This window comes from Xiphophorus couchianus, chromosome 1 (assembly GCF_001444195.1).
Source record: "Xiphophorus couchianus chromosome 1, X_couchianus-1.0, whole genome shotgun sequence".
NCBI lineage: Eukaryota > Metazoa > Chordata > Actinopteri > Cyprinodontiformes > Poeciliidae > Xiphophorus > Xiphophorus couchianus.
In genome coordinates this window covers 7,289,912-7,362,000 of record NC_040228.1, presented here as the reverse complement: position 1 = coordinate 7,362,000, position 72,089 = coordinate 7,289,912, and the positions used below count along the sequence as shown (strand labels likewise).

Here is a 72,089-nt window from a genome sequence, read left to right as displayed (position 1 = left end):
CTCTGGCTCGGACCTCTCTGCCTTCAGCTACATGGGAGAGTTACGATGCAGCGGTGTTGTGATTTGTTGCAAGTCATAACATTCAAGGTTTTTGAATTTGTCCCCTTTGTGGGCACTGGCTCCCTCGTTTAAAGAGGAAACGGTTTGAGTGCTTCATAGCTGCTGCTAAGTGGTGGGAACATAAAACAGGCATTCTTCAGTGATGGTGGATTTTTGTGTTTTTGGTTATCTTGTTTCTCACACGACATTAAAATCCTCCATCAAATTATGTTCTTCATCTTGCATGAAGCCCAAAGGAAAATCTGATGAGCGCAGTTAGATTTTAAAGAGAAAATTCACTTGCAGCTGTAAAACATTATGGGCTCAGTATACCCCCATTGCTGCGTGGCCAATAGACTTTGAGCCAAACTTTTAAGTCTGGTCTAGTCTTGGAATATTTTCTTCACACCAAGCTTTAGATTCAACAAATACTTGCAAAACAAATGAACCCCCCCCCCCCCTCCCCCAACCTCCCCAAAAAAACAAACAATTGAAATGAATTATGAACAATACATAAACGGTGCGCGGCCACTGCAGAATGTAAACTCTTGTTTACATTCGTACGTTTGATTGTACTTCTGTTTCTTCATCCTGTTCTTCTTGTTCTTCTTCTTCTGCATTCATTTGCTGAGGTTGCTGAGGTGTCAGGCTGTCATGTTAGATATTATCGATTGTGTGAATATATTGTTGAACATATGTAGGTGAGTAGCTGCACAGTAGGAGTATGACAAATGTAAAAAAAAAAATCCTACATTTAAACAACAATAATAATAAAAATACTTTAGTTAATAATAATTATAATAATAATAAGCTTGATAAATAAAATAATCTCAATACGAAATGGCCAAGAGTGACAGCATACAAAAAGATGTAAAAACAGCATTTCATAACAACTGAAGTTAATATAGTTACTTGATTGAGCTATAAAATGGCACTATGTGCCTGGAAAATACATAATACTGCCCCTTTAAGAATCATTCAACTTCTAATCTTTTCACTCCAATATAAATTACACCCTAGAAAATCAAAGTTTATAAGTTTGTAATGTTCATGACAATGATTTCCAGTTGTCAGAATGTCTCACCACATGTTTTATTTCTTGGCTTTATCCTTCATGTAAAAAGTGCTGCTGCGCCTCTTTAGGCTAAAAGCAGGAGCGTTGCTCACTCATTGAAGCGTCAACACACCGATATCCCCGTCGACTCGACATATGCGTTCCCTGTTAGATTCGGGGCTCCCCAGCACCAGAGAGAGACGTCCTGAAGGGCCCCCTTTGCATACCCACATTTTATCACTTGATCTGGGAGCAATTTTGATACAAATGCAATAAATACAAATGTACTTTACTTAATGTTTGGAGCGACCTCACATCACAAGTTGGACAAAGAAACCAGTTAAACAAACAGATATCCACTTTCCAAACAGTGACTCAGTAAGACGCTGGGCTCCGGAGAAGACTGTGGGAAAAAGAAACGTAACGAAGCAGCCTCTCTCTCTCTCTCTGTCTGTCTCTGGACGAGGCCGTGGCTGATTTCCATGTTGACTTGATAAGGTGGAGCAATATAATAAACACAATATTACTTTCTGTATTAGTTTTTGCACAAAAAAAGTAATACAATAAAATAAATGGCACGCGCTACATTTACAAACAGTATCTGGAGTCTTCATTTAAATGTTGCAATCGGAGAGATATGACGTGAACATAGGCTGCAGAAAAAGCCTGGAATGTTGCGGATGAGACGCTGCTTCAGTGTTTTAAAGAGCATCACAGAATGAACCAGGCGCAGGTCATGTTGATACCCACAAAGACCCCATGCAGTAATTTAGAAAGTAAAATTGCGATTGTGCTGTACATGTCTGCCAGTGATACTGAATGACTTTTAAAATTCACTTTCATCCCTGCTACCCTGTAAAACGCCGGTCGCACAAACACAACAACTCCCAGCTGATTTATTTTTTCGGCACCATTCAGAGTGAGGAAGTCTCTCCATAATAGGTAAAGTGCCAAGCGAACGCCGATGAATGAAACGCCACGATGTAATCTCGCCGCTTTACAATTGGCGGCGGTTAGGAGCAGATCGAGAGGCGGATGGGTGTCTGAGTGTTTATGAAATGTGGACGCAGAGGAGCAGAGAAGTGTGGCCTCACCTCACCCAGCGGTGAATCCAAGAGGATTCAAGAGATCGATTTGGTTTTTATTTTTTCCCCCACAGATGGTCTGTTTTATACTTTACTGTTGTGACAAAGTGATACTTTTAAGATTATGTAAATGTTCCCTTTTTGCTTGAGTCAATCTCATGAGAGAGACCTGTGAAATACTTAGAGCTTCACTTGAGAACATTAGTGCACAAAACAGCATCACAAAGACCAAGGAACACAGCAGTCAGGGCATGAGGAAGGCCTGTAAGCAGAGCATCGTCTGAAAATAATATTTCATGCGTTAAGCGTGACACTGGCATAGCTAGTTTGCCACAAACCATGGGAAGCACACTAGAAACATGCCGCAGGACACATCGTCTCCATGGTGAAGCATGGTGGTGACAGCATCATGCCGGAAGGATGCTCTTCTACAGCAAAGACAGGGAAGCTGATCAGAGCTGCAGGACTGTGGCACTCAAGGAATGGAGTTGCAAACCCTGGCTTTAGATTAAAGCCTATTTTATGTGTTTGATAAATACTTCATAAATGTTCTATTCAGTCTGAGTTTGACTTACTTTGCAAAGAATAATGCATAAACCCCCCCAATAAAACACACTGAAGTTAGTGGTTTTGACGTGGCGCGATGCGAGAAAAGGGTCATGAGCACACTGGACTGTTTTTATTAGCACGTTGTCTGGTCTTGCACTGTAACATTAGGTGCTAACAAGAAGAGAACATACCGGTTTCTGACAAAAAAATAATTTAAAAAAATGCTCGTCAGAGCCAGCATGGTCAAAGACATACAGAAAACTGCAATAATAAAAACTGGGGATGTTTTTAAATGAATGCAGTTGAGCAGCTGGATGGTTTTCCTCCTCCTTTGACTTCCAGTCTATAACAACCATCCTGGTAGAGGCCAAACCCAGCTATTAGCACACTTTATTCCAAAGCAGCTGATTCTGCCAAACTCTTAAGACGGTTTGTGGTAAAGTTCAAACTTTTGCAGCCACAGCCTATGTTAAATGGCAATTCAAATGTGATTTCTGGACTTATTAAACTTTCTTTTTGCGGTGAAATATGGAAGTGTCCAGACTAGAGTGACGGATGGAAGGAGTCCAGACATACCCTCGCTGGGCTACCCGGGTACTAGAGGGGGACATTTGAGATATGCACTGTGACTCCAAAACAAAAAAAAAGTGAAGGAGGCGTTTCTTTGCACAGAGACAATTAGTTGGTAGCAAAAGAACATTTAAAGCAGGAGTTTAATGTAATCAACAAATGACTGCTTACATGTTAGCAATCAGTCTTCTTGCTCATGCTCCCTGCTGCCAGTCCATTTCTTCACTCTGTCATAAAACTGACTTTACCCACGGGCAGGATGTGAATTTTTGAGCCTCACATGTAACACATTCATGTCTGGGGTGTCTCAGCTGTCAGTGCAAACAAGACGTGGAGCTTCTGGAAGCCGGGCTGCTCTATGAGTGGGCCCAAACATCTACAGTCTCTGTCTTTAAATTGCTATGTGGAATGTTAACTCGGCCAGACAAGAGCTGAGTCAGCAGACAACGGGGATTTATTTGTAGATGCGGTACTGTGATCTAGTCCAGTGTGAGCTGCTCCTGGTAGCCTTTCCAGCCTCCAGTAGGGATCTTGTGTGTTTTTCCTGATAGAGAGGTGTTAGAATGCACAGCATATTGGAGTTTGTTGCATATTTGGTGCTGCAGCTGCATAGCAACCAGAGTGCCCTGGTTAACTCCTGTCCACTTCAGGAAGCAATGGGGGATATTAGCATCAGAACTGGACCACAGAGCCATAGAAGAATGTGGTCTTGTGTGATGGTTCTTGTTTTCTTTTGCATCACTCGACTATAACTGGGTCCATGTCCAACATTCCTCCATCTTGTTGGGTGTGGTCAGACTGCAAAGAAAGCCCATATCTATCCATTTTGAAAGTTTCAAGTACACAATTAAAAATTTTAATGAGCTCAACAAGCTTTATATTTTACTATTGTTAAGTAAAAAAACAACAAAAAAAAAAACAATTAGTTTAAAATCTGCAATTATTTGACTTGTTTACATAATTTTTATTTCAACTGAGTTCTTAAAGGGGCAGGAGTGTGTAAAACCTTTTAGCGTTACATCATGTTATAATGCTATAATTCACTCATCAAAAACATACCTGGAGAGTTGCCTTCATTTTTTCATGGATGTCTGAGAAATTCTTCACTCTCCCATGACAACCATTAAACTGTGCAAAGTGCTTGTTGGAACCAAGCGCCACCTAGAGGATGAAGCTCCTTCTCTGAGCTGCAGCTTACAAAGCTGTCAAGCTTCTGTCTCACAAAGTACCCCTGCCCCACTCAGCTCCTTCAGACTAGTCAGCAACAATTAGCAGACACCTGGTGGAACTTAGCATTACTAAGGTGTTAATAGAGGTGATGACTCTCTGAAGGCGCCGTTTCAGAAAGAGTAGGAGGCCCAATTTCAAGGCATCAACTTACAAAGTCAAATTTCTTTTAAATCATGTTTCATAAATGCAATATTTTTCATAACAACTGAAGGCAAAATAGTTGCTTTATAGTGCTATAAAATGTCACTATGTGCCTGGAAAATACATAATACTCACCCTTTGTCTGCTGTAATGAACATATTTATTTAATTTAAATGAAATAAATCCTCTGGTTGCTGAGGAGAATTAAGAAGAGTCTTAACTTGATCTGATGAGCAATCAGACAGCAGACAAAATAAGCACAACTGATCATTTTCAAGGGGGAGGAATATGGTCCAGCCTACGATCAAAAACACTACCGACCTAAGGACCAGGTTTAGCAGAGGGTTGGAGTTGTTATTAATCGGAAATACAACATTTCACTTGGAAAGATTTCTTCAGGCTGGAAATGATGTTTTGGAACGACCCGGCCAGAGACCCAACTTCAATCTGATAGAAAGTCTGTGGAAGAGCTTAAAGATTAGGGTGATGATACCAAGGCATTCCATCCTACGAGACTGGGAGCTCATCACAACGGATAACTTGTCAAAATACCAGTGGAAGCATAAACAATATGTCACATCGTTAAGAAAACCGACAAATTCATACTGTCATATTCATACGCTACTGTGTAAAAGTGAATGTTTGCATATGCAGAGGAAGCATAAAATATGTAAAATCATGGTGTTTTTGACACCAGATTACAAGTAGAAGCATTTAAACATGCTGCACCGAAAATGGTGTGTGTGTTAGCGTGTGGGCGTGCGTGCGTGTGTGTGGTGTGTGTGTGTGTGTGTCTGTGTGTCTCAATTTGATTCTTGATTTGGCTCCAGGGACATGTTGAGTTGATTTACGGTTCTTTCACTTTTTTTTTTTAGGGAAAATCAAAGACAGGCTTGTGTTTTGCTGCCTTTTTTCCCTCCATCATCCATCTATTCTGAATTTAACCGCTCCCCGCCTCCAGAACCCAATCTGTCAGCCAGTATGTATGAGTGTGGGAGACTTCAAACTGAGCCTCGGGTGGCAGAGCCGGACTTGGGTCACTTGAAGTGGGCGTAGGTTTGAAAACTTTGCAAGTGGCTTCCCTAAAATGGCTTTCCAGCTTTGGGGCGAGGGAGCAACAAAGAGCTATTATGCCAGACAGGACGTGTTGATTGTCTGCCTGCTTAGTGCCGAGCATGCTGGCAATGTAAATGATGGGGTTGGGATTTTTTTCTAAGCGTGGAAACTACAAATGTGTAATTACGGAGGAGATAAAACACAAAGGAAAGCATTTGGCAGTGAGGATTCCTTAGCAGGATTATTTTCCATTGTGTGTCTGTTTGCGTTTGTTGGACTGCTAATTGTCCTCATACTGTTTGCTGCTCTGTGAATCTTCCCTGCTATGTGTCCAGCGCAATAACAAGCAATAAGCTGTTTACAAGAATATCACTGCTGCCCTCAAACCTCAACCATGTTATGATTTATGGAAAGCTGTGGTCTCACCAGAGATTTGGGCAATTACCAAAGTCTAGTTCCACGCTGATTTATGCCTCGGTGAGGGACTCTAGAGCCTTTTAAGTTGTGTAAACTGGAACGCAGCTTCTACAGCATTAGTGATATTTGGCCAGTTTGCATACAGAGATGGTTAAAACTATGCAGGCAGAATTTATTTTCCCCTTGCGATCCTTTTTTTCTTTATTCTCTTGCCTTAAGAAATAGCATAGCAGGGTTTCTCATTTGTTAGAACCTTGTTTCATCTCATCCTGGACTTTCACAGGACATCAGTACTCTTTTTGTGGCTTCAGATATTTATGGTAAAAGTTGGATGGAAATTCCCAAGTAAACGCAGGAGCCTGAAGAAGTGCATTTATTATATCATTATTTTTTTAATCAGTTGTAAGAAATCTTTGTTGCGGTGGAAGCTGAAGCCAACACGGGGTGAAAAGTGAAAATGTTAACACAAAGTCCTCCTGTAATGTGATATGAAACGCAGAGCTTTCTAAAGCCTAGCAGCTATGAAGAAAGCAAATGGAACACAAAAACTTTTTTTTCAGAGGGCCTTTCAAATTTATTCAAACCAATAAAATTTTTCTCAAGTACCACACAATTGTAAACAAACCAACTTCTTGAGGGTTTGGTGCGCACTAGAATGCAGACAGCAAATTTAGATTTGCAGTCTCTATTTGCTATTCTGTATTTGCATGTGCAAGTTTATTTTGTATGTCTCTGCCTGCAATACATACACTATATTGCCAAAAGTATTTGCCCACCTACCTTGACTCACATAAGAGCTTAAGTGACGTCTCATTTCTAATCCATAGGATTCAGAATGACGTTGTTCCTCCCTTTGCAGCTAGAACAGCTTCAACTCTTCTGTGAAGACTGTCCACAAGGTTTAGGAGTGTTTACGGAGATTTTTTACCATTCTTCCAGAAGCGTATTTGTTGAGGTCACATACTGATGTTGGACGTGAAGGCCTGGCTCTCAGTCTCCACTCTAATTCATCCCAAAGGTGTTTGCTAGGGTTGAGGTCAGGACTCTGTCCACACCAGACTCTGCCATCCATGTCTTCATGGACCTTGCTTTGTGCATTTGACCACAGCCATGGTGGAAGAGGAAAGGACCAGCTCCAAACTGTTCCCACAAAGTTTTGTCCAAAATGTTGCTGAAACATTCAGAGTTATTTTCACTAGAACTAAGGGGCCAAGCCCAAACTTTACATTTGGCACAATGCAGACGGACAAGAACAGTTCTCCTGGCAACCGCCAAACCCAGACTCGTCCATCAGATTGCCAGATGGAGAAGCGTGATTCGTCACTCCAGAGAAGGCGCCTCCACTGCTCTAGAGTCCAGTGGCGGCATGCTTTATACCACTGCATCCAACGCTTTCCATTGCACTTGGTGATGTATGGTTTGGATGCAGCAGCTCTACCATGGAAACCCATTCCATGAAGCTTTCTGTTCACTGTTCTTCAGCTAATCTGAGCTGTTCTTCAGATGTTCTTCAGATCAGAACAGAACTTCATGACCTCTTCGCACTATGCACCTCAGCATCCACTGATCGGTAAGTGGATGTGAGTTAGTGAGTCCGAGTGGGTTAATGTGACTCTAGGGTCAAGGGCTCTGAGTGGTCAGTATGAATAGAAAAGCGCTTAATAAATTCTATCTATTTACCAAACCTCTGAGTCCTTCACAAGGCATCTGCATTTATACTGAGATTAAATCACGGACTGACAGAGTGTTTACTTAAGAGTGAATATCTGAATTAATTTTTTGGATTGTTTTTTTGCACTGGGGTTTATTCTGGGACAACAGCGCATAGTAGCTGATTACAAAAACATTGCAGACGTTTGAGATTTTGTAAAAGAGAACTGAAGAGTACATGTCCCCTTCAAAATTTGCTTAGGGGAGAGTCTTTTTGAGGGTTGTAATGTAATAAAATGTGATAAAAAAAAGTTCAAAAGGTTAAAAACACTTTAGCGAGACACTATAACAGAGCATACAGAAGGGATATTTTTCAGTTTTGGGCAGGGAAGGGCTGATCATACCTTACTTCAGATTGAGATCTGAGCCAATCAAGCAGCCACCATGAAAATCAGGGTAAGCTGCCTGAAGGCGCGCTATCACTAATGGCTACCAGATGCTGACTTTTGGAACTCCTCACCATCAGAATTTATTCTACGTTAAATATACCACCATTAGTCCTAGAAATCTAAAACCATTGGTGTTTCACATTAAAAAAAAAAAGGAATCCCAATTTATCTCAGTTGCCGGTTGCTCGTGGCGGCATTTTCCTGCAAATTATTTGTCACAGTCCAGAGAGAAAACTCAAAGCAGGATCAGCAAATCGCCGTGATTACTCAAAACACAGTCCTGGGAAAAGACGTCATCTTTTTCTCTTGAATGCTTGGCTCACAATAAATGCACACTAAAGGTTTAACTTTGGTGCGTTGCTGTGTGGGCTGAAATGCCGCAGGTGGATATCATCAGTAGATAAAACCAGAACTTTCTGCTTGGTTGCATGTGATAAGAGGAAATGATGAGTCCTAGAAACTCTCAGTAGAAGGGAAACAGAAAAAGCTTTGGAGATGAGGTGGATTGGCGATTAGCCACAATGGGGAGACTGCTGGTTTAAGTCTTGGGTAAAGTGTTACTGTGTGTGTGTGCGTGCGTGCGTGTGTGTGTGTGGGATTTGTAACGTTAACATTTAACGGCTGTTTCTTTAAGGAGATATGGAGCTGAAACAGCATTCAGCTGCATGCTAATCCCTGCTGTGCGATGGTGGTAGCCTGCCTCTCGCCCGATGACCTCCTGACCCTGCAAGGACAAGTGGCTAAGAACTGTTACCTTATCGCTATTTAACTTGGTTTCAATTTACGTCAGTCTATTTCAACTGTGCAAATTCACAAAAAAATACTTCAAGACACTTTATGAGACCAGCAGATCCAACTTGTAGACATTCAGACAGATTCAGCATCAATCATATACAGACAAAGAAGACACCCAGCTTTTTTAAGGCTTCAATTTAATGCAATCCGGAGTAAGTGGCTGAATAGGCTGTTTGTTTCTCAGAGGTTCTGGTCCAAAAACAACAACCTCTGTTTTGTGTGACTTTTAAAAAAAGAAAATTAAAAGTAATCCTGGTGTTTAGTCTTCAAGACATTCCTGTGGTCCACTGAACTAATTCATCAGGATGTTTGAAGAGTCTGAAGGAATCCCATTTATCCCTCTCCTTTTCACTTATTTCCATTTAATTATCGTCCTAATTCTTCTTTACGATACATTTTCATTTATTTTATCCGTCTCGTCTTTGCTCACATTTCATGACCCTCATTTTACTCATCCCTCTTCCTAACCTCAGTAGTGTTGTGTGACTCTACACAGCAGTGAACCTTTAAATTCAGATAATGCATGATCAGAGAGGCGCCTTCTATTAAAGCAGCACTTTGTAACTTTAAAAAATAATATGTATTTTTTTTACATATGTGTTAAAACTGTCAGTATGTTGTGACAATATGGCATGAGACGGATAATCTGTAAGAAAAAGAAAATCAAGCTCCTCTGCTTCCTCCCTGCTGTCATCTGAACAAATACACAGGTCTGTCAGAAACAACCAATGAGAGCCAGGAGGTGGGTCTTAGCGCTGTCAATCACCCTGCTGCTCATAACCTCCCCCTTTCGCTCTGCTACGTTCACCACAACGAGGCCAGCCGTAAATGCTTGGCCTAGTTTGCATAGCCAACAATGACGGTAGATAAACCTGGAATGGTAAGTTGTTTCTCCTCCATTAGCCTAAGAAGTGTGTACACAGGGTTGATTGACAGCACTACGACCCTCGTCCTGGCTCTGGTCTGAAGCGGCGCATTTTTTCAGCCGGTAATAGTAGGTCAGGGAGGACGTGGAGGAGATCAGTCTGTTCACAGATTATCTGTTGATTATTGATTATCTGTTATGACATAGGGACAGTTTTAACAAATATGTAAAAAAAACAACATATTTTTATAAAAGGCAGCGCATCTTTAAATATGGTTTTTCCCAAAATTTGAACAACCCCTGGTTTTGAAGGGTTATAGAAAGAGTCCATTTTCAGGAACAGAGCAAGATATACTTGAAGGTTCTACTCTTTATGTTTTTCCAGAGGTTCTAAGTTTGTTTGTTTGTTGTTTTTTTTTTTACCTACTTAAACGCAACGAGTGTCTCCCCTCCCCTCCAAAACGAAACAAAAATCTGAAAATCAGTTCGAAGCTTTCAGGGGCTTGAGAAGACAAGACAAGATTTGATATTTGATGAGAGTCGAGATATGGGTGAAATTAAATCCTTGTCAGGTGTTTGTTTTTAAGTTGATTTACAACCTCTTAGTGAGGAATGTTGGTTCATAATGTTTTCATAACACCCCAAGTGAATGTTAACCATGTTGACTTCTATCTTTAAACCTTATCTAATCATCAAGTGTGAATTGAGAATAGAGGATGAAATACACAGTACTGTGAAACGTTTTAAACCACCCCTACTTCCTTAAGTGACACAGGGAGTTTTTCATGGACACTATCCCAGTTGCTCAACCCACAAATGCACTTTCCTTACACATGTGACACCATTTGAAGGGGAATAATAGGCCTTTCAAAGTATTACAGTACATGGGTTTTATTGCTAAGATGCATTATTGCAGCTGACACAGGCACGTTTCTTTTCTTTTTGAGCAAAGTTGATTATTTTATCACATCTTAAACTGGATGTTGAAACACTAAACCCTTCCCTGCTTGGACAATGAGGTTTTGAAGTGAACGGGATTTGCTACCATGAGGTAATGTGTGTATGCGCCGCATGCAGCGGGAGCAGCCAGTGGGAAATGAGCTGAATCTGTCACATCTCCTGATTCCAAAGTGGCGGCACTCCTCTTTCGGGACTGATTTCGGTTTTAGCTCAAAAATACACAGGAGATCTGCATTACACAGAAAAACGTGCTGTAAACAATATTTGCAAAATTAAAGTTGCTCTTTTACTGGTAGGACAAGGACTAGCTAGGCAGTAACAAATAGTGACACTTGTGTAAAATGATCAGTCAAAATTAAAATCCAGTCTGTCAAAACACGAAGCCAACAAACAAGTAAGTTTATTCCCCCAGCTAATAGAGAATTACCATGTGCTCTGGTACTATTCAGACTCACAACATACACACATGGTTGCTGTAGCGTGGCCCTTCTGGGTATGATGGCTGCTAATCAGGCTAAAGTCCAAATATGGCGGCTTTGGCTGTTGTCAAGGTTACCAGGTCGTGTTGGTAGTTGTCTCTGTCGGCGGCCGACATGCCGTCTCACTCTGGTGGGAAAGGCACAACACTGTGTATTCAGCTGATCCAAACAGGCAAAACATACAGCTAAAACAAAAAAAAATCCAATTTTCTCTCCTGCTGCTCCACCTCGTGATCGTGCACCTTGCTCGGCCTACGCAGGCGCTGAGACAGACTTGTCGTGGTATTTGGTGCTGTTTGTTGAAAGAACTCCACAAGCAAGAACAGGCTCCAAGCGAAGACGCCTTGAGAGACAAGGCATTGAAACGATCTGTCATTCCGCAAACAGCTGTCAAAAGCATCGCTCCGCTGAGTCACCCTAACCACTGTCGCCTGCTCCGGCAGATCCCCCCCATCCAGGGGCCCACCGACTCCAGCAGGAGAGGCAAGACGATGCAGGAACGCACCTGACTGCACACGTGCGGGAGTGCACAGGAACGCCGTGCACTCTCGCACACCTCGATCCGTTGACGTGACAGCTGCTGGCGGCCCGTCTAAACACAGTCATGCAACACTCAGCTCCACTCACCAAGTGAAAGTGAGCCTATGTGTGTTTATAGTCATTTGCCATCTGGAGAGCCATTTCAGGTGTGTTGATGTTGGCAAAAGGTTAAGACTGGAAGTTTCACACAACAGTTGCCCTTCATCGATGGGGTTCGGTGTGAGAACAAGGAAGTGAGACAGCAGCACTGCTTTTATTGGAGTCTCTCATCTGCCCACACACAGACATGCCGTGTCATGTAAGATCATCCTGTTTGCTGTTCTCCATGATCAGGTTTGCAGATTTGCCTGTCATTCTTCTGGCACTCCTACATATAGTTGTGACAGCTTGTGAGGATACTCGCTCGGCTACTTTAGAGAGCTGCATTGCGAGGTTGTCACAAAAACGGTGTATGTAGTAAAGCTGGAAAAATGTGGCAAGTGTGTAATTTTAACCACAGGAACTTCACTCTGCCAATTTTCGAGCAAGGCGACCGGAAAGATGTTCATTCCTACTAAACTACACGCCCTGCTGTTTCGTTGTTGCATAATAAATGTAAAGATGCGGCGTCCGTTTGTTGATGCCCAAACTTTTGATCAGAAACAAAAGACAAATTGAAAAACCCTGGCATAAGAAAAGCTTATGACTATATGGATAACAACTTGAAAGGACAATAGTCATTATCATTAAAATAAGTAATTATTTAAGAGAATATTAAGGGAATATTCTCTTAAAGTTGAGAATATCAATGATAAATTAATTAAGACTTTATTTTGAAAATAGGTAAGTCTTACCATGTTGATCTTCTTACCTTACAGGGTCGGACAACTGTGCAGTTGCTCTCAGGTAAAAACCAACACTTTTTTGGATTCGCTGCATTAAAAATATAAGACCAACCGTGAGAGCTTCTTTCATTTTTGGGATTTTTAAAATAGCTGAAATGTTTTCCCTGTGATAAACTCCGTCCTCCCCTGCATGGAGGATATCGGTGCACAAGTTTCCGAGGAGGCGTACTGCCATTTCCTTTCCAGCTTTTAAGCGGAGCTGGATTGTGTTTTTTCTCTTTTCCCAAAAGGTTTTCCAGTCTGGCAGCAGAGTTCTGCTTTTTTATACCTCACAGTAGAGCCTCTGCGCTGGTTGTAGATGGGGATTTTATTCTAGACGTCATTATAATGCAAAAATATGTCTAGTAGTATCATGTTTCCAGACTGAAATTTATTTGAGATCTTGCAGTTTCTCGACGCTGCTTTGCTGTTGTGACATGTTTTGTCAGTTCTGTGTGAAAAAAAACCAAAAAACGACACTCCTTCTCTTGGACTGACTTTTGACTTGGAATTTTTTATTTGATCATATTCTATTAATCTCTTACTTTCCAAAATAAATAAGGTTATTTTCTTTTCTCATGTAATTAAATTCACTACCAGAAACACATTGCTAAGTCTGCTACTCTGTATTGAACCTTCAGGTCAGAAAACATCTTCTTCTATAAAATATACTGTATATTTATTTCTTCTTTTGAACAACTTAAACTTCAAATTTTGCAGGGATGGATTTCTAACATTTCGTACTCCTTTAATTTGCTGCTAGCAGCGAACTATAATGACAACTGAACTAAAGTCCACCATCTTGCCTTTGACTTTTAACAGTTGCTTTTCACTTTCTCACAGCTGGAGACTAATTATCATTAAATCCTGCATTACTAAGACCATAAGAGGAAATATGCTAATATAAATTAACCAGCTGAAAGAAAAGGTTTATAAAGAAAAAAAAAAAACATAAAGTCCTAAAAAATTCATTTTTTTAGGACTTTAATGTCATTAATGTCCTAATTAATGTCTGTCACACATAATTGCAGCTGTTGTGTTCATAATGCGGCTCATTTAAACCTTAAATATGAAAAACCAAAGGCAGTAGATCAAGAAGGAAGTCATTGGGTCTTGTTTTTGGGCCAACCTTGTCTTTTAGTGATGCCGACCTGATGTTTGAAGTTTGGCTTTATCAGACCAAAACACATTATGCCACATGGTTTATTGGCCGTTTTGACCAGGTCAGCTGGTTTGATTTGCAATAAAAGACGCTCCTAGTCTGGGTACATAAAAAAATCCATCCAAGATAATCTTCACATGTAAAACATAACTGGTGTCTGACAGGATTTCATGCAGCTCCCTGAACAATTTCGGTGGTGTCTTTTAATGATCTTTTTGGAAAAATGCAGTATTAGTATCGGCGCTGCTGTCCGATGATTTCTCCAGTTATCAGTTCCCATGTTGAATATGCAGTCCTATTACACACAAGGGGAAAAATAAGCCAGTTTTAATTTTTTTTTAACATTTTCCCACTTACCAAGAATTGAAAGGTCTGAAATTTACTTTGTACATCTCAACTTTTTTCTCTCTCTCTCTCTGTTTCCTTATGATATTCTTCTGTTTTCTGCTGTATAATATTCTGTTGTATGATTGCTTTAATGTTTCCTGAACAGGTTGTCGTTGAAAGTGAGAGTTTGTTCACAATAAACTTACTTGTTTAAAAAAATAAACAATTAAAACTCGGATAGCCACAATCTAAAAAAAAAAAAAAAATCCCACTGTATGGACCTTAAATATTTAATTTTATTTCATGAAATGAGTATTTGATCACCCACCTACCAGCAGGTCCTCTGCCTGTCACAGACACACACTCGGTCAGACTGTAACCTCGACACCAAAGAGCCGCCTAAAGACACCAGAGACAAAGTTGACTTGCACAAAGCTGATGTGGGCTGAAGGACAAACAGCTTGGTGATAATTATTAGAAACTCTTTTTTTTTCTAATACTTGGTGAAATTATAATTACATAAAAGAAACTCAAGATAACAGTGAATTTCCCCAAGACTGTGGCTCCATCCAAAATCTCATCTCATGGAGAATCAGTGATCATAAGAGAGTTGAAGGATTCGCCCAGAGCTGTATGGGAGAACCTGGCCAATGACCTGACGAATGCTGGGACTACAGGCTCAAAGATTACCATAGTAACGACCATACGCTGTCATGAACTGAAATCCTCAGCACACGCAGTGAGTGAGCCTTCCTATACGGACAATAAAGACGAGGCACTGGAGACGGTCATTTGGTCATGTTTATGATGTCTGGCTGACACCTTTCTACACTTTATTCTAGCTCTAGCTAAAGGAAGAAAAAGTGGGCGAATAAAAGGAAATAAAAATCCTTCTAGGATGGCTCGTCATCAGTGTGCAGAAACAGGTAGGGGAGGGGTAGACCTGCACTATTCTGTTCTGGCCACTAGAAAAAGCACATACGTTTTCTAGTATGTATTTAAAAGGACGTTAAAACCAAAAAACTGCATGACAACAATTTGAGTTTTTTTTTTTGGAAATTAGTAGCTTGGTGATGCTCCCAGACAGCATTAATTAAATTCTTCTCTAAAGAAAAATAAACCATTTTCTGAAAATATGGTAACCTTAATCGAAATAATATTTTCTTTCTAGTTTAAATATTAGTTCATTTGTTTTGTGGGACAGTGTAGGCTGGAATGCTTGACTGGACATGGTAGATTTCTTGCTACTTCCCTGAAATAAACTGCAAATTAAAGACCCATTACTGAACGTCGGAGGTGTTTGTAAGCCGCTTTTGTATTTTGAGCAAATCAATTACCAGATTATTATGTATGTGATAAAACAATACATTATTCAATGGCACTATTTTGTGTACTATGTGGAAGAATACCAAATGTGGTATCAGCGCATTGATCTCACTATGTTCTTGGGAAAAATGTCTAATAAACTATGTGACGGAGGAGCCGTCACGAGCTGGGCGTTAGAGTCCGTGTTAGCATGCCTGCATAACTGCGTACACACGCCGACAAACACATACATCATCACTAATTTACTTTTGTTGCAGGTTGGACTGGGGCGGCTCATCGTGGGTGCACACGCGGTGTTCCTGCTCCGGTTAAACATTTACTGTAACCTTTTTTTTTAGCACTGGACGTTTTCCTGGTTTTTGTTTTCAAGTAGTGTGTTTCCGGATTGTGACGTGCCGGGAGGGAGTCACATGAGGAGGTGACGTCAGCAGAGCGCATTGGGTGTTGTATATTAAATTGAATATTGTATTTTGTTTACAAGTTTATTTATTTATTTATTTTTTATTATTATTTTGTATACTGTATAAACTTTAGGCTGATTTGAAGTTTGATTCAAATCAGAATCAAACTTCTGATTTGAGTTAGAGATGATTAGTATTTTGCTAGTTTGGATTGTCTGTGGGCGGAGCCTGTGGCTTTAAAAGCAGGGCTCTGCTCCACAGGAGGCAGTCGGTGGTTAGACTGAGGAGAAGTCACGCTGGAGGTGATGAACTATTGCAAGCAAAGGTACTAATGATTTTTGATTTCTAGCCTGCTCTGGATGTCCTTTGTGTGTGATCTGCACCTGCCACCTTTGTGAGAACCGAATAAATCTTCTAAAATGATCTCCAACTTGGAACAGTCATTCTTTTTTGACTAAACCATAATAGAACCTCGTCACACATGGTGTCAGGAGTGGGATTATGGCAAGCCGGAGAAGAGGATCTCGTTTGGTGAAGCAAAGATCTGGTCTTCGATCACAATCAAAGATGGAAGAACAGGTGACTGACACAGCATGGGAAAGCATGCCGACGACGGATGGATCAGATGAGGAAGGTGAACCGAAGCCTGGCCCCAGTGGATCAAGTGCATCTGGCAGTGAGTTTCTCACTTTGATGAAGGACTTTATGACAGGTCAGCAAAAGCGAGAGAAAGGGATGCTGAAGGAACTGCGATCTCTTAGGCTGTCCCTGCAGCAACCACAGCAAGTACCACGTTCTCACCTTCAGTTAGGAGTTGGTGCGGAGCAAAGTGACGATGATGACGATGGTGATCAAAGCCATCAACCTCAGTCAGTAAGTTATACCACTGATCCAAAAATTCCCCCATATCAATTAGGAGAAGACCTTGAAAACTATTTGCTGCGGTTTGAGCGCATTGCCAAGACATGGAGGTGGCCAGAGTGTGAATGGGCGTGCCGTCTCATTCCACTCCTTTCTGGGAAAGCGCTGGAGGCCTACGCTGCCATGGATGAGGACTGTGCTCACTGCTACACGGACTTGAAAACTGCTTTGTTAACAAAGTTTGACATCTCACCTGAGACATACAGACAGAAATTCAGAGCAACAAGTATACCTGTTGGTGAAACTCCTACTGAAACCTACCACCGCCTTAGAGGTCTCTACCGACGATGGATCCGTCCGGACCAGCATTCCAAGGAGGACATCGGGAGCTCATCATCCGGGAACAACTGCTGAGCATTCTGCCCTCTGATGTAAGGACCTGGGTGAAGGAACATGAACCTGAGGATGGTCTGACGGCTGCAAAGTTGGCTCTACAGTACATGAACGCACGGCGAGGAGGAGCAGTATGGTTCTCCAACCCTGGACCGCGACCTGTTCAACCAGCTGGACATCAACGGTATCCCAGAGACCCAAGACAGGAGGTTAAAGGTATCACCAGTTCTCTGAATCCACCATCTAATGAAGACTCGTCCTGCTCAGAAATCAGATCGGGCGCTCCTCCAGCCACTACCAGTCGTCTCCACTCCTTTTCGTAAGGTTGCAATGGACATTGTTGGACCCCTAGTGAAGAGTGGGCGTGGTCATCAGTACATCCTGGTAGTATGTGACTATGCCACCAGATTTCCAGAGGCTTTTCCACTGCATACCATTACTGCTCCTGCAATAGTACGAGTTCTGGTCCAGCTGTTTTCAAGAGTTGGAATCCCAGATCAGATTTTGACAGACCAGGGAACTAATTTCACCTCTAACCTCCTAAAACTTTTTCACAAACAGCTTGGGATCTCAGCCATCAGGACGACGCCTTACCATCCGCAAACTGATGGACTGGTCGAAAGGTTCAACCAGACACTGAAGAGGATGCTGCAGAAGTTTGTGGATGACACTGGCAGAGATTGGGACCGCTGGTTACCATTCCTTCTCTTCGCCTATCGTGAGGTGCCGCAAGCATCAACTGGATTCTCCCCCTTTGAACTCCTGTACGGGTGGGATGTTCAGGGACCATTAGAGCTGCTGAGAAAAAGCTGGGATGCATCAGAGACCTCATCCAATGCCAACGGTGTGGTCCAGTATGTGCTGCAGATGAGAGGTCGGCTTGCTGAGTACCAGGAAGAAGCTGAAAAGAACCTGCTGCAGGCTCAGCAGAAGCAAAAGAGGTGGTATGACCAGCAGGCCCGGCAAAGGGTTTTAAGTCCTGGACAGAAGGTGTTGCTTCTTCTGCCTTCATCCACCAGCAAGCTTTTGGCAAAGTGGCAAGGGCCCTATACCATCAGCCGACAGCTAGGACCCACCACCTATGAAGTCTATCATCCTGACAAAAAGAAAGCTAAACAGGCTTATCATGTGAATTTGCTGAAGGAGTGGAAAGAACTATCATGTCCAGCTCCAGAAACATCATGCCTGTTGAGGCCTGTGGAAGAGGTTCCTGGTGTTGAAGTGATGGCTGAACAGTCAATCCCCAATCTCAGCCATTTGGCCTCACACCAAGCCTCACAACTTCAGCAGATCTTCCAGAAATTGTCTCCTCTCTTTTCTCCTAATCCAGGCCGGACCTCCTTGATTGAGCATGCAATTCGACTGAAAGAGAAGCAGCCAATTCGTCAACGCCCATATAGAGTTCCACAGCAGTTGGTGGGACGGCTGCGAGAAGAAGTCGAGACCATGCTAGCGTCAGGAATTGTTGAACCTTCAAACTCTGAATGGTGCAGTCCAGTGGTCATTGTGTGTAAGAAAGATGGCTCACTGCGGATTTGCATTGATTTCAGAAAGCTTAATGCAGTTTCAGAGTTTGATGCCTACCCCATGCCCAGGGTGGATGAGCTGCTGGAAAGGATTGGAAAAGCCAAGTTCATTACCACTCTGGACCTGTGTAAAGGGTACTGGCAGGTTCCATTGGAGCCTTCAAGTAGACAGTACACAGCATTTCGAACCCCTTCTGGTCTTTTCCAATTTACTGTAATGCCATTTGGCCTGCATGGTGCTCCAGCCACCTTCCAGCGGCTAATGGACAAAGTCTTGCGAGGAAGTGAAGACTACAGCGCTGCTTATCTTGATGATGTAATCATTTATAGCAATAGCTGGGAGGAGCATGTCTCACATCTAGCAAATGTGTTGGAAAAGATTGGAGGTGCAGGACTGACACTTAACATTTCAAAGTGTGTTTGGGCACAACAGGAGACCAGATACCTGGGTTACCAGCTGGGGAGAGGAGAGGTGCGACCACAGATGGACAAAGTTGAAGCGATCCAAAAGTGCCCTCGTCCTCGAACCAAGAAGGAAGTGCGGTCGTTCCTGGGACTAGCTGGTTGGTATCGAAGGTTTGTGCCTCATTTTGCCACACTTGCTTCTCCACTCACAAGTTTGACAGCTAAAGACCAAAAGAATCCTGTGGTGTGGACTAAGGAGTGTGAAGCTTCTTTTAACACTTTGAAAGATCATCTATGTTCATCTCCTGTCCTCCGAAGTCCTGATTTCAGTAAGAAATTTCTGGTTCAAGTGGATGCATCCACAGTTGGCTTAGGAGCTGTCCTGGCTCAAGGAGATCCTGGGGAGGAGCAACCCATACTCTACCTGAGCCGTAAGCTGTTACCTCGTGAGGTGAGGTATTCTGTAGTAGAAAAAGAAGGCCTGGCCATTAAATGGGCTCTGGAAAGTCTCAAATATTATTTGATGGGCAGAGACTTTGATTTGGAGACAGACCATCGTGCCCTGACCTGGATCAACACCATGAAGGACAGTAACCATCGTCTGACTAGGTGGTATTTGTCCTTGCAACCGTACAAATTTACCATCTGTCATAGGAGTGGCAGACTTAATAAAGTGGCAGACTTTCTTTCTAGGTTGCCAAATTTTGCCAACCTTGGAGAGGAGAGGGGTGGTGTGACGGAGGAGCCGTCACGAGCTGGGCGTTAGAGTCCGTGTTAGCATGCCCGCATAACTGCGTACACACGCCGACAAACACATACATCATCACTAATTTACTTTTGTTGCAGGTTGGACTGGGGCGGCTCATCGTGGGTGCACACGCGGTGTTCCTGCTCCGGTTAAACATTTACTGTAACCTTTTTTTTTAGCACTGGACGTTTTCCTGGTTTTTGTTTTCAAGTAGTGTGTTTCCGGATTGTGACGTGCCGGGAGGGAGTCACATGAGGAGGTGACGTCAGCAGAGCGCATTGGGTGTTGTATATTAAATTGAATATTGTATTTTGTTTACAAGTTTATTTATTTATTTATTTTTTATTATTATTTTGTATACTGTATAAACTTTAGGCTGATTTGAAGTTTGATTCAAATCAGAATCAAACTTCTGATTTGAGTTAGAGATGATTAGTATTTTGCTAGTTTGGATTGTCTGTGGGCGGAGCCTGTGGCTTTAAAAGCAGGGCTCTGCTCCACAGGAGGCAGTCGGTGGTTAGACTGAGGAGAAGTCACGCTGGAGGTGATGAACTATTGCAAGCAAAGGTACTAATGATTTTTGATTTCTAGCCTGCTCTGGATGTCCTTTGTGTGTGATCTGCACCTGCCACCTTTGTGAGAACCGAATAAATCTTCTAAAATGATCTCCAACTTGGAACAGTCATTCTTTTTTGACTAAACCATAATAGAACCTCGTCACAAACTAAGTCACGCTCCGCTGAGGTTCTGTTGAGTTTATATAGTTAAGTTATGAGAAGAAACATAACACAGATATTTTTAGTAAGGCATCATAAACAATGCTGGTATGAATAAATGAGACAGAAAATGTCTCCTTTGATTTAATATCTTTCTTTTTTTTAAATTTGGAACCTCAAGCCTCCCAAATTAAAATAAATACACATCCAGTCCTGCGCTGTCCTTGACCGGGTATCAGGAAACGCACACAGCTGTCCCAACACTTTCACCGGCGTTGCAATCCCTCAGACCGAGACATGCCGGACATACCTACCTCTGCAGAATAAAACCCACAGAGGGGAGGCGGGATGAAACCGCAAGGACAGGTGCTGCTGCCGCCGCCATGACATCACCGCCGCTCAGAGAGCCTCTCGCATTTCCACTACCGTGAAGTGATGACGAGTGAGACTCAGTGATAATGGAGATTCAATAATAGCATCTGTGAAGAACAACGCTTTAGCAAACCTGTGCTTGACAGACTAGAGCTAAACTATTGAAAGATTGAAGCTTCTCAAACATTCTTCATGGGAAAGAAAGTGAGGTCAACGGAAAGCTGCTTTCCGTTCCAATTTGGATTCCCTGTATCGTCTTGCAGGCTTCACAGGCCCTCTTTCGCACTCGCTCACGAAGAGCTCACTCTCAGCTTGCACGAGCAGATGTAAATTATAGTTTAATTTGTCATAATCGCCAGAGAGTTGGCAGCTCTCTGTTTGCTTTCGGATCAAGTTGTGCAATTTGCTCGTGTGCGATCAACAGCGGAGCATGAAAGCTGCGCACTGTGTTGCCACTCACCTGTTACTAATTGCCACTGGCAGCGAGGAGAGGAGCGGAAACTGAAAATGTTTATCTTGCTGTTTAAACTTACCTACCGCAGCTCTAACATCTGAGGCACCTTTTTTGGGGGGGGAATGGGACAAGTTCACCCTCAGTCCGGCTGAGACAAGTCATTTTAGGTTTTGACAGATCCAGCTGGGGAGTGAAAGGGCTCACAGAATGTCCGCTGTATTTGGACTCTGCTGCGCTGACATTGGAAGTTTATTTATTGTCCGCTGCCAGCAGGGCAGGACCGGGCAGACCGGTGGATCTGAATACGGGTTTTGTACCGGGGGCTGGAGGGGTGAAAAACAAAGAACTCAGTGTATCAGCAAGTTAAAGCTTCCACTTAAGCTAAAAAAAAAAAGTGACACGTTTTCGTTTTCCTTTCAGAACGATTGGAGGAAAATGGTTCTAGAACAGGGGAGTTTGGAGAACAGGAGGAGGCAACGTAACATCTGGCATGTTGGCAGCTAACCTGTGGGCTAAAACTAAGAGCTGATGCTTCACCCCAACAGTTGCTCTGGAGACCTAAAGAGATTCTGGATTTTTTGTTAAGGGAGGCTCCAACATCTTAGAAATGTTCATTTGTTTTCCCCAGAGGCTGAAGCTAACAGGTAGCCTGAGATGAGTTGAGACCGAAACAGATTTCCAAGGCGCTGAAACAGCGTCATTCTCAAATACGTTATGCAAACAATATCCATTAATCGTCGTTGCACTGTGGAATTATTACCATAGAAGCTGGTAATTGTTTTACTCAGGAAGTGGAGTTTGGAGGCAGTGCACTGCCAGTGATGTTCCTGGGTGAAACATGTAATGCAAGCACGTAAGGTCGGATTCTTACCTCCCAGAATGCACTGCTGTCTGTTCGACTAGAAGGCCAGTGCAACATAAATTTCGTCAGCCCATCTTTTAAAGAGCATGCTAACTGTGCAGTGACGCTCCTATTCAGAGGGCCAAACACACAGCAGACCAAAAAAAAAGACCAATTAGACGATGAGCGGGATATGAACCAGGATTCTCAGGTCTGCTGTTTTCTACATTTGAATAATTTATACTTTGGGGACCACAGTCATATTCTGGTGAGAAAGGCATTAACCCTTTCTCACCAGAGAAAGGGTTAATGCCTTCTTTTCTTCTTCTCCTCATCTGAGTAGAGAGGGTATAAAACCGACACATTGTCGATCCTTATGACTCTGTGGTGAAAACTGCACCTATTTGACTATGAAAACTGTTATCTCTCTATTTGTCCAAGTCCAAGCGACTTGCATTCATGGAGGTGGAGAGGTATATAAAGGACTAATAAGATTTTCTTTAAGAATCTCGATTTGATATAAAATTAAAATAATGTAAAAGCTAAAATATTCTAGCACATTAAGTGAACACTATGTAGTTTTAATATTTTTTTACTTTTGTAGGTGGTAACTCTTAAATGTAAACACTTTATTTCTCAATGTTTGGTATGTGTTTCAGGCAGGACTATGAATGGAGGCGCGCCTCCTCCTTCCTCCATTTACAGGGCAATAAACTATCTGTCTGTTACCTCACTATGAATGTTTCATGATGATTTGAAAGTTTATATAAAAAAAAGACCGTTTCATAAATTACTTTGAAAATCGAGTGAGAGTACTTTCAAATGCTGGTGGATGATGTTTATAGACGCATATAACCACAATTTCCTTCAGTATTGTTATTTGTATATCAGGTAAAATCATTTTGTCTAATCTGTTTAATCTAATTCTCCTGTTCTATCCTTATATTAAATGTCAAACTCATGGACAAACATTTGTGAAGTTCACACATTGAAAAACGTATCTTCACATAATTTGTTATTTTTTTATATTTTTAACTAAATATGAGGACATGAAGAATGTCTTCAGATGTTCTCAGACTTTCACGTGGACGTCTCTGTCTTTTTAGCCCCACTCTCCGCCCTATCTGATGTCAGCGAGGGGCTCAGTGGGGTCATGTGGAACTGAGTCAACAGGTGGCTTTCAATGGAGGCTCTCAGGCGCCCGGGGGGCCCCTTTTCAGAGACTGAAGGATGTCTCTCCCCTCCCCGGTTTTCCGACACCCCACAGCCCCCCAGGAACTCCCGATCTAAGAAGTACCCACCGAGCTTCCTCAAACCTCCACCGTGGCCTTTGGGTTTGAAGTCACTCGATATGAAGGAAGGAAAGAAAGAAGAAAGGAGGAAGGAACCGGGCGCCTTAAGGAGCAGGTCATTCTACTTCAGTGAGCAAATGGGAGCATCTGCCACTCCGGTTTTGACCCGATAAAAAACAGAAACAAAAGTAAGCAAGAAAAAAAAACACTAGAGGCATCATCTCAGACTATGTTTCAGCTCAAGGCGTCGGAATGCTGAGATACTGTTGTGATAAGGAGTTGAATGAGAGGCACCTTGTAACGGTTCTGCCTTTCCCCCCCTGCAGGCTACACTGAGATTTTCCAAGGACAGTCAGATCTAGTGAGAGGGAGAGGAGAGGTTGGAGGGGCAGGAAGGAAGAGGAGGATGAGGAGATTTCACAAAATGTGTTTTTTTTTTTGTCAGGGTCATGACTTTGCTTGATGATTAGGTCGGCTTCTGGATCAAGGAGATGTTACTGTGATAAAGGAAGTTCTTAATTTATGGTGCAAGCAATCATACGATAAAGCATGAGTTATGAGTTTAGTCTGATTAAAACCAAGAGAGGCCCTTACTCGGCCAGAAAAAGTTATAATTTCTCCCGGACAAAACATCTGAACACAATATAAAGACTATTTAGCTTCTGCTGAATGTTTCAGCTAGACATTTTCAGTTCTGTAGTTGAGTAACAACAGGCTTTTGTGAAGGGATGACAGTTGAGTGAACGGAGGATCCAAACGCTGGCTCAGGTCCAGAGGCGGAAAGGCTTTGGCAGAGAGAAATAAAAAGTCAGTGTGAACTAAACCCAAAGATAGCGCGATCAAACAAAGGCGCGTAAACACACTGCGACCCCGTATCGCACCGAGAGCCAGAGGGCTAATAGAATACTCTGAGGGGTAAATTATGCGCGCAAGACAAGTGCGACCTCTCACAAATAAGGACCAGATGTGAGGGAGGCTGAAGACAAGACAAACTGAGACAATCAGGCAGCAAGCTGAGTAAAGAAACAAGAGAGCCAGATGATCCAAGTGAAATGCTGAAGACTATCAAACCATAAATAAAATATGAATGCAAAAAAAGATGTAGCAGATAGACTGAGAAATCCAAAACTATCGCTGTGACTCTTGAAAGAGTAACTTTAGACTTGTGAGAGAGCAGATTTTTTGTTGGTGTGGCTGGTCAACATACTTTTTATACTCACCCAGGAAGGTTTTGAATAACAGGTAAAAGCTTTGACTGAACAATATTGCGTTTCAACCAGAAGGTCTAGAGTTACTGGTGGTTGTAAGTATTGTATTTTATTATTAAAATGAATAAGTTCCTGCCTGTATCCTTTGGTCGTGTTTAGTGTTGAAGTGTCTAACACAAACTGCAGTCAGAAGATCTTCAGCCATGTTTGCACCTTGTTCATAACATCGTGATTGATCGTTTTGAAAATATATTTTAATAGATTACAGAATACTACAGCATCTCTTACAATGTCTATGAATAAAAATAATACAATCTACAGATTTCATACAACTTTGATTATAGCATTTCCATGGAACGTTGGGTCACGCCAGCCCTTATGTCACTGCTCTGGCTTCCTGTTTGTACAATGAACTGACAGAAAAGAGAATTGTGAAAAATTGTTGATATTACATAAGGCAACACATTTTCTTGGGGCTAAATACATTTCTGAGTTGTTGGTATGAACCCAGTCGCTCCAGAAAAAATAAAAAAATAAAATAAAATCAAAACAGTTTGTTAAAACACCTTTAAAAGTGAACTTTTTTTTTTTTTTTAATAAATGGCAGTATATTCACATAAACTAGAATTACACGGGTTATTAGAAATCTCAACATCAGAGCCATTTTTATGGGCATTTCAACTTTTGTTTCGTTCTGTTTTGGCCCTGTTTCCACTGAACTTGTTTGACTTCAAAGTTAATGACTTGGTGGAAAGAGTGAACTAAAATTATTACCGTTTTGGCAAAATAATTGGCTTAGCACGTCTTATAGAAATTCTTTTAAAATGTTGAATTTGATAATACAGTTCACCTACTGGCACAGAGTTGGTATTACAGTATTGATGTTTAAATTCCACAGCATGCACACTCCATAGGATGTCAAGAAATTGAAAGTAACTGAGCATAATACCCAAAAGTGTTTGAGCAGTTCAGTCAAACACTATTACTACAGGGGTTTTTTTTGGCACAGCTGGTTTTCTACACTTATTAAGTTATTTACATTTCCCTTTTGCTCAACAAAGTCTTTTTTTCTTGCTCTTCGTTCAAAAATACCGGGTTTGGTCTCTCTCCTACCTGAGCTGATTAACAAACTCCTTATCCAGGATCTCAGTCTAGGTGAACAGCCACGTCTTGGCAGATATGCATTTGTGTCATCGACTTTTCATTTTAAGATAAAGGACCGAGCAGTGTGGCATCCGATATTTAAATCTTAGGATATTGTTTTATAACTGTAATGAAGTTTCTACCAAATGAATGACATAATCCAGGCGCTCGCTCACTCACGTCGGTGCCAGTTTCTCCCCAAGCAAATGATTCTTATCCACCCTACTCTCTAGGAAATGGAAAACAGGACACATCAGGCCTGACAGCAATCCTTGATCGCGCTCCGGTTCGCTTTGATTTAAAGGCTGCTTGTCAAGGTGCCAACTACACAGCAATTGACTAAAAGCTATGTTGCTCTGCAAGCTTTGACACTTTTCCAACTGAACTATAACTTTATGTTTCAGCCATCATGAATAAAAACATTATCCTCCATCAGTGTGTGCTTTAGTTTAAAGTTTGTGAAGCGAGAGGTCGCTTCTGAATGGTGAGACTGTTTTAGCTGAGTGTTTTCATAAGCTCTATCCAAGGTCAGTATACTGTGGCCTTCAAAACTTTAATTTTATCTGTTGCTTTTTTAAACAGCATCCTATAGGACCACCTACTTTATAGAAATCTAACCCTGGCGTGCCCTTATCGAGAGCTGGCCATCTACCAAAAGCAATAACCAGCAGACTACCAAGTACGTTTCGGCGTAAACAGCGTTAAATGTGTTCCGCATTAGCATCGCTGACAAAAGATATACAAATCTGAGAAAAATAACAAAACAGGAGATTAGAGTTCCCGTCAGCTGTCTCTGGTTGTTGCCCCTCCAGCATTGGCCTCTTTAGCTGCGTGAAATACAAATGACCACGGCGAAGCCTGCCGCACACGCATGGTTTACATTACGAGTCGACACGTCGCTCCGCACATGCCCTGCAGCTTCCCGTCCCGGCTTCTCACCTCAGTGCACACACACAGCAGGAGTACGTTATTGCCGACATTTGTTCATTGCCAAAAAAAAAATATATATATATATATATATATATATATACACAGCCAACAGATGTCCGAGTTGTTTGTGGATTTGTAAAGCTTCAGGCTTACAAAGAAGCTATGGGCGCCGTGGTCGCAGGCCGTTGAGAACGAGGTGAAAACTCAAACTGATCGGTATCTGGATGGTAAACTGTGAGCAGCCCACGCTGAACACAAAACACACACGGATTCTTAGTCATTTGCAATTCATCTGGGCAAACAGCCTGATGTACTTTGACCCCGCTTCTTAATTCCAGCCTCACCGGCCAGCTTATCAGGTAGCAGTAAATCTCAGATGGAGTCGCTTTCTCATGCCATACTGACTGGTGTCCCACGACAAGGTTCAGGTGCTGCTTGTTGTTGTGGGGGTGGAGATGAGGACTGTGGGGGTATTTCTTTCCGGGAGATGCAGGAACCAGGGTATCTGTCTAATCGGACTCACAGATGAGCCCGTGTTGCGGTCTCACATGTTCTGGCCTGGGTCCACTCTTGGTGCTCTTTCTAAGTGTGTGTTTGTGGGAACAAAGGCCCTGCTGTTTGCCTGTCCACCAGTGCCGCTGTGGTTGCTTTACACCTGTGCTTGGCAACTCTCCCAGCACCCCCATCCCTACAACACACACACACATTGCCCCACTCTAACTCCCCCCTCCCCTTCCACTCCCTCCACCACAAAACCCGGTCCACTCTAGTTCTCAGTTTACATCCTGCATTAGCTTTTAGTTCTGCACTACAAAGAACAATACATATTCAACAGCCGTATCAGGTCGGATAATGCACATGCGAACCCCCTCGGGCAAATCTTATCACTTATATCAATATGGAAATTAGATAACGACACGTTTTATTCTCTCTTCCGCCTGACATTGTTTTTTATTTTTTTTATATATATATATATTTTTTTGCAAAGTCTTGCACCGCTTTTCTTTAATGGAGCCTTGAGCTCACAAATTAGGGCACGGCTAACTCCTTTTTAAATAACATTTCTACTGTTTTTGCACATGTTGTTTTTCTGAACTGATTTGCTGTATTATAAGTTGTCTGCCTTTTTCAATGTTCAATAGAATGCACATTATGTATAGTTTTGAGTCTCTTGGACTGTGAGTTTGATATGCGTATCTCTAAAACCAGTCATTTCTGTTACAGTCTTGTGCAGTACTTCACTAACACTGCTAAACTTATTTTTCATATATTGTTTTTAACACTTTAACTTTTTTGTGTGTGAACCAATATATTTGTTACTGGCCTTACACCTGAATCCCCCCCTTTGAGGGACAATAAAGGCTGTTTCTACTCTGTTCTACTTCTATTCCATAGTTGTGGAAGTGGAAACCGCTTACGGAAACTTTCAGAAAGTAGATTCTAAAAAAATGTGCCACGTGTTTGTGTTCACCTCCTTTTACTGCTACGCTAAATACAACCATCAGGGGACACAGCAAACACATGGAGGAAGGTGTTTTGTTCTGATGAGTAACTTTTTTTGGGCCACATCTAAAACCCTACCTGTGGGAGGAAACAAACGACGCACATTACACTGTAAACACCATCCACTTGGTGAAACATGGTGCCAACGTCACGTTACGCCGGTGTTTTTTTCAGCACACGAGAAGGAAGACGGTCAAAGAATCACCTTAGTAGTACTAACATGCTAATTTGCGACTCAGAGATACACTATTGTAATTTTTAGTACAGATTCAGCTAAAGAAAGAGGATCAGACTGTGTTTGTGGCAGGCTGCTGGTAGAGAAGTGCCTAATGAGCCAGGATCTTTGCAAAGCTGTCTGTTATGTGAAGACACAACATTGAGATTAGGAGACTTTCCCCCCTGAATGATTCTTGTGGATAATTAAGGTAGCAAAAAAAATTAATAAACAAATAAAAATAATGGTTTATAAATTAGTGCAAAAGCTGCCAACGTCCCAAAATAACTTTTGACACGTCCTAAAAAGTATGCCTGGCAGCTTGAAAGCAAATGGCAAAGAAATAGAGAGAGAATTAAGACTTTTGCACAGTACCACAGCTCTGGGTCTGCTTTGGTGGAATTCCCCCTTTGTGAAACTGGAGCCCCAAAAGGCATCGGGGGAGCATGAGGGTTAGGCTAGATGAAGGGGGCGTCTGAGACCAGCAGAAGCCCACTTCTCTTTTCTGGCGGAGTCAGCATCACAGGTGTTGGTGAGCAACAATGCATGTGTGTGTTTGAGAGCAAGCGAGCCGTGTCCAATCAATGACACCCCGCATTGTGATCATCTATTGTGGGGGGCGAGACTGGTGCTCAAAGGTAAACACAACCAGGAATAAATTGTTGGTAACCACGGAAGAAGCGTTGGTCGGAGATGAGGAGGAAAGGAGTTGGAGGCGACATGTGAAACATAGCATCTCCTTATCCTTACTAGGGGGCTTTGCTCAATATTTTTGTTTCCACAGTAACTGTGTGCAAAAAAACAAAAGTGAGGTAGAGACATTTTGGCAGCAATGCCTCCCTGTGACTGTTGCTAGGTAAAAGACTTTTATCTGCTTGTCCATGTTCACACTGGACTCCTCCATTTTCACTCCCACATAGCCTCCAGAGACGGAAAGAAAAATGTAGATTAAATCTTTTTTTTGGTTCATAACTTCACCACAGTTAATCAACAGGCCTTGCAGGGTGCTGCATTTTTGGGATATTTCCCATGAATTATGACCAGGCTATCAGTCCGCCAGCTGTACCGTGGAATTTTAGTATTCAGAGATGCTATTATTCTTATATGAATACATCTCTCTCCAGTTGTCACAATGATTTTACTTCTGTATGTGTGGATGCTCAGAACAAAGGGACATCGTGTAAAGCAGCCCCACTGCCCCTTTCCCTCCTCAGACCAATTCAGTGTGGCGAAATGGTCTAAATCAACAACCCCATGCAAACGCATCTGGTACCACACAGGCTTCCTGACAGGTGGGCAGCTCTCTAACCAGTCCACTTGTGCCTCCAAGTGCCCTCATTTGTCCCCTGTAGAACAACGAAGGTGCTGCAAATGAGGAAGCTGTTTGAATAGGAAGTTGTAGAAAGCGGTGAGGATGGGAGGTAGAGTAGACATTGTTGCGCTCTCTTCACCAGTCCAGAAGTTTTGGTGTCTTGTCAGTGTAACATGACAACGACTCGTTACTGTCCTGTCACTCAAGACAGTAACGTGTTCTGAATGACATCACCAGCTGCTGGCAAGTATTGATAATCAACCTCATTTGCTTTTTCCACTCCTGTTATAGTCACGAAGTTGAGCAGAGACGTATGGGCATTTTTTGTTTCTGTTGTTAAAGTTGTTCTGTTTGTCTGTTGGTTGGTTCAATCGTATTTTTATTGTCTAAAACGTAAGAGTGTTTTCTTTTTTTCAGTTTGAAAGGCAGTACCTTTTAAATCAGTTGTACTTTGGTGCTTTTGTGGACAAAACATATAAACCGTTTAAGAGTCCAGATGTAGAACGGAGATGGGCATGAGTTTCTTCATACAAGCTCTTTTAACAAGTTTCAGAAGATGCTTTAAACCCAGAAAATGGACAAGTTGTGCCTTAGTAATGTTGGTAAATTTAAAGAAATATAGAATTGATAGTTGATTTTGATCACATATCCTGGATACAAGAGATGAGGTGGGTGGGTGGAATGGATGGATGGATGGATGGTTAGAAAATTTAATTTGGAGAGCCCAATTAACGTGACAGTCAAGTTTTTGGACTGTGGGAGGAAGCTGGAGTCCTCTCAGAGAACCAATGAACGCACAGGGAGAACTTTCAAGCTTCTTGCAAAAAGACTAAGTACAATTCAGTTCTGCTAATTCATAATTTAGAAAACAAACAGATCCAACGTTTGCACATAAACACTTGGTCAGTTTAATCCAATCGTATAGACAGATTCCAAGTCACGCAGAGACATTCAAATTCAGTTCCAGTTAAAGTCATGGTGGCTATCATGGTATACTTTGGCACAATGTCAATGTTTGTCTAAATTAAGCTGCAACAAATCGCTGGTTTCTGGGAAATGAAGTACTTATTTAAACAAAGCTGTCCTTCAACAGGTCTAGTACCACACCACCCCCCTTCTGCCCTCCCCACATTCCACCAGTTTCGTCACCTTCTCTGTCATCATATGGTCCTGTACCCGTCCCCAGCCCCTCTACAAGCCTCTAAAACCTCCTAACATCAGTTTCCATAGCAACCAGAGATTGTTGTGGGGAAATGTAAATGAGGTCAGGAAAATATCCTGGATGAAATGAAATTGTTCCTTCTGGCCTTAATCATCCATGAGGATGATTGTAACCACAGTAGAGGCCCAGTTTAAATAGTTCTGGTGACAGACACAAAAGCTGAAATTGAGAAAATATAATATCAAAAATGACACTGGAAAACCTCACAAAATGCAAGCATTTTTACAACAAAATCTCAGCCAGTTCCATTCCGCTCCAGCTCAAAGTTAATTGATGCTTTGTGTTTCCCTTCCTGTAAAGGCATCTTCATGAGCTGATAGACATTGGCAAATGAAATGTTTCTATAAAAGTGGAGGAGAAGAGGCTTTGTTTCTCTTAAAGATGTAAAGGAGACCATATTCCTACATCAAGGGTATTTTACATCCAATTTCCACTGGAATTGTTATCCTAAGATAATTGGACCACTGATTGAATATTGGCAAGGTGTGTAACCTAGATGGTTGTATTTAAATTTAAATTCACATTTAAATGTGAGTCATTTCTGAAGCGATGTAACTGGTAAGAGAACTGGCTTGTACAGTGGACAGAAGAGTCGGCCCACTTTTGACCACATGTACATCCTTCTGATCTTCTTCGGTTTGGTGATCTGCATCAAGTAGGTAAGGAGTTGTGTCGTTACCTTCTGCTGTAGACGTGTTTTCTTTCTTGGGCTGCTGATTTTTTAATTACTGTAATTTATTTTTTTCCATTTGTGGCCTAACTAGTAGCACAGGAACATTGAAAGGGAGAGTGAGAAACATCTGCTTGTACTACTACTATTTTAATAGTGTTATCTAGTAAAATAGCCTAGATAACAGGCACACTAACTGTGGAGTACGTCTGCAACCAGACTCGAAGGTAAACTTTCTTAAAAGCTAAAAATGTCTTTGAACTGATCCTCTAAAGTTTGTGAGTGGCAAACGTTTAGGGAAATTCTCTGAGATAGAGCAGCTCATTGTCCAACTGGTTCACTGAGATCTGCAGGCTTACTGAAGGATTTAGAATATCTAGACATCCAACGTAAAATGTCTCATGTCTGTTTACAATAACGCACCTTGACTTAAAACGATAAGCCTCGTGAGCTTGAATCTATCTCGGCTTGTTCCAGCATGTTTCCAAAATTTTAGGAATAAAAATCTAAGGCGCGATTTGAATCCAGCCTCTTTCACTCTGATATTCTAAAGTTGAATCAGCCACTCGGGTCTAATTTAATTTAGGTTTAAATCCAGCTGTTTTCTAACAGGTTTGTTGGCGAGTGTTATTGAGCATTATGAACATTATCCTGTCCTCAGTGCACCCCTCCTGCTGCACCTTCCACATTCAGCTCCACCAGACTAGCGACAGAAACAATTAGCAAACATCTGGTGGAACCGCGCATCTGCTGAGCTTCTCGTGCAAACCACGACGCTCTTAAAAACAGTTGTAAACAACTTCATTGGAAAAGCATTGTAGTGATTGTGTGCTGAAAGGGAAGTGTCAAAAAGGGCAGAAAATACCTAATACACCCCTTTAAAACCAGTCACACAATCATGGAGAGGAAACAACAAACGCGGAAGAAAGTGTGCTGATCAATTGAGAGCATAGATTGACTTTTTGGGTTGTATACAATACACCATGAGTAAACAGAAACTTAAACTGGATATCAGGCTCAACACATGGTGATGCACACTTGACATCTGGTCAGAGTTGATGGGAAGATAATGGATGGAGCAAAATACAAGAGAATCCTGGAAGAAGACCTGAGTTGAGACTTGGGGCAGAGGCTCCTCCCAGCAGGTCCAGGACCCTAAATATCTTAAACATAACATCCAGAGCCGATCACATCCAACCTGACTGAGCTTTAACAATTTTGCAAAAAAAAAAAAAATTCACAAAACATTTGCGAAGTTTTCAAATGTGCAAATTTAGTTGATATTGCACTGCAGTAAAACGTGGTTCGAACATATAACATAACATATGTTGACACCTATCAACTCAGAGGTTTTGAATACATATTCACGCCACACTATTCAGATTTCCACACGTTGTGCTCGTGTATCACATAGTTCCTAGAACTGATTGAAGCCGTGGCATGTGAAAGTGTTCGAGGGCTGATCGTAGTTTTGCAAGACGCCGTGTGCCTCTTCGCTTACCGTCGGTTCACTGCGCATCTTTGCTTCTTCTGTCAACATGTGCAGGTGAGAAATAATGTGAAATGTTCCACAGTCCTTCAAAAGTTTCTCAGGCGACGCGTTCCGCCTTCCAACCACCAGATTCAAAAAAAAAAAATACTCCTCATCGCCACCACCACACCTTTAACACACCCGCTCACACCGGCGCGCACGTACGTACACACCACAACTGAAAGTTGCACGTGCGCGCGCGCGCTCACACAGCTACATTCCAGCGGGCGGAGTCGGCGACGCGCGCAGAGGCCGTTTGTGAATGAGCCGCAGAGCGCAGCGGCAGCCCTCAGAGCAAGCTGAGTCCCAGCCAAGCGACGGGAGCAGAGCAGAGAGGGGAAAGAAAAGTTGTTTTTTTCCAAATGGATTTCCTCGGTAGAGTCAGACATTTGCTGCTCTCATATGTACTCATGAACGGGATATTGGTTACCTTCCAGGCTAAAGAAGGTAAGAGTCCGCTTAAAAAACAGCTACGCTTTCAAAAATAACAGCTTTGTGGCGCTGAGGGGAAAACACGCGTGCCATGCGGGGAGTCTCCTTGCAAGAACTTTAAAAAGAGCAGGAAACATTTTTCCTTTACTTTTGCAACTGCTTGAAAGTTGCAGAAACTCTGATTTGAACTTCGAAAAAAACAACAACAACAAAAAACAACCTCATAAGTGTTGCTTGGTTCAACTTGTAGCTTATCAATCTGCAACCTATTATTCCTAAGTGAATTGCGACTCTGCTTGTGCGCTCCTATAACTTTATAACAGCAGCAGGTGGGGAGTTTCCACTGCGGAGTTAGCTAAGCTTGATGTTTTCTTGATCTTGCCTAATTCACCCAAAGGCATCCCTTTTGAATGTATCGGATGTTGCTTTATCTGTCATCTTCCCGCACCTTTTTGTAATGGGGGTCAAAGTTAGTCAACAACACAGAACACAGATTTCAAGCAGGCTCAAGCAAAAAAAAAAAAAATACTGTTCTAAGTTTTGCAAGTGTTTTTGCTTTTGATAATTGATCTTGAAGTTGTGTCTCCACAGAGGTGCTTTTGGATATGAAGGCAGCCGGAGGAGAGCTGGGCTGGCTGACTTGGTCCCCAAACCAGGGAGACAGGTCTGGGGTGAGTATGGTGCTCTTTGCTTCTCCTCCAGCTCCCACGTTTCCAGTTATAGGAATTTGCCCGAGGACAGATCCGCGTGGAGAAAACTTGCAGGAAGGGACTCACTCAGCTGTACGGAGAACATTTTACGTAATTCTCTTAAAATTGCTCCCTGTATATGTACATATGTGTGTGCGTGTACACATGTGGGTTTCCTATAAAATCGGCCAGTTTAAGCCTTCTTGAGCTGGGATCGACGAGGCAGTCAAGGTACCCTATCAGGAGCTGCCTCCAGAGCAAGTCTGGGCTGCTCCAAATCACATATAGGCGGATAGAATAGCTGCTCCCTCTGAACTGGGAATACTTGTGGCTTCTTGTGGTTTCGAGGCTCCAGCTCCAGAATTGTATGTTAGAGAGCAATTAAGTTTTAAAGTTTGCAGCATGTGGTACCTCTTTGCCGAGAGGAGGGGCCTCAGACGGAGCGAGTCAAGCCAGGGCTACCTTTTTCCTTACAGCAGGGGAAAATGTCTACATTTAGGGATGAATCTCTAATGCTGCGGTTGTCTCTTTTACCATGAGCGGAGCAGAGACATGTGTTGCCTTCTTCCATCATGTGGTTGCGGAGTAATTGACCTGTCAGCCACATGCAGATTCACTGTAACTAGCCTCATTTCATGTGCTGATGACTCAAGAGCATGTGCAGGCACGCCGTTCAGTGGTTCACTCGACTTTCTCAGAGATGTGCAGCAGCTCGAATGGTCCCTCTGACACATTAGTTTCACTTTTTTTCCCCTCACTAATACGTTTCAGATGTTTGCTGGATTATTTCGAGTTAGCCTTACGGGCCGGTTGTAATAAAAGGGCGGGGGGGAAATGTTCCACCAGGTTGTTAGCAGAGGTGTACATTCTGCTGTTGTTCATCAAGTTTATATGCAGACCCACACACTTCGCCAGCAAAGCACATTCCTTTAATTAATGGCACAGTGGCTGCATGCAGAGAGCCAACCGCAGCTTCTGCCTCCGTGGGGGCCGTTTGTTTCTCATGAGCCAAGGTTAGAAGTTGCTGTCACTTCTTCTCAAGCATATTTGTGGCAACATCCAGTTTTCATGCAGCAATGCTGCCTGGGAAGGCTGCCAGCAAGTGTGAGAGAGACTGAATGGGAAATAATTTTGTCTCTACGCAATGTCAGAAATGCATTGTCAACCAAAGTCCTTTGTGTTCGCGATGGTTTTAGGCTTTGGAGATTTAGAGAATGGATGTCCATGTCTAAAAAGAAGTGCTGTATTGATGTAAAGGTCTGTATTTACCCTCGTGAAGAGCCAGGGAGTTCTCTCCACACACTCTGTTTTTGTTTCCTGCTTCAGATTACAGTGGCCGAACCCTCATGGTTAAATGGTCGCTCCTTTATTTAGCTATCCCCTTAGTTTTGGTTCAGCCCCACATGGTTAGAAGCAATCCAGCCTTACTACCTCTAACCTCCTTCGGTTTTCGTGGTTCTGTTTCAGTGGGAGGTCACCCAGAAAACACTGAATGGCTCTCAGTTTTATACCTACTCCATATGCAACGTCGACGAGCGCGAGCAGGACAACTGGCTGCGCACCACCTTCATCCAGAGGCGTCCCTCCGTCTCTCAGGTCTTTGTGGAGCTTCAGTTCATTGTGCGCGACTGCAACTCATTTGACGGAGCCTCGTTGACTTGCAAGGAGACCTTCAACCTCTATTCGAGTGATGCGGATGCAGACGTGGGCACGACCTTCCGTAAAAGCCAGTTCAAGAAGGTTGCCACCGTCGCTCCAGATGAGATAACAAAGAAAAATGATATGCGCATCAACACGGAAACGAAAGTTGTGCAAAGCTTGTCCCAGAAGGGTTTCTACTTGGCCTTCCAAGACATCGGAGCCTGCATCGCTCTCCTCTCTGTCAGGGTGTACTACAAGGCTTGCCCAGCCACAACAAAGAGCCTCGCTTCGTTCCCCGAGACGGTAGCTGGAGGTCTCAACCAGCAGCTCAAGAAGGTCACTGGGAAGTGCGTGGACAATGCTTACAGCGAGGATTTACCTCGCATCTACTGCACTGCGGACGGAGAGTGGGTGGTTCCAGTCGGACAGTGCCAGTGTGATGCTGGATTCGAAGAGGTTGAAGACACCTGTCAAGGTAAGAGAATGGCCTTGAAGCGTCTTATGTGGAAGCGTTTTAAATCACCTCCGGTTTTGTTACCTTTTGTTCCCTTAGACACAGACAACTGATGATCTTTTGGTTCAATAGTTCTAAAGACTTTTTAAAAGTATTTAGAAGTTTTCCTTAGGGCTTTCTTGTTTTTTTTTTTTTTTTGCTATCTCTGGTCCAGACCTGTCCAAACATCCTTGTGCAGCCGACAGTGGAGGATAAAAGAAGTGCCATGTCTGAAAAATATTTCTACTACAATCTGAAAGTGTCTTAAAAACAGACAGAAACCAGTTAAGACCTAAAATATACCTCATGCTTTAGTTTTCTGTTAGTAGCTTTTTGAGAAAAAGGATTCTTGACACTAAACCAACATCTGTAACACTGTACTATCTTTGATAATTCTTGTCAAATTGAACTGAACAAAAAAAAAAAAACAGAAACAAACTGTGTATTCAGGATAAACTTTTATAGACATAGAAAATATAACTTTTCCTTCCACATATACATAGTGAATGTGTGGTTAAAAAGTTTATAAAGGTGCATACATGGTGGTGGGGTTGATCAGAAAGGTTAACAAAGCCTGACTTTCAGTTCTTTAAATTTGTTCCAGCCAAATTTGGATGGAACAACTAAAAATGTCCAATGTCCATGTACTTCTCTGGGTTCAATAAAGACAACGAGTCGCCAGCCTAAAATTAAGACAAGTCCACGGACATCTGGTATTTAGAAGGTTTGTAGTAAAGTTGCTTATTTAAATACCTGATTTCTCTGCTAAACCATCTGCTTTTTTTAAGCTTAGGAGCTTCTTATGGTGAAACAATTCATACATCACAGCCAAGTTGCAAAAGACGTTTCTTTAGAAACTGTCTGGCTTTGGACTTGAAATGACTTAAGAAAAAAAATCCAAGTACAAAGTACAACTCTGAAATACTTAAGAAAAGCTTCAGCAGCTATTCATCAAGATCATCAGAAAAGATTACAAGACAGCATGGCTCCTTTGTAGGAGATATTTCACTAGAGGAAGAATGAGTCAGAACTTTGATCTGTACTGTACGCAATCTTGTCCTGGCAAATTTGATGCGCTTCCATTTTACTGCGTTTTTTTTTTTTTTTAAAGCTCAATCTATCTTTGGTTTAATTACCTGGGGTTATAAAACATACCTGTATGACAAATATTTATCACGGGCGCTATTATCATATCTCAGTGGAATTCTGCCCTCGGCTAACACCAGGTCCCCCCGCAGTGGGAAGAATGCCAAGCCCTTCTTCAACATGTCCTGGCGTAATCCCTGACCCAAAACTGATACGAGTAGGAAATGTGCATTTACCTTTCGGCTTTGGCTCCAATTAGCTGTTCTCTTTTAACAGTTTGCAGAAGCAAATTGTAAATGTTGGCCTTTGGTGTTACAACGGACGCTGGACAGCATGCTGGAAAATGAAGCCTGGACCTAAATTTTGGCCAATTGCTGAGCCGTGCGCTTCGACCGCAGCCTGTTGGCGTCAGATCGTTCCTCCTCGTGCCCAGTCATTGAGGCGGCCTCCATTTTTAACGGCTCCATCTGCTCACCAGCCGAGCTTCAACCCACCTCCGCCCCGTCTCTACCCCTTGTGCTTCCGGCTCCCTTAAGCTTCCTTCCTCCCATTCGAGTGTCAAAAACCTTAATTCATTCTTGTCAAATAAAAACTTCTAATTGCAGCGTTTTGGCTGTGTGTGTCTCTCCAGGTTGAAATGACATAAAGTTGGAGGGGACAGGAAAAGGAAATTACTGTTAATTATTGTTGCGATAACATTATTAGAAAACATTTTTGTTCTGTCTTATTGTTTTGACTGACAGTTAAGGCAATAAATGTTCTTATTTCTGACAGATTTGGATGTAAACTAATTTCCATTCAACCAAGAAGTTTGTTTTGTGTGGAAAATGAGAGAGGCACAATGTAAAGAAAACAATTTTTTTTCGTAGAAATTTTAATTAAAAAATAAAAATAATTCTAAAATGTATCATCCCCACAATAAACACTAGAAAATAGTTTTAGAGTTAAACCGTTTTTATAATTGCTGACCAGCTTTCCACTGGAACTATTAATTTTGGACTTTACTGTATTTGGCATTATTTGTTCTATCTGCATTTAAGCACATTTTTTTCAGTGTAATTCCTATATACAATTTATTCCTAAACATTAGTTTGTTTAGGGAAATGTCTTAGAGCTTGTGCTTTTAACTAGGGGTGCACCGATTTTAATTGGCACAGATTTTCAGTGATTGGCCGATACCTGCATCTTATCCACCGATCTTATCTACCTTGGCAAAGGTCTGAAAATCAACAATTGTCCTCTTCTGCTCTCCCATGAGAGAGGTATGAATGAGAGAACGGCTCATGAGGTCATGTCTGCACGTTTGCAGCTAACAACAGTCACACCACTGTTACCAACTCGACGACTTTATTTCTATATTTAGCAACATTTCAGACAAAGAAAAAAAAAATTGGTACTGGCCCAAATCGGAATCGGCAGGTCAGGCTCGGTAATCGCCGAAGAGTCAGAAAACCACAATCGGTGCATCTCTGTTTTTAACGAAAATAATTCAATTTGCTTTCGCACTATATGACACAAATAAAACTCAATATTGTATGTGAACACAAAAAGGTCCATAGAGTTTTACTTTACTCAGCAACGTCTTGCTCGGCTTATCTGTTACATATCCCGAACCCTGGTAAATGAGTGTCTTGCTCTTTGACATCTCTCGGTGCATAATTTAGAGCTTATTGCATCAGGTGATTTCCTGTTCTCTCAGTATCTTCTGCTCTCTTATCTCGACATGAGCTGGCTTTGGCAGAGCAGCCATAACTCAGGCCTTTGACTTTGTTCTGTTGTCACAGTTGCGCTTTACTGTCTGTAAAGGAGACCTTTATTGTAGCGAGGGAATACGGCTGATCAAGGAAGCAGAGGAGTGGGGGCTACTGTGCGGTGATGGATTAGCATCTTCAAGGCGGATGGGAGGAAAAAGAGGGAGGAGACGGGGTGAAGCTGCCGAGCCTCACTGACTGCTCATGACATGCAGACCCAATCTGAGCCCCTGTGCTGCTGGGGCTTTTTATCCCTCAACCCACCGTCGCTCCCCCTTTGTTTTCTCAAACACACCGGAGCTGCAGCTTTTGGTGTGTGTGCGTGTGTGTGTGTGTGAGAGAGAGAGCGGCGTGTGAGGGCCTGTTGAGATCTGCTCCGCGACAAAGCACACAAAGCCATGCCGTCAACCCCATGCCATGTTCCTCCTTCAGTCTGTTCTGTTTTCGCCACACACTCTTGCACGACTTGAAAACAGAAACATCTTTTAATCATAGTCTTAGAAAATAAATGCACACACGCACGTTTTGACAGCGGGTGTAAAAACGTCCCTGCTGACATGTCCGCTCTCCTACTTAGATTCAAGCTGGATAGGAAAGCTGAGGTTTTCCGCCATTGGGTCATTTTTTTCTTCCTTTTTTTTGGTAGCTGCGGAAGAAAAGCCAGGTGAGATGATTAGGGAGGACGGCAGGAAGGAATGAGAGGGAGAAAAAAAGCGGGGGCTTGTGTTTAGAGGAGGGGTGTGATGATTTTTTGGGGGGTTTTTTAAGCGGGGAGAGGTGAGGAGTGGAATGCAAAGGTAGGAGAACAATGAAGTGCTGTGTTTCCCCGCGAGGCCGACAGATTCCACCTCCTCTCCCCCACTTTACTGGTACATTCCTGATCAGTTTGCTGAGACGGAGCCTCCCAACATTACTCCAGACCTGTGGAATTCCCAGTGAACGCTGGTGGTGATGGGAGGAGAGGGGGCTGGGGTGGTGGGGAGGTGAGGGAGAACAGGTCCGGGTCAAGCCCTCACATTAAAACAACTAAACAAACAGAATCCCACCCACCCCCACAAAAAAGAAACACACACACCAGGAAGATCCCCGGTGACAGGTCCGAGATGCATGAGGACATGCGTGGATTTAGATGGAAATGAATCACAGAGCTGCAGCGCCGACCCAGGATGAATGGTTCCGAAGGCTTAAAGAGGAATATCCTACAGACACATAGTTAATCATCCCCCCCCCCCCCCCCCCTCCTGAACGGATGGCTGCTCTGGGGTAAAACAACCACAAAAACTTCCACTGCGGTGTTTTTTTTTTCTCTTCTCCATATTTAGGTTGAAATTTTCCATGTTCGGCCATGTTTTCACTCAGTTTTATAACTCGTCTTCCCCGTGGGACCTGTTAAAGTAAAGATCTGTGACTTCATCTGGTTTCTGTCTCTGTCTCCTCTTGGCCTCTCGGTGCAGCAGTAGTTCTGGCGGAAGGATCACTTGTCTCTCAGAGCTTCTTTCTAGGGTCTTATTTTTTTCTTCCCTCCCGCCCCCCTTAAACATTTTTGCCTAAGTGTAGATTGTTGTTTGAAACTGTCTTCCCTGGTGTTCACACACCCCCACACACACGCACCCCCACACACACAGTTGTCATTGGGCGAAAATTCAAAAAAGATAAAACCGTTTCTGTGCTGCGAAGACGTGTAAGAGCTTTTCAGGTTGTACCGTATTTTCCGCACTATAAGGCGCACCTTCAATGAATGGCCTATTTTAAAACTTTTTTCATATATAAGGCGCACCGCATTATAAGGCGCATAGAATAGACGCTACAGTAGAGGCTGGGGTTACGTTATGCATCCGTTAGATGGAACTGCGATAAAGGGAATGTCGACAAAATAGTCAGATAGGTCAGTCAAACTTTATTAATAGATTACAAACCAGCGTTCTGAAAACTCCGTTCATTCCCAAAATGAACAGCTGTTGCTTCCTCCACTTCCGCACCATTGATTGTTCATGTTAAATTCTCTCTCTGCTGCTCTATGGGCTCTTTGCACCTCAGCTTAATGATGTACATGGAGCAGAAGCCCCGACTAATAAGCTGGAGAAAGGTTTCAACATGTTCGCCTTGTTATACACAGATACGAAGGTGAGTTTTACTTTCTTTAAACTTTGTGGCTAACATTAGCTTTAGCTTATGCAGGACATTTTTCTTGTAAAAATGTGCTATTTAAGTATCTAAACATTTTTCATCATTCATTAACGGACAATGTTTTTACCTTATGTTCAAGTATTACGTGGTTTATTGTCGTTAGTGTCAGAGACCAAGTAACGGGGATTTTACGGTTCAGGCTTTTTGCTTCTGAAGCACAACGAGCCCATAGCTTAACATTAGCTCTGGTGTCTGAGTTCTAGTTCAGCTGACGGTTCAGGTTCAGTTGTTGCTTTTAGAAAAATATGGCCGTGTTCCTTAAGGTCTCCGTGTTACTTCGCTTTATTAGTTTTGCATGTTTCTTGTGAAGCAGGACGGTGTTTACAGCAGTGTGTACAGGCGGATCAGTAGCTCGGCTGTCTGGCTCTGGTCTGCTCTCTCGTTCCCATAAACTCGATCATTCAGGCTGAATACAGAAGTGATTCCATGGAAATAACACAGAAAGCTCCTTTACCTTCTTCTTTAGGCTTTAGAAGTTGATCCGGAGTGAAGTGAAGGCTGTAAACTTTGCTGTGCTGCATTAGCTTTAACTGGTAGCGACGAATATTTACAAGCCATCTTCTTCTTAATTCAGGATCGTTTGGAAATCCATGAAAACTTAAAAGCCCATTATATTAGGAAGACAACAATGTTCATAGTATTGTTTTATTTGCGTCTGAAATAAGACTTTGTCTTTTCTAGCTGTCATGGTAACTCAAAGCGAAAAAAGAGAGCCGCATTTGCGCATGCGGTTGTGACGTCAGCGCGGCAGGTGCAAAGAGCCCATTCCCATATTCTACTGTGTGACTGATCGCCTTGAGCTTAAACTCTGCGTTGTAAGCGTGTCTCTTAATAGGAGCCATTTTGGGGTCTTTACACAAAACCCAGCGTGCACCGCTGGCTGCATCGGCGGCTGCTTTCCCGTTTCTTCTTCTATGGGGAAAATGAAGTTGGCGTCTGCTTTCCTCCGTTTCTTCCTCTACGGGGAAAATAAAGTCTGTGTTTGCTTTCCCGTTTCTTCTTCCACGGGGAAAATGAAGTCGGCGGCTGCTTACCGTAGTTGCGAGACCTGTTGTGGCTCAATATTGGTCCGTATATAAGGCGCACCGGATTATAAGGTGCAGTGTCGGCTTTTGAGAAAATTGAAGGTTTTTAGGTGCGCCTTATAGTGCGGAAAATACGGTAAATCACAAACAAGTGAATGTAGCAGGGCACAAACTGGACCTTTTGTTCTCTGTGATATTACAGATGGTGTTTTTTTGTAAATTCTTATGCACAACCATGATACTCACGTGATTGATGGAGGAACTTAAACAGGCTGTAATTACAGCGTCTTGCAAAATTATCTCTCACGTTTTGTCACACCACATTGCATCACATTCGAAATTTGTCGACTGGTGGCTCTGGTGTGGCAGGTCGGATAATGTGCCAAACCAAAACAAAGCAGTGAGTTATTAAGAAATAGAATATTGTTGGTGTGCATATGTGGCCAGCCCCATCAATAAAGCGTAATGCAGTTAACAGCCTGCCGGAGGTAAATAAGTGGTAATTAGAGCTCACCTATGTGTTAATGACAGTAAATCCAGCTGTTCTGTGAAGGCCTCAAGTGTAAGAAAAAATCTGTGAACAAACAGCAGCGCGAAGACCAAGGATCAAAGCAGCAGACATGCCAGGGAGAAAGTTTAGTTTTTATAAGCAAACTGTGTTTGCTTAAAAAAAAACACTATGCCAACCTCTGTATCTGTATGGTGCAACCGCACACTTAGCAAGACGTGGTTGTCTAAACCAACAGATCATGCAAGCGGAGCATTAATCTGAGAAGCTGAGGCTTGTGGTAACCGTGGAGGAACTGAAAGGCTCCAAAGCTCAGGTGGCAGAGCATCTCTTCGTCATGCACTCCACAAATTTGTCTTTTATTACCCTTGTGAAAGAGTTGCAGGAAGACCGTTGTGCATGTACACGGCAAACTAATGGAACACGGTTTAGTCAGGAGAGACTGAAGTTTTAGTTTTCGGCCTGGGTGTAAAACTCGGACCAGGGGCACGTCATTTCCATGCTGAAGCATGGGGGTGGCTCCATCATGCTATGTGGGTGCTGTTTTTTTCAGCAGGAACAGGGAAGCTTGTCAGAGTAGATGGAGACATGGATGGAACTAAACTGGAACAGAGAGTGTTAAGGGCTGCAAAAGACTTGAGACTATGGCAGAGACTGAACGTCCAGGAGGACATACGGTCAGATCTGCAACAGTGTGTTTTAACACAGCTTAATAACACGATAGAATTGCAAGCCACACTTTTTTTTCAGTCTTCTTCAATTAAAAAAAAAATCTAAACCATATATCCTTTGAAATCTACGTTACAATTAAATGCTTGGTCCCCTAAAATCCCCCACCCAAAAAAAACAAACACTGGAGCTCGTAAAACGTGTAAGTGGTATGAGTTCGGGCCAGTTAATAAACACTTTATTGACATGATTTAAATGTTCTTTCCTCATCTGTCTTGCCGGGACATATTTCAGTCCTTAATGTGAATTTTCCATCTACTTTAAAATTTGTTGCACAAACAAGAATCTATTTTCACGGAGAGAAAATAAACAGTGAGCCTAAGTGGTGTTTAACTTTAAATAATTTCCACTTGTGACTCACTCCGTTCCCTTCCTTCCCCTTAATCCACCCTGGCACAATGTAATGACTGCGTGTCACCCCTCATCTGGATCTGCACCAGCTGATCCTCGGCTTTATTTCTGTTTAACTGTCCCGGGCCCACACCTCGCCAGCTCCCCCTGAAGCCTCGGCAAGCAGGCCGTAATCCAACGCCATGGTTGCACAAGGCTCTGTGTATAAACGAAGACACGGTTTGGGAGCGTGGAGCGCCTGCTCTGGCGCTCAGGAGAAAAGGGCCTGGTCGGTGGACCGACCGTCCCTCTGGATTCCAGTAAGGCTGGAGCTCGCCAAGCAGCTTCCAGTAAGCAATTTTCTCCTCTCCCACTCCTTCCCTCCGTGTCCGTGTCGCCAAACTTGTCCTCGGCTGATGTAAGAAACAGTTGGTGACTAAGCTAGCATAGCTACACGCTGTGGCGAGTGATTTGTATGGGTAGTAATTGACTTGGGTGTGTTTGGTCTTTTTCAGTGGAGTAAGTACAGGTTCTGCTGGCTTTTTCTTTTTTGCCTTTGTGTAGTCTCTCCTGCCATCCTCTGCCCCTCACCTAACATCCTCGCTGTCTCAGAGGACTCTTTTTGACTATTTTAGCCTTAATTTTCCGCCTCTCATCTTGTATTATTTTTGTAATTTCTTATCTCGGCACATTATTCCCAGGATTATTTTCGCAGCGCCATATGCAGTTTTCTCCAGAGACACACACTGTTGTGCCACCAGCCCCCCTCCCCAAGTACAACAAGATGCAAGATCCTTCTTGTTTCGTGTTCACATTGCTCATGGAATCACACGGAGGCTGTTGTTTTTGGCCAACATGCAGGTCATGAATATGACACCAGAAGACTTTAAACATCCCGTTTCACATAGCCCTGATGGGACTATTTAGACTGTGTACGCTCACAGTATTTCTGTCTGATAAAAACAAGTCTCACTAAGTGACTCGTAAAAATAAATAGGGGCAAAATCTGAACAATGCTGCCAATCGGGGAACAGTAGCTGGCTGCTTTCACATGGTGGCTAAGGCGTAAACATTTAGGTGGAGGTACAAATGAAACTCTAGCCATTTGTTTGTGTTTTTTTTCTTCTTGATGAACTTGACAGTCGATGCGAGAAATTGGGCCGCCTACAAAAGTCTTTCATGTCAAGGATAGAGTTTTAAATTAAGGCCTGCATCCGAAGCCAGTGAGTTCATGACGACTGAAGAAACGTCTTGCGCAATATTTCGTTTATCTGATGTTATGCATGCAAAGAGACACAGCAGCACTCCTGGAGATTGCAGTGATTCGATTTAGCGGGCTTAAGGTGGATTTCACACACTGAGAATCATCTCACTCCACCCGGATAATCCCTCCCACGCTCAAAATTTTCTGCTCCACCAATCTTCCCTTGATTCTCAGCCTCTGCAGCTGGTCACAGAAAAGCAGAGTCACTGCCTTATCGGACAACTCTGCAACACAGTTTAGATAGAGAGGTTTTTATTTTATTTTATTTTTTTTTACTACTTTGCCTCTGAAACACCACTGAGATTACTTTGAAAGATCGCATTTCTCAGATGTTGTGCCAAGTAAACTTATGACTAGCGAGCTGATCTTGCGGGAGTTGGTTAGACTAATGGGGGTTCAGTTGGGTGGGGGAGGAGGGGTGGTTCTTTCAAGTGATGACATGCTGTATCTTGTTAGGCCACATTTTTACTGGGGAGTACAGTGCCAGTTATTAGAAACAGCAATCAAAAAAACAAAAAGAAAAAGTCAATGGAGTCTGTGATTATCTAGTGTTAACAGAAAACTGTACAGTTGGGGGCTTTGGAAAGTGCAAACACCATGGTGAGTGTGTCCTCCAAATAGATCAATTTGATTTTGTTTTTGATTAGATTAAATCTGATCTGATGGCAGATTTAGGTGAGAAATGTTCACCTTTAGAAACCTTTGGTCTCAAATCACATTCTGAATGAAGCAGCCAGATAATAATCGGCAGCTTAGAGTAAAAAGAATCACAAAATAGATACAAACCCAAACCTATAGAAACACACAGAAACAGTAAAATAAGTGCAAATGTAAAAAGTGTATAATTTTGTGAACAGCTTAGCGCGTTGTAGCAGTTTGAGGCAAAAGCGTGTGGTAGCCTTGCAGGCCTTACGCTGCTGGAATACCACTATAATGTGCAACACAGTGCGTCAAAATTCACAGACTGGAGTAAAATCTTTATACTATTATTACCTTAAATAAAAGTACAACTATTTTGAGGTATTGACATAAAAATGTAAAGAACATAATCTGATTGCTCTTCAAAATTAAATGGAATAATTAATCCTATGGCTTAAATAATGTAAGTAATTTTATTTTGGAACATTTTTTAAATTTAAAAAATTTTTATAATCAGCAAAAATGTAGAATAAATGTGCAGTAAATTAAATAGTAGTTACTGAGTGCTTTGTGCACATAATATTTTACCTTTTATTGTTCTAGTTTATGTAGTTTTTAGGTCATCTACTCCTTAGTTGAAGTTTCAGTCTCCACACATGGGCCTTACTTTAAAAGTTAAGCATTAACCATTTTTAGCCTTCACGCGTGCATGTGTGTGTTGGCTGTGCCGTGGAAGTCGGGACATATTTCCTCTTGGTGACATTCCTGAGCCTGAAGGCTGTGTTTATGTATGTGTGTGAGTGTTTTGGTGGGGTGAGAGGGGGGAGTGCAGAGCAATGTGAAGCGCTTTGTGTTGTACTGCCGGTGTGTGAGGTCAGCACTTTCCTTCCCAGCAATCAGTCAGTCATGCCCCCCAGCGCAGCCCAGCAAATACACCCACCCACCGTTCACTGCTAACAGGACGAGGCCTCAGCGGAAACCGGAGGTCACCTAATCCCTCAGTGACTCCCCGACCCGTGGGCTCAGGGTTTTTCATTGTCGCTCAACGCTGCGGTCTCACTCAGCTGCTTTTCATTTTGTTGTCCTGCCTGATAAGTCGTTTTGTTTATTGGTGCATTTGGTCCTGTTCTGGTCACTTCCCCTCGTCAGGAAGTCGATGGCTGTCAGCATTCAGCCTGTTGGCTCGGGGAGGTGTGGTGAGATGGTGTTGCCTTTTCCACCTGGTAGTCTGGAAAACGATGCAAACCAGCACAGCTCTGGTCTCCGGAAGCTCTGAGTCAACCCAGGCTGGCTTCATCAGATCCTTCCAGCAACGATTTTAAATCTCCTTGTCTCCGGTCTTCACTCTGTGTACCTCTCTTCCTGTTACTGAGTGCGAGGAAACTTAGAGAGTGAGAGGTGAAAGGGGATCAGGGAATTTATTGTGTTTGTTAACAACCCTAGATGAAAGCTTGGGTGCAATTGTAAAACAGATGTAATACCTTCACAGCTGCTCCATTGGTCAGCTAATCTTTTTCACTAATGCCCCCAAACCCCCTCCTGAGCCACATGCCCACACATCAGCCCCTACACCTTTATGGCTCCTTGTCTGCCCCCACCTCCCCTTCTCTACCTCTGTGACCTCTGGCTCATGTTACCCAGGCCTCCTCCCCCATCAGAGGCCCCCTCTGTTCCCTCAATCCAGGTACCCCCGGATTGCTAATTACTTGTTGTCACCCTGCATATAAACACACAGACATGACATATCTCCGTTTCACGCAGGGTTTGTGCAGCTTGGAGATGAAAAGAGAGGTAGTTAAATAAATGAGGGCAAGGACAAAGCCAGGCTCTTTTGCCCCCAGAAATGACCAGAGATCTGCCCTGATACAGATCTGACACTGTTTATTTCTCGCTTGGCTTTATTTTTACAAGATCTCCTTCGCTCGCTGGCCATTCCTCTAAGTCTAACCTTTCTCCCTTTCCTTCTCGTCAGTGCAAGCATGTGTTTGTTTTACTTGGCCAATGACTCTGTGTAAAGCCACGCACAGTTTAACTCACCCTCAGGCAGACACGACCTTTCTGCCTTCTAAAAAGCTCAGTGCCGTATTCAATTGTCAGCCCCCACCGCTCTCCCTCCCCATTCTACTTATTCGTCTTGTCCCGGGGCCGATTTCTGTTGTCAAGCCACCATGTTACCCATTCATCCATCTATACGACTGGACATTCATCACTGTCGGCATCTCATCCGTCTTAAGTTCTGCCGACACACCAGTGAGCCCTCAGAGGCTCTAGAGCCACTCCGGCTCCCTGAACGTAACAGGCCCTTGCGCTCATTCTCTATAAACAAACACGGGCCACTCAAGGCACACAGGGCCCCTAACATGACAAACAGTTCCTTGTTTGTAGCAAGTGGGAGGGGGAAAAAGGGCCACTCTTACTTTGTTAAATTTCTCAACTGCAAAGAAGGCCAGGCACTTTTGTTTATGAGCACCATCATCTCAGTAAACCCTTTTATGGGATTTGTGCCTGCGTTCATGTTGTGTCAACACATTTCAGTTTCCTTTTTGGTTATTATTCTGTTTCTCGACTCTTAGCCTCAGTTCTGGTTACTCTGTTGCTCGTGCTACCTCGTGCCTCCATGCTTTGATTGGCTGCTTTAGGAAGGAAGGCAGCGTCAGCCGCACACTTCCTGTTTCCTGTTGTGTCCAGCAACAATTCCAAAGCACCCCTCGACCTTCTCCGTGGAACAAGGAAGCTCGCTTTCCTCAGACTTTTCTTTTTTGTCGAGGAATCCTCTCGTTAAATACCCCAGCTGTACTGTCGCTATGACTCATATTTGGAATATTTGAGGTACACAAACCCATTCACCTTTACCACCAAAAGGTTGGCTGGAGCTTAAGCTATGCAGTTCTAGGCCTCCCATTGGGTGGTGTGCACTGGAATGCATCTTGATTATAGAGGGCGACACACAGTGTAAGGCCATCATCTCCACATGCCTGACCACTATGCATTGCAGCTTGCACTGTAACACCAAATAGAGGCGAGTCCTCCTCTATTCAGATGCCATGTGGCATTTCAGCTATTCCCATCTGCAACGCCTGTGTGTGTATGTTTTTCCTTTCAGCTTTTGAATGGCATGGCATTCTCCTTGCCTGCTGGTCAGTGGTGAATAACAATGTTAATGGGTTAGCTGGGAGGAGAGAAAGCAGGAGAGCAAAGAATTTGGGGATTACATAGAAGGAGAGGTAGGGAAATGAATCAGGGTTTTGGGCAACAGCTGTTCCCCTTCCTCAGACCAAGAGTTCATCCCGGCATGTCTCCTTTCTTTCTTCAGTCCTCAGCAGGATACAGTATCCCCCTCTTCCTTTCTTAGCCCTTCTGTCACTACTTCCCGCCTCTCTCCTGCCTTGCCCGTCTTCTGTCCTGTCTGCGTTAATGAGTAGTCGTATTTATAAGTGAAACAGCTGCCCAAGATAGAACGGAGATGCTGTAGAGAGATGGAGGACTAAACTCGGTGCAGGCCTATTGGCCAAAGATCCATACCCTTCTTTGTGCAGAGTAATTTTTCTTGCCACAATTGTTGTCAGGCTCTTTAGATAAAACACCTCCTCACATATGCTCTGCGTCAGCTCGGTGAGCCGCAAGTTTATAAAAAGCCGAGCAAAGTTGAAGCGAGGCTCATGGTCAATCAGCTAAATCCCCTTGATATGACTCAAATGGAGCTGCAGCCATGTGCTTTCCGTCTTCCATGTGGTCACTTGTGGCTTCCTAATGAGCTTCCCCCGAGCAAGACGAGCCGAAGGGCAAGCTAGACGGTATCACAGCGCGAGTCTGATATTGTCTTAGTCTTGGCGCTGCTTTTTTCAATTAGCCTCTTCAGGAATCTGACCTTGTTTGCTTATCACTGACTGTCTCAATGCTTTTCCCAGTCAGTGTCAATGCTGTATGTCCGGCCGCTCACGGTGAAGTCCTCATTTCATTTGGCTAACACGATCTGTTCCTACAGCGCCTAATCTCTCTTTTACCACAGTTTTCTCAAATTCAAACGTCTGTTTCCTCTGATGCATGTTCATTTAACTGCAGTGGCATTGAAATGTGTGTGTATGCATTGTGTGTGTAGCTGAACCGAATGAGCAGAGGGAAATGAACAGGTGACAGGCTGTGGACCTAATCCCTCTCCTGACGCCACATTGTGTCCAGTAGTGTGCTTTGCATACATGTCTGTGTATTTTGTGCATGCACACGACTGTGGGTTCATGTGAGCATTGCATACACAGGCGTGTGTGTGCGTGTGCTTATGATCATCCTACGGTGTGAGCAGCAGCCCCAGGAATGCTCTCGCAGAGTTAAAGGGCAGCCGTCTCAATTTCACCCTTCTTGACGGTGCGCTCTCAAACCAAATTTCACACTGTGTTAAGTTCATATTTCGACATTTCCTTGCACAGCTGGGCATCCTACCTGCATTTCTTTATTTAGAATTCAAAGCGTGAAATTAGATGTCACCTTATCTAGGCGATGCCATTTCAAAGTATCCATGTGGATCTCTGAGAGATAATAGACTGTTGGGTGCCAAATAGCACTGTTTGCTTGCTTTGCTGGTTGCTCTCGCACCTTTTCTTCTGTAGTTATAAAAACTGACTTGGGTTTCGGAATGTCGGAATACTGGTTGTGTTTCTTGAGACAGTAAGACAGAAGCAGCGGAAGAGAAGAAAGTGTGTGAAAAAGTTGAGAGTACGAGTGGCAGCATGGTAGGAGCTGTGTGATTGTGTTTCAGGGTTTGGATCCAATGAGCATCATTTTATTTGTAATGACCAGAGTTTTATTGAGTGATCTGAACACTGTGCAGACTCCTCCTGCCTTGTTTCCCCCCCTACATCTCTCTATCACCTGTCTAAATGTGGTACTTAGCCATGATACAATTAAGTGTCCCCTCGACCTCTACGTGTTGCTCTCAGGGGTCAAAAGTTCAAAGCATTTGAAAGAGGCTTGAACAATCTGGAGAAACTTGCTTTGCTCTGTGCCATTTAGGATGCTGCCAGAAGTCCCTATTGTCTTCTTTGGCTGATCATTTGCTGTGAATGTCTTTTTCTCCTTGCAGAGTGTCAGCCAGGCTTCTTCAAAGCTGAGGCATCCAGGGACAAGTGTGAACCCTGTCCTGCCAACACCCAGAGCCAAAACCCCAGGTCTTTATTCTGTGTGTGCATGGATGGCTTCTACCGGGCTCTTACAGACCCCCTGACTGGACCGTGCTCAGGTGAGATTTGTGCAGAAATGAATGCTAACTTCTATAAATTACTAGTTATACTAAAAAGTAGAGAAGCACTGAGAAAACTTCTGTTGATTGCAATCTACAGAAGTTTATGCCAGCCAGATACTAGCAACGTGTCCATTACAAATGTGTGCAAAACTTTGGTGGTAGTCCACTAATGGTGATTAAAAAAGAAACGCAATAAGTACTTAAAAGAACATGCCGCGCCGTCATCCTCCTACCACTTTCTGTTGTCTTCTTCGTCTTTTTCTGATTGTTGATCACGTGACTTGTGTGATGCAAAAAAAGTGTTTCCATTGCAATTTAGCAAAAATACATTCATTTCAATGTAGCTGATAAACAACCTCATCCAAGTGCAAAAACATTTTATCCAAAAACATGAAGTTTTCACGAAATTGAAAAATTTCAATTTAAGCTAATTTATTTGCGCAATTCCAATTTGCACAGTTATATAGTCAATTCAAGCGCACGCCATACACTCCAATAACAAACAACAGCTTAGCGATTCTGGCTTGCATTACTGACAACACTCTTTACTGTAGATGAAGATACAGAAGGAGGATGTTGGATCTATTAGCCATTTTCACCATAATTGATTGAACTATGACAGCTGTTAGAAGCAACAAGAGAGAAAAGACACATTTCTACTAAAAGTGATTTCCTTTTGACACTACATTTTCTTGTGTAATTGGATTTATACAGAATAAAATGTACTCTGACCATTTTCATGATTATGAGATCAGTAAATGAGTTCATTTGAAATAGCATTTATATTCATAACTGTTGAGAAACAAGCATTATTCAGAAAGTGTCTTTGGTCTTGTATCTACTATATAGTCTATGCTTTTCTGCTCTGTCCCTGTTAGGCCTCCCTTCTGCCCCTCGAGGTCTGGTGGCCACTCCCAACTCTCTTACCCCAGGAAAACTCCTGCTTTCCTGGCAGCCCCCTGAACACACCGGAGGTCGAAGCGACATTACCTACAGCGTTGAGTGCCATCGTTGGGAGGGCTCGTCACACCTGCCCTGTGGAGAGAAAATTCGCTACGACCCAGCGAACACGGGCTTGCTTGACACGAAGGTGTCAGTGAGTGAACTGGATCCTTACTTGAACTACACCTTCACCGTGGAGGTGCACAGCGGCGTGTCCATGTTTCCTAGTCAGGCAATGCCGCGCAGTTTCAAGCCGCAGTCCTCTGCCGCGCTGAATACATCCCTTCACTACACAGGTGAGTGCTGGTGACATGAAGCAGAGCTGTGATGCTATCTGTGCTGCAGTAATGGCTGATGCTATCTGCGAGGTAGTGACGGCTCTGCAGTCCGAATGAGGCCTGGGGAGGGGAGTGAATTGTGCATTTTATCGTTTTAGAATCTTAAAATTAAATTGTTTCCTCCTCCATGTATCGTCCTCAGACCCACCCAAAATTACATCAATGCGTCTGGTCGAGCGGGACTCCACCAGTTTGTCGCTCTCCTGGGACGTTTTCCCTCGTCCACGGGTCCAATCCCAGCCAATCCGCTATGAACTCGCCTACCGCAAAAAGGTGTGGAAACTTTTTAATACACCCTGACAGCACACAAAGATTTTAGAGCATAACTTCATGTTTACATTTAGTCCACATGGCATGATTAAAGCTATTTGGAAATGCATTTTGCGTTTAATTTTAATGGACATGCAATTTGAATGAGTTTCTGATGACTACTTAAAAAAATAAAGAGAGGCTTTTTAATAGGTGCTACTTTAACGCTGGGGTTATTGGTGGACTTTTCTCTTTTTCCTAGGACAATAAGATCGACGTAACTACGTATGTGGTGCTGAAGCTGGAGAAAAACTCTGTGCAGATCAGCGATCTCTCCCCAGGCACAGCTTACCTGGTCAAGGTCCAGGCCCTGGGCGATGACGGGAACCAAGGAGTTTCCAGCTTGGAGGAACAATTTGAGACGCTGTCTGAAGGTGCAGGGAGAAACCGCTCTAGGAAAAACTTGCTGGCTTTGTTTGGGAATCGTCTCACTGGTTTATTTTTCTTGCAGGTCACCTTAACAAGACTGCAGTTATCCTTGCTGGGGTGGTTGCAGGAGTAATCACGCTGGTCATTCTGGTCGTCATCCTTTTCCTGCTCAGACGGTGAGTAAGCGGCCCACTCTGCCGCTTTCCCTCCTTCTTATTCTGTCCCGATAATCTGTCACAACACGACATCCTTCGCTGCCTTCCTCTCTCATTCTTCTGCTTTTCCTTTGTGGGGCCTCCAAATGGCCTTTGCATTCACTCTCTCCTCACCTCTTTCTTTCACTCTTCCCTTAGCAAACCGTCTTTTCTCTTTATCTGGATGTGTGTGCCAGCACTCACCGGGGAGGAATTTCTGCTGAATGTGTCTTGTCATTGCGCAATGGTTGCAATCTACCAAGTGTTGGGGCCTTTGAAAGGAAATTAGACATGAGTGGCACATTGTTGTCGATAAGAGGCGCTCGCTTCTTTTTTGTACGAGGCCGTGGGCGCTTTGTGAGGGTGACCCAGGCCTGTACTGTAGCAGATTGCAACCACCTCTTTCCCGCCTGCTGGCTTTCAGCCTTTGAATTGGCTCAGCAAATACAGCCCATCGCCAAGGCTTTGTCAAAGAAACGCTTCTGTCTGAATGAATGCATTGCACCAGAGGTCTGGAAAAAAAGAAAACAAATCTGGAAAATTTCTTAAAAAGGTTGCTGAAGTTGGGTGCTGCATGGATCGGGTTGGGTGCTGCTATGGCTATAAAAGCCATAGCACTCCTAGCAGCTGTCCTGGGTTCAGTATTTGTTTTATTTACTGCCACTCGTCCCCTTCTCTCTCTCTTTTCTATTCTGATCATCATCTCCTACTGATGAGTAAAAGGCCTACCTGCAGTGCCGCAGTAAAAGATATGTATTACAAAAGTGTTCATAACTGTTAAGCTTTTCTATGTTTTGTCATTTTACAACCCCTGTACAAAGTAATGACCTATTGTACGGCTTCCATTGAAACCATTAGAAATTTGGTTCTAATGGTTTTCACCCCACACGAATCAGTGCTTTATGGAATCAGCTTTTACAGCATGTACACCTCCAGTTCTTTTGGGGTTCGTCTCCACCAGGTTTATACGTGTAGAAACTGAAACGTTTGGCCATTCCTATTTGCAAAATGACTCAAACTCAGTCTGACTGAATGAAGAACATCTGTCAACATCAGTTTTAGTGGTGTGTTCAGATCTGAAAGTTCAAAATTAGACCAGCATTTGTTACATTTTCAGCTTGTGCAGTTCAGTTTCACTCAGCACTGTGTCAAATGAACCAAACGCTAATTGAAAAACCTGGCCTTCTTCACAAAATGTAAACAAAAATGAAGTGCCGTAAAATTTTAGTGGCTGTAAGGTTGCTTTTTTTAAATATCTTTGACTTTGACCCAGAATGCTCAGTACTATAATTTGCTTCTTGGTTTTGGAGCTGTCTCCGGTCCGCTTGCATTCACATATACAAATCGCACCAGAGTTCACTTGAGCTGAACCGAGACCTGGGTTTTTAGGTGGACCAGAGTTTGATTACGCATTCACACCTCCCCCAAATAAACTGGGCATTCTAGAGAAACAAACTAAAGTTGAATTAAAGAAGGCTGGTGTGAATGCAACCTTAGTCTTCCCACAGATTCTCGGTTGAATAAATTAGGTCGGTACTTTGACTGGGCCATTCTAACACAAGAATATGCTTTGATTTAAACCCTTCTGTTGTGATTCTCTGTAACATCCTCAAGATAATTTCCCAACTGATAGGTTTGCAGTATTGTCTAGTGCAGCTTCCTTATTCCTCTCTGAAAATAGGCATTCCCACAACATCATGTTGCTGCTGCCATGTTTTGTCCTTTGAATGTTGCGTTTAGGATGATGTGCACTCTCAATTTTCTGATAAGCCTAGAAATATGTATGCAGGGCAAAAATTTTAACTTATCATCTGACATAAGTACCTAATTCCGGATGTCTCATGCATCGCCTACACACAGCTTTAAATTTCTCTGCAAATTTGTATCTTGCCTGTGTTCCTTGAGCCTCATGCAATAATATGATCAAACAAACCTCACAGCATCACTTTCCTTTAACTTTATACTTACAGTATCTATGTAGGTCAAGCAAATAACATATCACAATAAAATCTCTTTGACATATGTTGTATCATGACAAAATGTGCAAAAGTTCAAAGGTTTGATTTAAAAACTGTGTTGCTGTTTTTTTTTTTATTCAGAAACAGAAACACACATACCAGGCAAGGACCAGAGGACACCTACTTTTCAAGTCCCGGTAAAAAAAAAATTGTATTCTTGAACTCTCTTTTTTTTGCATTTAATTATATTTGTCTTTCCTCATTTGTTAACATGCAACCATCTCCCTGTGGCTTGCAGAGCAATTAAAACCACTAAAGACGTATGTGGATCCACATACGTACGAGGACCCCAACGTAGCCGTCCTCAAGTTTGCCACCGAAATCCACCCGAGCCACATAAGCAAACAAAAAGTCATCGGAGCTGGTGAGTGACAACCCTGCTGAGTTAATCTGCGGTGGGGCTTAGATTTAAAATCTTGAAAGGTCTGTCCATTTGCACACCCCCTCCGCGTCCCCCAAAATATTCCCTGTTTATACTGCACACCAGTATAAACAGCCTAACAGGCTAATGGGCGGTTTTTACTTTGCTGAGATTAGGATCTGTCTGGCTTTTTTTCTTCTTCTTTTTTCTCACCCGACAAGCTGAGAGATCTTTTTGTTCTGCGGTTAACTCTTGGCGGTGACATCTTTATGTTTTGGCCCAAGATGACATGAACATTGCGCAACAGAAATGGCTGCAGATACACAGTTTTGAAAGAACATCACAACACCTTCCTGGGGCTTGTTTCAACGTTCCCATTGAGGATACGTTCGTTCAAGTGCGACCACCTTTAGCCTTTGAACCAACAGTCCATTTGATCCCCCCTCCACCCCAGCTCCCACGACCAAATGTCCCCGTTCCTTCTCATGTGACAGCTGATTCCCATGCTCCCACACAACAGGTCGTCAACTATTTACACAATGTTGCTTCTCTCTTTCTTTCTTTCTTTTTCTCCCTCTCTCTCAACACCGAGCCAGAACACACCTTGGTGGGAGCGCCTCAGGCAAAACAGCCGCAGAGACTTCCTTACTTCTTTTTGTTGCTCTGCCAAGCCCTGTGGCTAGAAACTTAAGAGAACCCATCGCACCAATATATACACACACGTTAATTTCAAATATCTTTTCTAAATCAACTGTCCAAATTATGATTTTAAAAAAAATAATTTTTCCACCTACAGGCGAGTTTGGTGAAGTTTACAGAGGCACCCTGAAAGCGCCTGGGAAGAAAGAGGTGGCGGTGGCGATAAAGACGCTGAAGCCCGGCTACACGGAGAAGCAGAGGCAGGATTTTCTGAGCGAAGCCTCCATCATGGGACAGTTTTCCCACCAGAACATCATCCGTCTGGAGGGAGTGGTGACCAAATGTGAGGCTTTTTCTCCACTTTGTTTTTTTCTGCATATCTGTTATAGGTCAGTTTGGGCTTACAGTTTGTTCTGCCTCTGTGCAGTTAAACATGCAATGATCGTGACCGAATTCATGGAGAACGGAGCGCTGGATAGATACCTGAGAGTAAGATGTTTTCCATGGTTGTTTTTTTTTTTTTTGACATATTGTGATTTTTTTCTCACGTTTTCTGAGAGTATTTACAGTAGTTATGTAAAAAAAAAAAAGACAAAAACAAAATAATTCTCTAACTCATTTTTGCATCAGGACCATGACGGGGAGTTCTCGTCTCACCAGTTGGTGGGAATGCTGCGTGGCATCGCCGCAGGCATGAAGTACCTTTCTGAAATGAGCTACGTTCACCGTGACCTGGCTGCCCGCAACATCCTGGTCAACACAGCCCTGGAATGTAAAGTTTCGGACTTTGGCCTTTCCCGGGTGCTTGAGGACGATCCTGAGGGGACGTACACCACCAGCGTAAGTACCTGCTTTGATTTTCTAGGAGTTTTGAGGAGTAAAATTCACTTCAGTTTGGTGTCTTCTTTGTTCTTCATGATGATGTTTGTTAACAAATGTTTTCCAATAAATCTCTGAGGCTTGTAAATTATAAATAATTTATTATTATTTATTATAAATAATAAAATAGTTGACTCATGACGGCAATCGGTTGCACAATTTATAGAGCATCACCATTCCAGTATTTTTGTGTTTCCATTCTGATATGAGTATTTAAATATCTATCGATTAGATAATACAAACATCTGCTAGTGTACAAATCATGTAATTACTACAATAATTACATATAGTGACTACTATATGTAATTACTATACATGTAGTAATTACATGCATTATTATATGCATAGTAATGCAGTACAAATTTGCCAATGTCAAATTTATTTATAAAGCACTTTGGAAACTGTTGAAAGTGCTCTAAAGAAGTCAATAAATATACTGTAACAACTTTATCCCAATAAAGGGCAATTGAGTTCACAGCCAACATAACAAAAGAAAATACAAACAATCTCATTCAGCCATTTCAGCTTCAGAACAATGTCAGTTCAAAAAAGACGATAAGACCAAAACAAAACAAAAAACAGCACAAGCTCTTTGGCTGCTGGGTAACAGAGTTTAAAAGCCCAATTCTTGAAGGAATACAGGAGTTTGAGCATTGTAAATTGTGGTCACGGTGTGATAAATGTGAAAGGTTAGAGAGACACTGAGTTATGGTTTTTGCAAGCATTTACGTGGATCTTTTATTTTTTTTACTATCCTCTCTGACTCAATGGCTTTCCTTGAACAGGGAGGTAAGATCCCCATCCGCTGGACGGCCCCAGAGGCGATAGCCTACAGGAAGTTCACCTCGGCAAGCGATGTGTGGAGTTTCGGCATTGTCATGTGGGAGGTCATGGCGTTTGGAGAACGACCTTACTGGGACATGAGTAACCACGAGGTTAGTCTTCATTTCTCAACTGTTTTAGACAGGAGATCATTGGAAAAATTTAACAATTTACCAAAAAATAAATAAATAAATATTGTCTGCAGGTGATGAAGGCCATCAATGAGGCTTTCAGGCTGCCAGCACCCATGGACTGTCCATCGGCCGTCTACCAGCTGATGCTTCAGTGCTGGCTTCAGGATCGCGCCAAGAGGCCGCGTTTCGGAGACATCGTCAGTCTGCTGGACAAGCTCCTGCGCAGCCCAGAGTCACTAAAGACCATCGCAGACTTTGATCCACGGTAAAAAAAAAAAAATTATACCAAGCAAACTGCCTTTAATTAGATGTCTTTTCTGGTGATTATTCAATCCCGAGTGTATGAAGTTCTTTGAAACGAACTTCCTTGAAAAAACTACGAATCAGGAGTTTTAGTTTGTGATGAATATTAATTCTATTAATATATAAAGAAAATTGGGAATTTATGGAACTACATATTAAAATAAAATAATAATACTGAAGTAGTCCAAATTGGGTGAGGCTGCAGAGTAAAAAGGTTAATACACGCTACACATGTCCCTTTTGTTTCTGATTCTGTGAATGAAAGCGTGTTTTGCCTACTGAGACAGAGCACAAACACCAAAGACAGTGAGAAAGAACAAAGAGATGTCATCCTCGTACCTTAATCACGTCTTACCGCGACTCCCTCGACCGGTTTTTCTGTTTTATCACCAGCTGGTTTCCTACACAGTAATTACAGACCTCAGTCATCTGTCTCTTGTTGTGGGAAAGCATGTAAAGAATTATCATTAACGTTTAGATCTGCTCCCTCTCTTTTCCCAGGGTTTCCATCCGCCTGCCCAGCACCAGCGGCTCGGACGGCTCCCCCTTCAGGTCGGTGTCCGAGTGGCTCGAGTCCATCAAGATGAGCCAGTACAGTGAGAACTTCACCCGTGCCGGGGTCGTCACCATGGACCAGGTGCTGCAGATGAAGAATGAGTGAGTGCCGGTGTTGGTGACAACACGTCAACTTTAATATGGATTGTGTTCATTTTTTTGATGCGCATTAAAAAACAAAAAACAAATGATAAATTAAAAAAACAAACATAAGAACAGAAAGTAAGGTACTTAATATATTTGTTTTTATTAATTAAAACTGCCGTATCTAACTTTTAAAAATATACTTTTGAATATTTGTTTAAATTGTCATTACATTGTAACACTGTACTACAAGAAAAATTATTTACAAAAACAAAAGAGCTCCCAGTGCTCGCGCTGGTAGGAATACACCACTCAGTCAGAAACGACCAATCAGAGCCAGGAGGAGGGCTTTAGTGCTGTCAATCACCTCCTTACCCCTTTGCTCTTTACTAAGCTAAAGCTGGTTCACCACAACACAGCCTGCCACAAATGCTAAGGCTAGCTAGCATATCCATCTATAACAGTGGATAAACTTTGTTTTCCACCATTAGCACATTGAGCGGCGTACAGGAGGTTGATTGACAGCGCTAAGACCCTCCTCCTGGCTCTGATTGGTTGTTTTTGACTGAGTGGTGTATTTCTGCAGAACACAATAGTAGCTCCGGAGTTGGAAGAACTTTTCACAGATTATCTGTCTCATACCGTACTGCCACGACGTGGTGACATTTTAATATATATGGGGGAAAAAAAACATATTTTTATAAAAGTCACATACAGGAGTTTTAAGGAATCTGATTAGCTTAATCAGTTAGGTGTGGTTAAGCTAACTGACTACAAAACAGTATTTTTAAACTGTTTGCAGCTTGAGAAAAATTTCTAATGGAAAATCTAACGGAGTGAAGGAGCGGTGGGCACATTTTGTGGTGGAGTTGTGGTTTCTGTTGCTCTTATTCAGCTGCGCCCTCTCCATTCTCATCCTGCCATCAGTCCAGACACACATAGGCCAGCACTTTTGCCGGAGCCCTTAAAAGCCACCAGTTTTGCTTGTCTGGGTCAGAAACCTTTTGTGGCTTCTCCAACATTAAAGGAGAGCGGTGTAGCCTACAGCCAAGTGGAAAAAGATCGACTTGAAGCTGAAATAGATGGAGCTGCTCCGAAAACCTAAAAGGACATGGAAGAAGTGGGCTTGTGTGCCCCCTAAAGTTTTCACAGTGCAGTTTAAGGGAATTACACCTTCCATGATGTGTAGGAGTGCTGCAGGAGGCAATTTACCCAAACAGGCGCAACCGTTGGGGGGTTTAGGGGAGGGAGTCTATGGTAAAACACATAATTTAAGGTTCCTTTTGAAGAATAATGAAGGCCAGAGAGTTTCTAACCACATAGCTAAAAAGAAGCCACCTTTTTTTTTGCCATTGCACATGCTTAGGTTTGTAACCATGAGAACAAGACAGGATGAGGTTTAAAAAAAAAAATCCCAAACTGTGTTAGACAGAATGTAGGAGCACTGTAGAAAATCCCAGGACAAGTTTGACTCGTTTATAATTTTAGAGTTTCATGCCTGTCTTGTTCTAAGGTGGTCCTAATACCAATTGTTTTCGTAAATTAGGCTTTTAATATGTCACATTTGATTAATTAATTACATAAAAAATGAAAAATTATCGAACAATTAATCACATTCTCTTTTTTTTCTCCACATAAATAAGTCGGAATGTTTAAATTGTTTTTCTGGTACGTCTGTAAATCTGACGTGCAAACGACATCCTCAAACGAAGCTGCTTTTCTTGGCCCAGAACTGGGTTAATTTTTGCTGCAAAAAATGATTTGATGGAACGTTACAAAGACTTCTGTTGTGGGCAAAAAGGAGTTAGCCTATTGGCTAAGCTATTCAATAAAATAGCATCTCAATGCAAAACATGTTGCAGTAAAATGACTTTAGGTTATTGCTGATGATAACTTTCCTGCAGTTGGTTAGTGACCGTGCTTACAAAATGCAAACCACTAGCTCACTGCTGCGCTAGCAGCTCCCAACCCACAGCGGAGCTTGCCGTAACTCGCAGAGGTTTGTTACCATGGCTACCGTTGACGTCAGTCACAGTTTTTCTGCAATGTTTTGTTGTTTCTCCGTCATTATCGTAGCTGCCGCAAAATGGCAACCTTGAGCTTGTACGCATGGGGCAGGGGAAGGGTGTGAGCAGCATGTACACAGACGTGATTGACAGCGCCATCCTACTGGCTCTGATTGTCTGTGTTTTTCTGCAGATGGCTGTAGGTCCACATGGAGACAAATATGAAAACCTGTATCATTCTTACTCTTCTCAATAAGCAATAGTTGCTACCTCTTGTTGCTTTATCCTCCCAAAGCACCAGCAGGCAGTCCGGTCCATCACCCCCCAGCTGCGTAAAGAGCAGAAGATGTTCGCCCCTTTTCCACTACACTTCTAATCAATATGCAGAAAGCCAATCCTGCCTTGCCTCGATTTTTAGTTAAAAATTTAGTTAAAGGTCCAGATAAACGTAACTCCTGAACTGCAGCCTGTCTTATTTCAAAATAGCAGTTCCAGGTAGAGCATCAAACTTCGAAACACTGAGCCTCACATCCCATACTCACAAAGTAATATCCAATTGGATAATACTTTGTGAAAAAATTAACTAAAAACGTAAAAATGCTAAATCTCGTGAGATCTCGCACCACGCAATTTTATTAAGCTCCAAACATACATGTAACCAACTCTCCTGATCCTCGTGAAGACGGCCGCACCACAGAGCCGAGACGAGCCCTTTTGAAGTGCTTGTAGTGCAGCATGGTGTGATTTTTTTGTTTCCATCTCGGGGCATCTGGTAGCACTCTCTGGAAACCACCAGTCATTTACGATCCACCCTCTGCTTCCCAGACAAAGTGATTCATGGTCAACGGGGAGAATCCTCGTTAAGTAATTAAAGCTGTAATTAAGGCTTTGACTCCAGGCTGGTGTTTATGCAGGGCTTTTTGCAGGTTTCGCATGTGCGTTTTTTTTTTTTTTTGCAAAGCGAAAGCCCCACCAACACTCGTTTTATCGTGGAAGATGAGTTAAACCTTTGGCAGAGAGCGAACTTGGAATGTGCCCCACCTAGCTGGACCGATTTAAAAGCTCAACCTGAACGTGTTCAACTCTAGGCTGGCATTTCATCACTCTAAATGAGTCAGTGATTACTCCAAGACTTTGGGAGGCTGGAAGGATGCATGTGGAAACTGTTGGAACGAGGCCGGGGGGAAAATATGTGCGCAGCTCTTCCTCAACACCGTTCTGTCTCTCCTCCACAGGGATATTAAGAACATCGGCGTGCGACTGCCCGGCCATTTGAAGAGGATAGCTTACAGCATCCTGGGCTTGAAGGACCAGACCAGCACCTTGAGCGTGTTTGCTGTGTGAACCTCTTAATGAAAGGGATGTGAAATTGGACACAGGCAACCCTTTGAACTCCCAGGCTGAGCTGGAGCATTCTGCGGAGACGGCACCGAAACGGCAGAACCAGGAGAGAAATGTGCCAAGCTTTGGGCCAAATCAATCAGACTCATTTACTGTACCTACTAGAGTTCCTAATTTTTTTGCCCACAGGGAAATGGAGCACATTCAACAGATGTGTAACGTAGAACCTTTTGATATTTAAATAGCTATTTTTGTACTATAGTTGCCTTGAGTACGGAGACGATTCGTTGCTCATTCACTTTCGTCCGTTTTCCATCGCTGCTTCAGCTCTTATGAAATTGCACCCTGAGTTTGTTACAAATGAACATTGAGAACGTTTGTAAGGGCAGCAGATTCCAGTTAGAGTTCAGATTACGGTGGCGATGTCTCCGAGTCTCTCACTGATTGGCTCTCAGGAGGATGAAATGAGCTTGAGCTAGTCCAGATTTAGGGTAAAAACAAAATACCAAAAAAAAAAAAAACAGGTTGTGAATGTTTCTGCTGGTCCTGTGCAGAAATGAAGCTATGATCTTATGGGTGGTGTTTATATACAAAAAAACAAACAAAACAAAACAGGATGATTAGGTACTTTTTCTTTTTTTTACAGAGCAAGTTTTCTTTTTTTTTTTATTTCTCTTTCGTAATAAACTGTTACATAAAAACTACAACAAAAACATTTTATTAGAATCATATAATGTAGCACTTGGAGCAAGTCTCATATTTGTCATATGATTGTAAACATAAATGGGCATTCACAACCAAAAAACGGACAAACTATTTGTGTCCTCTGAACCATTTTGCCTCTTTTTGTCGGGATTTCGTGCAACAGACCAACACAGTGCTTTGTAGTGGAAGGCAAATATTAAAAATTTTAAAAAAAGAAAAAGCATTCCCACAGCATGATGCTGCCACCTACATGTTTTACAAGGAAATGTGTGTTTCGAGTGATAATTATTATTATCCTCCAACCTCACAAAGTTTTGTATCTAAGCCTGAAATGTTTTTTTGGTTTTTTTGCTGCCATAGCGACCAGATAGTCCCTACTTTTACCTGATTACTGAGTTTCCTGCATTGTTTGGGGATAAACTGTAAACAGCATTTTATATGACTATCTGGAAACAAGTGGTTTTGACTTGCCACACTTCCATTAAAGCAAGATTTTAATGTGTCTGGTAAAAGCTGTCATGTCGACAGATTCTCCTCTGTGGGAGTTGGACCTCTGCTGCAAATGGGTTTCCATCCCATTTTGTTTTATGACCTAATCTCGCTTTAAACCTGGCTCTAACTTCATCCCAGACCCGTCTGGATTGGTCCGAGTCAAGTCAAGTTCATTTGTATTCCACATTTCAGCAACAAAGGCAGCTCAAAGTGCTTTCCCCCGTAGAAACTTAAGTAGCTGATTATGAAACAGGCAATGAAACGTTACATTTTGTCAAATGTTATCATCCAAATCATGTAGCAAATATACATTAAACATACTAATGAATGTTCCAGTTATCATGTATCAGAGGCAGCTCTAAACAGGTCGGTTTTTAGCTTCGATGTAAAGGAGCTCTGTGCTGTTTAGGGTGCTGTTGGCTGGATTTTATTTCAAGACATCAGAGTAAAAATGGGCTCAAAAGGTTTAAAACGTTCCATTGTTCTTCCATTTTGCAATAATGTACTATTTAGTGTTGGTCTGTCATGTAAAATCCCAGTCAAATACTTGTAATTTTGTGTTTGTAATTTGCAAAAATGTGAAAAAGTCCAAGGGTATTAATCGCAAGGCACTGTATATGAAAGTCAAGACTTTTTCGGAATTGAAACAAGCTGGAATTCTGCAACACTTGTCAAAAATAAGTGAGAGTCAAGAAAAATACTCACCAAAAAACAAAACAAGAACAAAACATCACCGCTGAGAGATCTTAGCTATAGTCTGTTTTGCAGTTTTACCATTTTGCAAGCGTCCTTATGAACATTCAACCATATTTTGAGTGAGTTATTTACAGATTTAAATGAAATGCTTTAAGAATGAACTGCTTGACTCATTCCAGATGTTTAAAAAACTTTTTAAAGTGCCTGTTTGTGGAAGATGAACACCGGTCTGCCTACTCCTCTTTAAATAAAGCGACTCTTCTGTGTAGCAAGTAGTTTGTAGTTGAAACCCCCAGTGCTCTTAATCCATGACTGCAAATCTTGTGTGTTACTGATGTACACCTTCTTTTACTTGAATTTTTACCTTGTCGTTAAATGCGTGACTCTGTTGTAGCTCACAAACAAATTGGATTTTTGTTGTTGTTTTTTTTTTAGTTTTTTTAAAGGATCTATTTTTTGTTAATATCTGGGTTTATTGGTTGGAGTTGCGTTTTGTAAATTTTGTACAATATCCAGTATCAATCATATTTTCAGACTGCTTTTTTTTTTGTGTGTGTGTGTTTTTGGTCTACGCTCATGGCTTCCCAAAACTTCCTTCCTCTATGAGCAAACTCCTCCTTCCTTTTTGTCTGCTGTTTTATGCTGTATTTAATAGTGTATTTATTTTTGAACTGTTATTTATTTATCCTGATAAACACTGAGCTGGGTTTGTAATCGGAGGTTGCTCATCAAGCCTTAATTAAAAGAAAGAAAAACACAAAGCCATTTCCCTCCTCTTTTTTTTCCATTTCTGATCTGTTCATGCCTGTGATTGGATTTTTGCCGAATAAATAAAGTCTTAAGCTGAATTCATCAAAGGCTGTTGTATAACTGTTTGACTGCAGGGCGGACTAAAGGCTTGTTTATTGTATTGACGGTGCCAGGATGTTTATGCTTCCACCTTGACTTGTCTGCAACACAGCTGATTTTAACTCGGAAGACGGAATCCGGCGTAAACCTACGAGTGCTTCGTTACATCCTGAAAATGAAACAATCTCACCATGCAGTCACACACAAGTCTCACCGCTGACAGGCGACGTGTGCAGAGGCTCTGGAAGCAGCTGCTGTTGATGTTGTTGCAGCCAGTTTAAATGGCCTGATCTGAACAGCAAAATATTTCAATAAATAGCACTAAAAACATGTATTTCAATTTAGCATTCAAAATATAAGAGGAAGTGTATCATTTCAATGTCGGGAATATATTGATGACTAGGTGATTAGTGTGGATTTGCTAAGAAACTGATCTTTTTACTTTTAAAATGAGCAAAAAAAAGAGATTTGCTCTTCAAAGCCCTTTAATGAAGTCTGGTACACACTTACTACTTAAATTAGTACTTAATTTATTATTTTTAGTACTTAACAGGCAATCTTATAAAAACTTATATTTTGTCAAAATTTCATTTTGTCAGGGATTTTTTTTTCTCATTGCTGTTTCATCGGTATTGTACTGCATAGAATATTGTTCAAAATAATTCATGAAACATGAGAGTTAAATATTTTAGAGATGAGATTTATTTTGAAAGGTAACCTAAATTCAGTTTTTATTTAATATATCATAAATGTGCAGCTTCCTTTACAAAACAATACACTCTGTGAAATGTTGCGGCTTTTATTTTGAAATGTATCTTTAAGCCGTATTTTGAAAGGGCAACATAAATCCTGTTTTATGCAGAACTACCTTTTTAATAATAATAATAATTAATAATGTTGTGGCACATACACTAATATAAGTCCAAATTAATCCTCACTGGCTGAGACCACTCAGAAATGTGAAATCCATTTACAATCAGTTATTATTTTTTTAAATCCTTGAGTTTACACAAAGTGTGAAATTCAAGGCCACATGAAGGAAGGTGTCAAGGAAGAGTATTTTGAAGTATAACGTGTTTGAAGTAAATCTGAAACAGATTTGTCATGAAATCAGAGATAACTGTAGCCTCCTTAATGAAGAGATCCAGAGAATTTGATCTAGAGATGGATTCGTTTGCAAACTCTCTGACTCGCCCTCGTCTTCATTGTGCTTCCTGTCCTGTCAGTATTTTCTTACCGGGTTCCCAGACCTTTTCAAAACTGCTTGAGTGAGAAGCCCCTTTCAGAACTGGCAGATCTCCAGAACCGGTGACTAATTTAACTGGAACATTTTCAATTGTAAACCCAGCATATAAACAGGATTTATTTAAGGCGTTGTTTTCAGGTACGGATGAGTCATGAAACATAAAGCCCGATGGTCTGTTGTGACTAATGCTGCTTTTTAATCTAATGGGTTAAAAGTCATGCCAGAGCACATCGCAGCTATTTATTCTTATGTAAGATTATGTTTGCTCTTGTAGCAGCTACATGGGGATGTAAGGCGTTTATTTTCTAAATAATCCTAAAGGAATGCATCCGTTTGAGTGTGTGTGAATAGGAGACGGAAGGTTTTGAAAGAGGATTGCATTTTTTGCGTGCTGGGTTGGCTTTCCTTTCCTGTAAGATGAAGTCCTATCTGTTTCCTTCACTTCTTGTTAAAATGACCAAGAAATGACTTAACTAGTTGTCATTCTGGCTACAAAGATTAATTTAATTCATCCAAATAATCTACGACAAACTACTTCTTATCAGTTAGAAGCATTGCTCTCAGGTTTGCAGGAGAACAAATTTAAAACTATTGTCACAAAATTATATGTGCTCGAGCAATTTTTTTTCCTATATATCTCTGGCAGAGGGATGCTGCTTTAGCTTTTTTTTTTTTTTTTTGCATGCTTCCAGCACACGGCTCACTGGATGGATGGATGGACTTCTTGTCACTGCAGCTAATATTCACCGATATTTAGGCAAGTCAGAAATGCTGAATGTTGGAAACTTCTGATCACACTTACAATAAAGCAAAAAATATTTTCCTTTTGTTATATAAGTGCATTTTCACAACATGCAATAAACAGGAAAAAGCTGCAGAAGTTAAGCATATGCTGGACAATGCAAGGAGATGTAAAGAGGACAAAAGATACGACTGTGGTTAAAATTTTATTTTGCTTTGAGAGAAATTAGGTTATGACATTTTATATGTAAGCAAAATGTTACTATGTCAGGCTATTGTTCCTTTTTAGCAGAGTAAAATTCAAAAGTATTTGGGAAATTTAATGTTGTGGCAACTCGTACACAACTCTCTGAAAAACACTGAAAAACCTAAAGTAAAGTTTACTCTGTCCGTTCTTGTGCAATATGTTGATCATGTCTAAGGTGCAATGATTCAAGAAAGAATTGGACCCAAAACTCAGAAATACCCAGGAAGAGTGACAAGACGTTCACTGACAAGCTGCAGAATGTGCGATGTAATCGACAGGTTCTCCTTTACTCTCTAGCCAGGCTCTGCAGAGCAAACAAGAAGTTGAGTGGCTCGTTAAACAAACTGGGAACATTCCAGGAGCAGGAAGTAAGAGATAACCCAGGTGGTTTCCCAGGAACTCCTCCTCAGTGAATCGGACCACGAGAAACCTGCAACTTTGGACATCTTAACTGCAGAGGAAAACTAGATTGTCCATTTACCGGGGATGATTGCTTCACCCACAGGAAGACTCTACACATGGAAAACTGGAAATGATGGTGCAACTGCGTGGAAAAACTCTGGCAATGGGTTAAAGACAAAGAGCAAAACACAGGAGAATCAATGATCACAATGTCCACAATCCAATATTCAATGGTCACAGAAAAAAAATCCAAGTCAGCAACACAGCAGGCAGACAAGGCAGAACAAACCCAGAATCTGAACGGCAGTAATCAGGGACCGGGTAGATGAAGCAAAGTTTAGCTAGAAGTGATGGTCAGGATGCAGAAAACAGGTCAGGTGCACAATCACGAACATTGACTTGGAACCAGAGTTTAGATTTATGGCCCTAAATTCAGGCCAGAATTGTTTGCTTGATGGTCGGGTTGGGTTGGGCTGGGGCTTCTGTAGCAGGTTTAATAAGCCTGCAGTACATACAGTACAGAGAAAAGCACACAAGAATGACCAACATAAAGTTGTAGCTAATCTAATTAACCTACTCATAGGTAGATTAAGTACTCCTTCACTTACTACTTACTATAAGTAGTGAGTGGAGGAGTGGACAGTTTAACCTGTTGAGAAAATAAAGAAAGTAAGCAGGGTGCACTCAAACTGCAGTTACAACAAGCAACAAGATGGATCTGGAAGACGCTAAACAAAAAGCTAAAAGCAGGAGAAGTTACACTGCTTACTTAAATGCTGGTGTTAAAATGATATGTCGGGTTCATTTTGGGCCTGTAATTAAAGTTGATCAGTCAAGTCGGATCGGGATCAGAAACAATGCCAATGGGCTCAGGCCAGGTTGTGTTGGGTTGTTTTTAGACCCCATCTAAACTCTACTTGGAACTACTTCAGGTTTGAGACATGGACGATGACAGCAGTGAGTGACTCCAGAGCAGGAGTTTACAAAGTCGGCAGCACAGAAGGCAGCAATCAGCGGCTAGCTGGAGTGGGAGGGGCAGAGCAAAGGTGCAACACAAAACACGACAGGAACAAGGAAGTCGTGTCATGGGGTAGGTATTTTTCTCATATCACTAAACCGCTGAAACACATGGAGGTTACGGGTCTTACTCCGAACCCCTGACAGGAATGCAGTACGTCAGCCAACACGTATAGCGTCTTCTGCTTCACTGGCACCGAGTTTAATTTCATATTTCAAGAATCACACCTGCTGGAAGGGCAGATAAAATGGAACCCCACAGGAATCCAGCAGGTTTGTACACGCCACGCGCTCCCCTCCCGTCTTTACCTTGACTCAGTCTGCTGGTCTTATCTCCCAACCCCTTCCTCCCCCCTCCGTGACCTCCCGACAGGGAAATCTCTGCTGCCTTGTGTTCTGAATAACCATCAACTTTGACAGATTGGTGCGACTTACACAGCCTCCAACGAATGTCTTTAGATAAGAGTGGCACACTACAAGGAGGATCGTCAATATGGAGGGATTGAACCAATCAGCTACGTGTTGCAAGGCAACACGGCCTTCGCATGGGAACGTTTTGGATTTGCCACTGAGTGTCTTGTGAGCCTTCGTCCTTGACTTCCAGCTGGCAGTGTGTGTGTTCTTGCCTCTGCTTTGTTAAACCAATAGGATGCCCAGAAATAGTCCTGGCTTTATGTGGCGACTGTAAACTGAGAAAGCCTTCCACTATTTTCCATCTCCAACCATCCATTGCTCTTGATGTTTCGCAGCACGTGAATTTTTTTTTTTTTTTTTTTTTTTTACCCTCTTCTTCCATCCACAATGGAAAAACAGGAGCAGCACAGTTTAACTGATGATTGCCCCTGTTAGGATTTATGCAAATCCCCATCCGAGTGCATCAAAGCGGAGTTTGGTTGTCGTCTGTGTCTTCGCCCTGTAATGGGATTATCCTTGCTCCACAAAGGCTCAATGTGTGGAAGTTTGCGTCTTGTCATTAGCACTGTAAATGACAGAGGAACACGGGGAGGCAGAGAGAAAGAGCAGGAGGAGAGATGGAAGCCTGTTGATGATGGTGGGAGTACGGGGAGAGAGAGGGGGGTTAGCTGGAGATTTGAGCCATACCAGAGCTTTACAGCAGGCCACAATAGCATGTGTGGTGATTGTGTTGAAGGCTTGGCGTCCGGGGCCAGCTTCCCCCTCTGTGGACCGTTGTATGTGGGGGCCCGCGGCTTTTCCCTCCTTCTTGTGGCCCGTTAGATGTCTTTGTTCCCCATGGCGGAGGCCGATTGAGAGAAGGAATAAGGGAAAAGGGAAAACATTACCACAGCATCGCTCGTGTATGACCTCTCTCTACACCCCTGCCCTTGGGTGTTTTTTTTTCCCTCTTTTTTTTTTACATGTTTTATTCTTTTCTATGTTATGTCCTTTTGGCAACCCTCAGTGTCACGCGCGAGTCTACGAACTGGCAACGCTCAGGAATCTACATCCTGGCTAATTTTAGCGTTGGGTTCCTGACCAGAAAACACATCCTCCAATTTCTGTCTATATCGGTCCTCCTGCTTGCGTCTTTCCGTTCCCGTTTCTCTCGCAAGCAGCCTCAGGCTTTTTCTTTCTTCCTTTTTTTCTCTTTCTTTTTTTTTTTTTTTTTTTGCAAATTATTCTGCGAACTCACTCTCTTCGGAGACCCTTCATTTTCTGAATTTCACCGTATTCTCGAGATGAGCCATGGCCTTTCTACGTCCTGACCTGAGAACCCGAGAGGCAGCCGAAAACTCCATGCCCTGGTCTGTAAAAAAAAAAAAAAAAAAAAGCAAAACAAACCGACCTCGTACTGCAATGAACTTCTCAAATACTATAATAGGGAGGAAAATAATCGTCCCAACATCAGGCACTTCCCTCGGCCTGCTTGCCGAGAGCTGTTTGATGTCACCACAGACGACATGAGGGGGAGCGGAGAGCCGTAACACAAGCCGCTGTTGACACAAGCTTTGTCTCCCAGCAGACAGTTTGTATGTTTTAAAAGCGTCCGCCTAACTCGCTCCATATTACTGCTGATGTCACCCGACGCTTTAAAATTTCCCACAGACTCCGCCACACAGGAGACGGCTCACGGTGACGCTCAGGTTCTCCGGAGGCTTCGAACAAGAAGATTATCGGAAAGAGCTTTACAAATGTTTACAACTCATCGGGAATGCGGTGTTGAGGAGATAAATGTGCAACAAGTTGAATTAAACTATTTAAGACGAAAAACATTTCCCGTTGAAAATGAGAAATGTTCATATATGTAGCAAAACGAAGGCAGCTTAAGTTTTGAAAAAGGGGGCTGAGTCTTCAAAATGGAAAACACAAGAGAACATTTAATTCAGGTGAGTCAAATGCAGGTGGATCAAGAAGATAATTGCTCACCTAAAGTTATTTAGTTATTTGAAACAAGTGGGAGCTTTGATCATCAAGGCTGGACAACAACAACACATTTAGGCTCTGCAAGAATGATGGGAGGTTAAAAAAAATCTAGAAAGATTGCAGTTTGAGAAAACCAACCCATTTTCAGTACATGTTTAAATAAATGCTGTGGATTAAAAGATACTCTTATCACACATTTACAGGTGGTGCTAAGAGTAAAATAATGTACATGTTTTACTTCCACTAACTAAACACAGATTTGGATTTTATAGGGAAAAAGGAGAAAGATGAAAAACGAAATAGAACAAACAAATAAAGCAAGCATAAGAAAAAAAAGTGGAAGAAATTAGTAAGAAAATTACACAAAAATAAAATCATTAGAAAACAAGGAAATGGGCAAAAAGAAACAAAGAAAAAAAGGAAACAAAAACATTGGAAATCTTTGGCTGCCTGATGGGATTTTTACATGGCAGAATCACAACAACAACAAAAAGAAAAATGGCAAATTATGCACATGGATTTTGTATTTTCTTTTACTTTGAACATTTTATGTTTCAACGGTAGCTGAAAAATAGAAAAACCAAAAAGAAAAAGTAAAAAGTAAAACGAAACCAAAAGAGAAAAAGAAAAAAAAAGGACAAAAGCTAAAACAAGGAAACCATTTAATCACACAACTCCCACACAACAGACCTTTTGAAAGTCTTAATCT

At 42.3% G+C, this 72,089-nt stretch overlaps 1 protein-coding gene and 1 pseudogene across 1 annotated transcript; both read left to right on the top strand.

The window, feature by feature from the left end:
- The first annotated feature begins 15,735 nt into the window (after positions 1–15,735).
- On the top strand, positions 15,736–17,880 carry LOC114161156 (uncharacterized; annotated as a pseudogene).
- A 15,659-nt stretch (positions 17,881–33,539) lies between these two features.
- On the top strand, positions 33,540–65,348 carry epha2b (eph receptor A2 b). Its single transcript, XM_028017512.1, is given in 18 exon segments — positions 33,540–33,647; positions 33,649–33,746; positions 34,323–34,402; positions 35,888–36,536; positions 51,151–51,306; positions 52,188–52,547; positions 52,732–52,862; positions 53,101–53,272; positions 53,350–53,443; positions 55,561–55,616; positions 55,718–55,843; positions 56,637–56,822; positions 56,907–56,968; positions 57,110–57,319; positions 58,144–58,293; positions 58,386–58,579; positions 59,119–59,274; positions 62,498–65,348. Coding segments are annotated over 18 exon segments (3,075 nt in total). The 5' UTR covers positions 33,540–33,561; the 3' UTR covers positions 62,607–65,348.
- Positions 65,349–72,089: the final 6,741 nt, after the last annotated feature.